The sequence below is a fragment of the Paroedura picta genome, chromosome 10, assembly GCF_049243985.1.
Source record: "Paroedura picta isolate Pp20150507F chromosome 10, Ppicta_v3.0, whole genome shotgun sequence".
NCBI lineage: Eukaryota > Metazoa > Chordata > Lepidosauria > Squamata > Gekkonidae > Paroedura > Paroedura picta.
In genome coordinates this window covers 5858202-5923675 of record NC_135378.1, presented here as the reverse complement: position 1 = coordinate 5923675, position 65474 = coordinate 5858202, and the positions used below count along the sequence as shown (strand labels likewise).

Sequence of the window (65474 nt, the reverse complement as noted above, 5' to 3'; positions counted from 1 at the left end):
AAAATCATATGCATTACTATAGGATGGGCAAGACTTCTCTTGGCAGTAGTACGTGTGAAAAGGATCTGTGGGTCTTAGACCAGACACTCAACATTAGTCAGCAGTGTGACTGCATAGTTAAAAAGGTGAATGGGATTTTAGACTATTCAATATACCATCCAGATCACGTGAGGTAATGTTACTGATTTATCTCCACTCTGATAAGACCTCACTTGGAGTACTGGGTTCAGTTTCGGGCAGCACAAATGAAGAAATACGTAGAGAAACTGGAGCAGGTCCAAAGGAGGGCTACAAAGATGGTCAGGGGTTTGGAGACCAAGTCGTAAGAGGAAAGGTTGAGGGAGCTTGGTGAGGAGAGAAGACGACTAAGAGGTGACTCTTACTTGAAGGGCTGTCATATAGAACATGGAGCAGAATTGTTTTCTGCTGCCACAGAGGGTCAGACCAGAACAAATGGGTTAAAATTAATTCAAATGAATTTTCTTTTTAAATAATTTTTTATTTTTATATAGATAGAGAAAAGAACAAGGAAAGAATCTCTTTGATTACAATATCCCTCCTCCCTCTACCTCCCAAAGTCCTTATTTGCTTGAGGTTTTATATTGCCAAATACTCCAGATACCTGTTGCGTCTAACTATAAAAGCAAAGTGACAATAAAAAAGCCCACTTTAATATACATTTCCAGCACTTACAGTCAACCTTGGGCATAAAACTTACCCTTAAACTTGAACCAAGGCATATCCTTAAACTAGGAAATCAGCTGACTCCTGCACAACAACATATTTTTAAGTACTTAACATTAAACGTTTCTTATAAAACAATATGAACTTTAACCCAGTTTCATAAAAAGAAACGAAAAAGGAAAAACTCACTTTATCATGACATTTGCAGCTCCTAAATTCTTCAATTCAGATCATTTTTTGTACGTTAGCCCAGTATTTTTTTAAGGAAAAAAGGAAAACCCCACTTAATGACATTTGCAGCTCTTCAATTCAATTCAAATTGTTTTAAATTCTTTTTAATTACCTTAAGTATTAATACCATCTATATAAAAGTATACAGAAATATACCGTATTTACTGGCGTATAAGACGACTTTTTCCTCCTGAAAAATATGCCTCCAAGTGGGGGGGTCGTCTTATACGCCGGGTGCACTTCAGTTGGGATAGACATAGCTGCCCATAGTGGCCTCCCGATGCTCGCCCGGTGCCCATAGTTTAAGGTGACCAGAATTAAGGGATGCGGAGGCGGAGGCAGCGCTCCCCCCCCACTGGGCTCACCAACTCTGCTGCTGTCTTGTGAACTCCTCCCGGCTCGGAACTCGCTGGACCCGCCAAACTTGTGCCTGCGTGCACGCCCCACCTCGCCACGGCAGCGACGGGCCCTCCCTCCCACAAAATACTCTGAAGCTGGGTGAGCCAGTGGCAAAGGAGTGGAAAGGAGGAGGATGCTGGGGGGGGGGGGAGGTGCCAGCCTCTGCTCCCCTCCCTTCCCTTGGTGTTTTGAAGCCGCCCCCATTCAGGAAGAGAGCACATGCGGCCAGCCCGGCGCACAGGGAATGCTACTTCTTGATCTGCCCTCCGCTCGCTTGCTCGCTCCCTCTTTGTTTGCAGTTAAGGTGTTTCAGTTCAATGCACAGACGCGCCACCTCTGAGAGAGAGAGAGAGAGTTATCCCTCTCCTCTCGCCTTTTTTTGGGGAAGAGAGGTAATCACTAATCCGATGGCTCTCTCTCTTTCTCCCTCTCTCTCCACTTCTGATGCTCTTTTACGTTTTATTTGGTTGGAAGAGGGGGTAGTCTTATATGTCGAGTATATAACAAACTCTATGTTGAGTGGAAATGTTGGGGGGTGGTCTTATACGCCGACAAATACGGTAATATAGAAAAAATGTCAAATCCCAGCCCCCCTTGCCGCCCCCCAATCTTCATAAGGAGGTCTCATTTCGAGGCTCAGAAAATAAAGTTGTGCTCTTTTCCACAGAGTATCCGCCAATGAATCTTGAAACGGTTGCCTCCTGGTCTCCAATCCATTGTGAGTCAGCACCATTTTTTTCCTGGGAAGCTGTTTTAGAATAACTGCTTTCAGGACAAACCTGGTTCTTTTGTGCTTCTGCTTTGAAATATGTCTTCTCAGTAAAGGTAACCTCATCTGGGGGAAATTGATCAGTAATGATAAGTTCCTGTTACAGGTCTTGCTTTCTGAAGAACTCTGACATCCCCCTTTCCATCTCCAATGCTTCAAAATTCTCTCGTGCTTAAGATTTCCAATCTTGTAATTCTTCACTCTTGCTATTTTTTTGTTCTAGTTGTTTAATATTATCATTATCATTTGGTCCATTATTACTATTCTTGCCATTTTGGATCTCCTTAAAACATCTTGCAACGAATTTTCTGTGAAAGCTTTCAGATCTTTTCTTTGTTTTTCTAATAGACCATCTGAGTCAATCAATCAAACTTTATTACAGTCGTTCAGACCAAGTTATATGAAATCATTACATAAGAGACCAAGAGAATATGGTCATTTAATGTAATACGATTTAAAACAGATCATAAAATAGCTCTGCACATGCGTGCAGCTCTGCATTTCCCTCTCCCCAACCCCCTACAGTGAGAAGCTCGCTGGGCTGCGAGCTAATCGGCTTCAGGGGCCGATTTACTTGCGGACTGGCAAGCTTCTCGCTGCGGGGGGGGGGCGGGGAGAGGGAGCCGTGGCCCGCTGCCGAGGCTCTCGCAGCCCGGCAGCGGGCCGTGGACCAGGGGTTGATGACCCCCGCATTAGAGCATCAGATTTTTATGGCGGCGGCACAAAACTTATTCACCTGGGGGGACTCATCACTTAGCAGCCTCTATGTTCGATCTACATCATGATGTTCTGGCAACTTTTTAAGTAGTTGTTCAATCAAGTTGCTACGAATGTCTACATAAGCAAGCAGTGGAACAATATATGCTCTCTTGTATCAATTTCGCCATTCCCACAAAAACACTGTCTCAGTGTAAGGGGAATGCTCTTATAGTGACCCTCTACAAGAGCTGAAGGCAAGACGGAGCATCTTGAAAGGGTAAATGCCCTTCTTTGTTTACTTATTACCAGCTGAGACAGATAAGTGGCAGGGGCCAAAGCATATCCTGTTTTAACTGGAGCAAAAAATGTTGGAGCTTTACTCAGGTCCAGTTGATGTCGATTGTCCCGTATCTGCTGCTTAACTAATGATGCAGCTTGATCATGAGCTAATTTAGATAATGAATGTATGGAGAAGCCCAGACATTGGATTCCTCTGTGGACAGCCTTAGTCCAAGATGATTGGAAGTTGTCATTCAGGGTTAAAGAAGCTATACGCTGCAGATTGTGTATTAATTTCAGCCACATTCCTATTGCTGACAGGCAGATTTTGTCTTGGACCATTAGCATTCCTGTTTCCAGACGGACCATCTGAGTCAAAATACCCATATTAAAAATCAGACTTAAAAACCAGCACCAGCCAGGCTTGTGCAATATTTCAAAAGGTAAGGCTCATTCCTATTGAATTACGAACTGCGTTAAACATTAAAAAAAAAACTTACATTTAACTAATATCAAGCCCTCCGGTCCCTTTAAATCGGCTGAGCGCGAATGCAGAGGCGGAAGTAAGCAGAGTGAAGCTTCGTGACTGATTGGGCACCTACTCGGAAGAAGGTCTGAAAGCTGTCCAAGACATTGCCTGATCCCAGAGACAATAGAAACCATTCCTTTTTTCTCCTTTCTTATTATTTTTCAACAGCTGGAATTCAGTAGCGGACAGCAAGCGGACAATTCTGGGAATTTATTGTCCGGTTCTGACCTCCTGTTTCTTTTCCTTATTTTTCTATTCCTCTACAAAATCGCTTGGGTAGGAGAACCGGAGGAGTGGGCTATTTCTTTTCCACATCTTGGTTCCTGCTTCAGTTGGACCGTTTATGCACTGGGAACTTCCCTACCCCACCTCCCATGCAGGAGCACAGATTGGGGGCGGATGAGGTGCACTGGGCCAAATACTCCTACATGTGGGTGCAGGAAGAGGTGGGGTAACCTGTCACGACTAAAACTCCAGTCTGCAGCCCTGCATGAAACCTCTAGTGCATAAATGGTCTTGGTGAGACAGGGAACAGGAGTTTATATGCAGATTGAAGAGCTGCTCTAATCAACGTTTGTCTGGAGGGCGAGGGAGAGGAGTTGAATGGCTGAAATGTGCTACAGGATTTGGCTGCTCTAAGTGACTTCCTTGTTCTGGTGGATTTGAAGAACTAGCAGAACAGATGACAGCTCTAGGCGACAGCTTCAAGTATCAACTATAATTGAGAGGAAGACTCAAAGAACCCAGATACCTGGATGCTGTGAATCTTGGGTGGATAAGGGCATTTGAATTGAAGGTTCTCTTTCCTTTTTGCGTCTTACTTTCCTTCATTCTCTCTCCTTTTATATCATTTCTGCTTCCTACTTTATTTTCCTAGCTGTACTCCTTATCCTTTTCTGTTTTGTTCTTCCAACCCCTACCCTTCTACTCTCTTTTACCCCCAACTGTTTGAGCATTTTTCTGCCTTTACTTTATACCTTATACCCTATACCAGTGGTCCGCAGCCTTCCGGTTGCCGCGGACCGCTGCTCCGGAGTGGCGGGAGAGGGCGGCCCGGGGCCCCCGCGCACGTGCGGCAGCCCCAGCGCAAACGCACATGCGCGGACTGCAGCGCATGTGCGTTTGCGCCCAGCAGGGGTGCAAATGCACGTGCGTGGCAGTCCACGTATGCGCATTTGCGCCGCCACCATGCCGGCAGCCGCGGCTCCCTCTCCCAGCCCCTCTGGGCCGCCAGCAAATCGGCCACCAAAGCGGCCGATTAGCTTGCGGCTCGGCAAGCTTCTCTCCCCCCCCCTCCCGAAACAAGAAGCTTGCTGGGCCCCGAGCTAATCGGCCGCTTTGGCGGCCGATTTGCTCACAGCCCGGCGAGCTTCTCGCTTCAGGGGGGGGTGGGAAGAGGGAGCTGCGGCCCGGCGCCAAGGCCTTCACGGCCCGCGGGTTGGGGACCACTGCCCTATACCTTTCAAGAGATTATAATATAATATATTATTATAGTATATAAAATAACTCTTCGGCCAGGTACTAAGGCCAAATCATTTGGAGAAGGTTAATAGATACTTTTTGTTCTGTATTATTTTCTTTAGATAACTGTTAGTCAATTGTTAGTAGAATATAGTAAAATATAAAGGTAAACAAGTAGCAACAAATAGGAGAAGTGACAAATAGTAAAGGATATATTGAAATATAAGACTGCAAGGCTAATTGCTGTATTGCGGCTGAGTTGCTATTATTTTGTTTAATCTTTGTTAATTATATTGTTGATTACATTGCATTATTACAACAGTGATTTGTTTATGCATAGAGAGGAAAGCTATTAGATCGCATGTTAAAAAATTTACAACAGACATAATAACCTTTTGGAAACTTAAGAGGGAGATGGCTGGAGCAGCTAAAACTAAGAAAATAAAGGAAAAGACAAAAAGGGACACAGACATAGGGGTCGATATAGAGGAGGAAGACCACTGGGTACGGCACAATTAATTAGACTATTGGAAAAACAAAGTAGGGATATAAAAGCTTCAACGGGAGATCTGCTAAAACAGCAATCTAAAGAAATTCTTAAAGAAATGCAAGATAGTAAGTTGGAGCTTTCAGGAACGATTGACAAGTTGAAGGTGGTAGTAGAAGATAATACAAAAAAGCTAGAAGATCAGGAAAAAGAGATTGAGAAATTACAGACTTGGAAGAAATCAGTAGAGGGTAAATTGGAGGTACTAGAGGTGGAGAACAGATCGAGAAATCTGAGATTCAGAGGAATCAAAGAATCTTATCTGAGGCTGGAATTAACAAAAGAACTGCAACAATACCTGCCAGAAGAGGAAGTTTCCTTGGACAAGATATATAGAATTAACCATAAGGGGGAGAAATGGAAGGATCATCCTAGGGACATACTGGTTAGTTTTGATTGTAAAAAGACCAAAAATGCCTTTCAACTGAAAAATCGTGATGAGCCATTCATAATTGATAAACAAGAATTACAAATAATTCAGGATTTACCAGCTGAAACTCTACGCAAAAGAGCACAATATCATTTTTTAAGACAAATTCTAATAAGTAAAAGTATAAAATATTTTTGGAAAATACCGTTTGCACTGGAGGTGTTATTACCATCAGGCAGAAAAACTATAGAGACGCTTCAACAAGCACAAGAACTAGCAGACCTCCTTAGACAAGATAAAGACCCACAGCAAACACAACAATTGCTGGTGAAACAAAAGTCAAGATCGCAACGTGAGCCCTCAGGGGAAGTTGGTTAGATACAGGGATTTCTCTTTTATAGATATGGAAACACTAAAAATCGTATCAGTAAATGTTAATGGTCTGAACATACCTAATAAGACAAAAAAATTTAATCAACTTTACAAGTTGAGACCGGATATAATATGTCTACAAGAAACGCATGTCAACAACAAACATCAGAATTTGTTAAAGCCAAAGAAACTAGGACAAGCTTTTGTTGCTTCAGCACGTGTAAAGAAAAGAGGTGTTGCAACATACTTGGTAAATCCAAATATAAAAGCCAAAATTTTTCACCAAGACCCGGAAGGATGTTTTCTATCCTTAAAGATCTCTCTTCCAGATGGACAAAAACTGATTCTTGTAAACATATACGCCCCTAACAATAAAAAAGACAAATTCTACACAGAATTTTTTGATCAACATTTAGAAGTGACAGATAATAATTTGGTCATAATCGGAGATTTTAATGCAACCCATAATCCTAATTTAGATAAATCAGAGAAAAAAACTGGTTCAAACTTTCCAAAAGTTGCACTGAAGAACTTCCAAGAACTCTCGCTGGTGGATGTCTGGAGAGTACGACATCCAAAACAGCGTGAATATACATTTTTTTCCAACAGGCACTCTTCGTATTCAAGGCTAGATCAATGCTGGACTTCTTCACAATTGTTTAGAATAGCTAGAATTGACATCTTGCCCAACACTTCTGCCAATCATAATCCTCTATGGATGGAGTTTTCCAGAAGTATCATTAGCAACAGTATGGGATGCAAGTAAGGCTTTCATGAGAGGCATCTTATCACATGCTAATGCCAAGAGGACAAAAAAGAAAAAAGAAGAACTAGATCAGATCTTAGGAACTCTTAAAAAGCTAGAACAAGAACATCAAGTACGGCAAAAAAGAAAGTCAGCTAAACAAATAAGATTGCTTAGACTACAGAGGGATAGCATCGAATCAGAAGATCTGAGGAAGAAACTGGAGTTCTTGAAACAAAAAGAATTTGAATGGGGGACAAACCAGGTAGATGGCTGGCTCAAAAGTTAACAGTGAAAGCTCAAAAGCAACATATAAACAAATTAAAAACAGAAGGGAAAGAGCATGTGACTGAGTCAGAAATTCAGCATTGTCTCACTAAATTCTTTCAACAACTGTATGATGAGGTCGGAAATTTGATGGATAATACAACATTTTGTAAAGGTATATCCATAAAACATTTCACAGAAAATCAAGCCTCTATATCATTAATTTTTAAATAAGGAGGAGACCGACTATCGCCACACTCATATAGGCCTATTTCTCTGCTAAATATTGATTATAAAATCTTTGCTAAAATCTTGGCAGAGATGCTAAAAAAGTGCATAGCAGAAGTGGTGAATTCTGATCAAACTGGCTTTATGCCAAAAAGATTGATGAGGCATAATGTGAGATTTATTTTGGGAGCAATGAACTTGGCCAAACAGCAGAAACTTCAAGTTGCATTTTTATTTCTGGATGCTGAGAAGGCGTTTGACAATGTTTTTTAGAATTTCCTAATGGATACTTATTATTATTATATTTATTTCCTGCCTCTCCCGACAGGCTCAAGGTGGGTCACAACAACTAATCCCATTAAAATTCCCATTAAAACATCAATCTACTAACATGACGGCTAAAAATCCCATCCCTCCCCCAATTATTAAAGAGGTGAAGAGGAAAGGATAGGGGAGTAGCGTACACTCCAACTCCTAGTGGGGGAGCGATGTCCCTGATTCGCTGACCCCAGCCTCAACCATAGACCTGGTGGAAGAGCTCCATTTTACAGGCCCTGCGGAAAGCTGACAAATCCCGCAGGGCCCGCAGATCACCCGGGAGCTCATACCACCAGGTAGGGGCCAGGACTGAAAAAGCCCTGGCCCTGGTCGAGGCTAGGCGCGCTTCCTTCGGGCTGCGGACGACCAACAGGTTCTCACCCGCAGAGCATAAGGCCCTGCGGGGGGCATAGAGCGGTAGGCGGTCCCTCAGGTATGTGGGTCCCAACCCGCGTATGGCCTTGAAGGTTAAAACCAAAACCTTGAACCAGATTCGGGCAGCAATTGGCAGCCAATGCAGCTGCCTCAGCACTGGCTGGATGTGGGCCCTCCAAGATGTTCCAGTGAGGACCCTGGCAGCTGCATTTTGTACCAGCTGTAGTTTCCGGGTCAGGGAGAAGGGTAGGCCTGCGTAGAGCGAGTTACAGAAATCTATTCTGGAGGTGACTGTCGCATGGATCACTGTGGCCAAGTGGTCAGGGGACAGGTAGGGCGCTAGTAGCCGGGCCTGGCGAAGGTAGAAAAATGCCTGGCCCGCTACTCTCTTGACCTGAGCCTCCATAGTCAGGGAGGCATCAATGGTCACACCCAAATTCCTAGCTTGGGGCACGATGGTAAATTGCACCTCTGCTAGGGTGAGTAAACGCGCTGCCTGTTCCCGCCCCCTTCCCCCCAGCCACAGAACCGTCTTGGAGGGGTTGAGTTTCAGGCGACTCTGCTCGAACCATTCAGACACTGCTTCCAAACATCTGGCAAATGGTTCCGGGGGGAGTTCGGGTGACCGTCCATTAGGAGATAGAGCTGGGTGTCATCAATGTACTGATGGCAACCCAGCCCAAAGCTCCGTACCAGCTGGGCCAGAGGGCGCATAAAGGTGTTAAACCATGTGGGGGAGAGGACCGCACCCTGAGGGACCCCGCAAGTGAGTCTATAGGGCCGCGAGAGCTCTTCCCCCATAGCAACCCTCTGGGACCGGTTCTAGAAGAAGGAGCTGTGCCCTGTATCCCCATACCGGCCAGGCGATGGACCAACAGTTCGTGGTCCACAATGTCAAAGGCCGCCGATAGGTCTAAAAGGACCAACACGGCTGACCCGCCTCTATCCAGCTGGATTTAAGAAAAATGGACTGTGGCAACACCTTCTTAAATTTAATGGTGAAGATATATTCCCGGCAGGAACAAGGCAGGGATGTCCATTATCACCGCTGCTTTTTAATTTGATTCTGGAAATGCTAGCCACTAAAATACGCTTCTGTGACAGCATCAACAGATTAAAAGTAGGAAAAGAAGAATTTAAGCTAAAGTGCTATGCAGATGACATAGTATGTGTGCTAATGAATCCCCTGACTTCCATTCCAGCACTTTATGATTTACTAAATCTATTTGGGCAGCATGCTGGATATAAGATTAATAAGCTCAAAACTAAAATATTCTTACAGCGGATGAAGAAATCATAAGAATGTTATATTAATCAAACTACAGGATGTGAAGTGAATCCGAAAGTGATAAAATATCTGGGAGTATACTTAGATAAAGATCTAACAGACCTAACAAAGAATTACCAAAGAGCCTGGAAAATAATTCAAAAAGATCTGGAACGATGGCCAAGAATGAAAATCTCATGGTCTGCACGCATAGCGGTAATAAAAATGAATATACTTCCAAAAATAAACTTTCTATTTCAAACTTTACCTATCATGCTTGAGGGTAGATTATTGAATAAATGGCAAGCAGAATTACACAATTTGTTTGGGCTTATAAGAAACACAAAGTATCAGCTAGAGCAGTGGTCCCCAACCCGCAGGGTTGCATGGCCGCAAAGGCCATGGCGCCGGGCCGCGGCTCCCTCTCCCCGCCCCCCCCCCACAGTAAAAAACTTCCCAGGCCGCAAACTTGCAGCCCGGGAAGCTTCTTACTGCGGGAGGGGGGGGGGGAGGGAATCAGGGCCGTGCCCTGCCGGTCCCCAGCCTCAAAAAGGTTGGGGACCACTGAGCTAGAGTGTTACAAGATGAGAAGAAGAGGGGAGGACAGGTTCTGCCAAATCTGAAATTATATTTGCACTCCGTTATGTTGGTCACACTGGCAGACTGGATGATAGACCCAATGGTAAGAGACTTAGTAATAGAAAGAGAGAATCAAGGGATAGGGTTGCATGAAATTCTTTGGCCATCTTACTGGAAAAAAGTTGAAGATAAAGGAAAACCTCTGGAGCTACGGTGCTGTCAAGATATGGCAAAGATACAGGAAAAGACTTTCTCCAACCCCTTCCTTACTAAAATCACCAATAGAGGCGTACTTTACATTACAACAGCAAGCAAGGATCACATGCCTAAAGTATAAAGATATCCTAACCAATACAAGAAAACTTAAAGAACTGTCAACTATAAACCAAGAAAGAATTCCAATAAAGTGGTTGGAATATAACCAACTAAAATCTAGACTCAAAACAGACTTCAAAACACGAGAAGGTACAAGGGGGGCATTTTCAGAGTTCGAGGAACTGATCATACAACAAAAGTCTCATTTACAAGGTCATATTTATAAAATATTATTGAAACACGAAACAGAAACAGTCAAAAATTGCATGGTTAAATGTATGAGGAACTTTGAAAATACAGTGCCGTTAGACACATGGGAAGAGATGTGGAAAAAGGTGAACAAACTTACGAGAAATCAAGCCATCAGAGAGAAATGGTACAAAATGTTCTATCGCTGGTATATAAAACCTAAGATAATAGCGAGGATGTCTAAAGGAAGCAGCAATTGATGCTGGAAATGTTGAGAAAATAGGATGTGCCCCACAGCGCATAAGCTCTGGTCTAAGATTCACATGGAATTAGAAAAAATGTTAAACCTAAATTTTGCCATGAAACCAGAGCATTTCTTATTAAGTTTCTTCCCAGATAACATTCCGAAACAAATGGAATCGCTGTTTTTTTTTTGCCACGACGGCGGCCCGACTAGTAATAGCTAAAAGATGGAAACAAAAGGGGATTCCCACAATTGAAATGTGGTTGGAAAAATTAACTGAGATGGCCAGAATGGATAGATTAATGCTGTTAGTAAATAACCAGGAAGAAAAAAAATTTCAACAGTGGGAGATGTTTTGTTTTACCACTCTATTTAATAGTCGGAGGAGTAAAGAAATGGAGAAGGGGTTAAGAGACAATATGGACAAGGAGAAAAATTCTTGATCATTTTGACAATGAATAACAATAATATATTATGCTGATATTATTTTATTTATTTATTTATTTATTGTATTTATATACCGCCCTCCCTGAAGGCTCAGGGCGGTTATGTTAGTATTATTACTATGTTGATGTTAAGTTTAATCCAGTTGCACCAAAAGATTTATGTTTTGGAAGTAGTTATATGAATTCAATTGCTAAGAAATTAATATGTAATTAAAATGGAACGAATAAAATTTTCTTTAAAAAAAAGAGAAGTCTATGCTCCTGACCACTACACCAAGCTGGCATGCCATCTTTAGAGATGGCTCAATTGCAGTTAGATCTTTTAAAGGAATATTATATGAAGAACTCATGTTGTTGGGACCCCAATTTTGTGACACAACACCATGGCTGACATTGTATCTGCAGTACCAGCATGCGAGTATCGCCACTTATCCTGTAATGTGGATGTTTAAAATAAATTATGACTGCATGGTCCCAATTTTGGCATTCATTTCCCCTTCAACCAATTCAGTAAAGTCCATCACCATGCAAATTCCCATTAAGTCCTCCCAAATTATTCCTGGTGGAAAGGTTCTTAGGGAGAACTTGAAAGGAAAAAAAAGTCAAAGAGTACTTGATTGCATGCACTAAACAGTAGTCTACGCCTGCCCGAACCTCTCTTGCTACCAAAAACTAACTAATCTAACTCCCCTTTGGTGCTCCTTGTCTGTCAACTGACGTTTGGGACATCAAAAGTGCAGCACAGTGGTTTCTAAATCTCTAAATACAATTGCATTATGTAGGTTTGGAAAAACACAAAGTAATTGTAAGCCATTTTCACAACCTTCAGGTCGTGAAAAGTGGGGTATAAAAAACAATTCTTCTAAATGTTTTGCACCCCTGCAGCACCAGAAAGTTGCAGATCTATAATTTTTGTGGTCAAATCTTTTGGTCACAGTTAATTTATGTGATCCAACCGGGAATTTGTTACACCAAAGCAAAAATCCTGAAAACCTGTGCTTTGTGCCATCATTTAGGGCTAATCCTGCGTTGAGCAGGGGGTTGGACTAGATGGCCTGTATGGCCCCTTCCAACTCTATGATTCTATGATTTCACCACCACACTGTGAGTGCATTATTTTTGTGGTACCATCTCCAGTTAAGGACACAATACATGATTTGATGGCAAGTTTAAGGCAACATAATGCAAAATTCTTCATGATCCCTACAGATCTTTGCTTTAGAATCATGCTTCTGCAGGGTGGCTGTGCCAAGGAGACCCATGCATTTTGAGGCGAGATCCGGGACTATATACAAATCATGTAAATTGAGGGTGGACTATAGAGCATTATTTACCCCACAGAACTCCCCCTCGAAGCCCAGCTTTGCTCAAGTTCCAGTCACAAAACCTCCAGGTACTTCCCAGGCTGAAACTGGAAGGCCTAATGCTGACTCTTTAGCCCTCGCCTCTGCCCTTGTGAGCCCGAAGAGAGGGCTAGGCTTAACATATTATGCGCTGCTGGAGCTTGGATGTATGCGTAGAAATAAATCCTCCCCCGGCCCAAGCACCCCGTCTCCCCATCATGATCAATCTAAGCTACAGCCTAGAGAGATCAGCGGCTAAAGAAATAAACTTTCACTCCTCCTTAAGTTCATCCTCGGTCATCACCCAAAAATAAAATGATTACAAAATTAAAAGACAGGAAAGCCTCTGAGCGCCCTTCGGCCGGCAGCCCTCCCCCCGCTCACCGGCTCCGAAATGGCGCCCGCGCTGCCTCAGGGCCAGTTTTAGTACTACTCGCCATGCGCATGCGCGCCTCTGGCTTTGGCGTCTGAGACGGTCAGGGAAGCTCGCGCGCCGCAGCCCAGCCCAGCCCAGCCCAGCCCTCGCGGGGGGAGGGGGAGAAGGGGCGGGGCTGCTGGGGCTCGGCTCTTCCCGGCGGCGCCTATCCGGGGCGGGCGGGCTCCGCTCGGCTCTTCCCAGCCCCTGCCGCCGTCCCTCCTGCGCGCGCGGCGCGTCTCGAGTAGAGTTGACTATATATGGTCAAAGCCAAGGAGAGAGGCGGAAAAGTGGCCCGGGCGGGCGCTTCCTGGTTCGTGCGGCGCGAGTCGGACTGCCGGCCTGCCTGGCCCGCCCCCGCCCCCGCCCCCGCCGCAGGGAGAGCGCCGCCGCCGCCGCCGCCGCAGTAACAAGTGGGCGCGAGCGAAGATGCCGTACGAGCCGCGTGAGTGATCGGCGGGGCCGCCTCCCCTCCCCTCCTGGCAAGGGGCGCCCGGGCGGGCGGGCGGGCGGGCGGGCGGGGAGGGGGCGCCGGGCGACCGGGCGGGGGGAGTGGAGGGAGAGGGAGCGGGGGGGGGCGTCGTTCTCGGGCCTCCCGCGGCCCCCCGGAAACCTCCCTTCCTGCCTTGCAGGGACCGTGTTCGCCAGCCTCCCGCAGGTGGAGCGGGGCGTCTCCAAGATCCTCGGCGGGGACCCCAAAGGCCGCCACTTCCTCTACACCAACGGGAAGTGTGTCGTCATCCGCAACATCGATGTAATGTATCCTTCCTGGGGGGGGGGGGTTGGGCGCGGGGGCTTCCCTCCTTCCCTCCCTCCCTCCCTCCCCCCCCCGGGCCCCACAGCGCCCCTGAGAGGGTGTGACTGGCCCAAGGCCGCCGACGGAGCGCCCTCGGTGGGGGCAGGATTTGAACCTGGGCCCCCGAAGGAAGAAGACCAGGGAAGAAGTGAGGGCAGGAGGGGGCCAGGGGAGGAAAGCTCCGCCTGCCTGTTTCAAGAGGCTTGGAAACGCATCAAGCCCCGAGGGAGGTGTGAGGAAATATTAACTTAATAAGTCATCCTGGAGACCATGGCAGCGAAATCTCTGCCCCCTGCTGCCTTTCCCCTCATCGGGCCCAGCTGGACTCCAACGGGCATTTCCTGCCTTACAAGGAGATATATATCAGTTTTCGGACTCCCACATGCAGGATTTTCCTCCCTGAATTGGTGGCTGCAAATCACCTCTTCCAAGGGGCCGGGGCCTGGGGCCAGAGCTCAGAGAGCCTGACTGCCGCCTCATCTCAAGGGCTCTGGGGCTCCTCCTGATTTGCACCAAACCATAGTTTATGCCATTCACACATAATAGCGATTTTGGCAGAGAGGAAATTGGACTATGTCCAAACATAGTCTCTCAGGAAAGTTGTGTTGGTGCCTCTAAATGCCATGTCCTTAGAAAATACATCCCTGAAGTCTAGTTTTAATTATAAGTTTTAGACTTATAATTGTGGTGTCTGTGTTCTATATGGACTGAGCACTGCATTTAGATGGGGCAGTTAAAAAACCCGGGCTCCACCAAATTGGCACCTTTCTCCCCCAGTGTAACAAGATCACATTCTTCAGGTCTTAAAAGTGCTCAGGAAAGCAGGAGATCGATTCTTACAGTCTTTGTATGTTCTGTAAGCTTCCCAGGCATCTCAGGCAAGCTCAGAGTGATGTCAGAAGCTGTCAGTAGAGGCTCATGTACCTTGAGCATCCAGCTCATGTATCTTGATGAAGGCACTTGATGGTATGGAGGCAAAGCAGGGGACTTTGCACAGGGGCAGGAGAGCTGATGGGGCCAGGTTATGAGACACTTAAGCCACATGCCCCGATCACGGTTTTAATCCACTTGTCCTGGGAACTGTTGGTAACAGCCATGCTGTGCCAGAGAGAGGTGCCCCCACTACATGCTCTCTAATAAATGCTTGGTGCTGCCTTCAGGTCTCCGAGCCACAGATGTCAATGCTGGATTCAGGTGGGCATGTTGGTCTGGAGCAGGGGTAGGCAAACTGTGGCCCTCCAGATGTCCATGGACTACAATTCCCTACATTCGCTGGCAGGGGCTCATGGGAATTGTCGTCCATGGACATCTGGAGGGCCACGGTTTGCCTACCTGGAGCAATAGAACAAAATGTGAGCCTTATGACCAACATTAAACTTTGTTTAAATTTTTAGAGGTGCCACTGGACTCAACTGCCAGTGCTGTTTCAGGTATAGAGAAGCATGCAGTCAGAGTCCGACATGCAGTCTGAAATGATTCCTCTGAAAGACCTTCAGTGATGTCCAGGCCTTAGTCTGATTGCTCAGCACAAGCAGCCCTTTTCACAGCTTCATTCAGTGTGTCAGTCAAAGGTCCCATCGGAGTGTATGTGGGCATGAATATGGTTGGTGATTGTCCTTGTGCATTTCCTTCACTCCAGAAATTCTCTTTAACTGAGATCCATGTGCTGAGGGCGGGAAAGGTGGAAACACAACCACAAGGGGTATTGGAGATGGAGCATGGTTTTTGTGATGTCTGCCTGCAGCCTCAGAGACTGGCCGCTTGACCTCAAGTGCCTTTCCCTTGTCAGTGTTACACAGAGTCCTTCCCAAAATAATCTCCCCAAATGCCAGTTGAGCTCTGTTTAGAATCTTTAAGCTGCTTTTTTATGATTAATTTTGGTTTGGGAGTGCCAGATTGCTTTGAGCAAGGAGTGAGGCAGTTGTTAAATTTTGTACCACACTTGGGGACTGTAGCAGCTGATGTTTGGTCATTTTATGATATTTTTAGAGACACAGAAATATAGGAGCTGAAAGGGATCTCCAGGGTCATTTAGTCCAGCTTTCTGCATAATGCAGGAAATTGAGAGCAGAATTACAACAAGAAGTACAGTGACAATCCTTAAGATGACTTATGTTTGTATGAAAAAGAATGGTTTTCCTAGGTGTTTAAGAAGAAAAATTACAAAAGTACAGAGTCAGTCATTTGGGGGGACTTGCACATCTTTCTATTCCTATATGATGACTGTATTACTTTAACAAAGGTATTAGCATGCCAAATGATCATGTAGCTCAACAGTTACTGCCAAACAATCATCAAGTTAAAAAAGAAGCCTCGTAGAAGTGAGGGGAAAATCGGTTTTTTATCATAATAAATCTAACATAAAGCACTGCTCTAAATCCACAGATATCGTTTTAGCTTCAAGCAGGATCAGCTGCCCAGGTAGCCTTGTGTTCAGCATTAAAGCTCTATCTCCCTCTGTGAGGACTTGTTACAGGCTGCATGAATACTTTACCTCCCCGGCCTGGTGTTGGCTAATACTGCAGGCTGCTACAAGCATCTCTGGTTTCAGTGCTCAAAAGAACCCTGTAGGAATTCAGCCCAAGGACACTGTAGGAATTAGAACTATGTGTGTTTAAATTGTATTTAATCTGCTTTCTTGAATTTTTTTTAGAGCCTCTGTTAATACTCTTTCAGACTTTTCCTGATGTGTTGTTCTAAGGTCAATATCTCTTTAAAACATTTCTCTCATCTTCTGCTTAAAAACAGAAATAGATATGACTCCATTCTTTATGTTCCATTAACAAAAATGGAATTTGACCACGCTGGACTTTGGGTTTAGTCATAGTCCTTTTTTCTGCTTCTCGCAGCTACAGTGAAGTATTTTAAAGCATCATTTAAGTTTGTCACAGAACCATCCTGGTCATGCTTACTTAGGTCCTTTTGCTCGCTTAAGCTAGAAGGTCTAAACCATGGGTAGTCAAACTACGGCCCTCCAGATGTCCATTGACTACAATTACCATGAGGCCCTGCCAGTGTTCTCTGGCAGGGACTCATGGGAATTATAGTCCATGAACATCTGGAGGGCCACAGTTTGATTACCGGAATCAAAATACTAGCTTTTCCTCCATGGTGGGGGGTGGGGGAGATGTGGCTGAGCTGAACGCTCTGCCTAATAAATACTAATGGAGGTTCAGTGATGAGCAATAGAATGACTCACCAAGCAGGCATATTCCTTGCATGTGTGTGTCCTGGATCACTGGAAGAACAAAAAGAAAGCACCATGTTGCTTTAGTCACTGATACATGAGGCACAAGGAAGCATTAAGGAGGCAGAGATTGATCCTTGGATCAATAATTCCTAGTAGGATCTGAAACTATAATCAGTTCTGGATCCCTGCAGCCAGAGGTCTGGCAGGTCATTCCAATCTGGAACTCCTGGCCTTCTTCCCACCTGTTATGGGGGGGAGGTCTTTCTCTTGGCCTTCTCCCTTTGCCTTCAGGCTTTTTCTTCCATGACGACTTCCTCCTTTGCCAGCTGGGCCTTGTCCTGGTCTGTGCCAGTGACCCCGTAATGAAGGGCAACAGAAGTGTGTGCTACCTACAACCTTCTAATGCATGTGGGTATCACTTTGTATGACGAGGCCAGACTTTCTCAACCAGAGTTTCCTGAATGGATGGGAGTTAATTAATGTTTCATATATTTTTAAAAAATTTGTTACACATTTATTGGGTGATATGACCATATATGGTCATGTCGACCCCACCTAGGGTTGAGCGCTACGGCTGCTTCGGCAAGCACCGAAACGAGGTGCCTCATGGAGGGGAGGGGCCATGCCAGCGGCACATGCTGCATCACTGGCCGCCTCTGGTGTCAGTGCTCACCAAAGTGCACGGAGCACTCAACCCTACCCCGCACACCCACACCTTCCAAAATGGCCAATGATAGGCCTTGAGGGGGTGGGAAGGGGAGGGGTCTTGGGTAGGTATTTACACAGCTATGGTTCCCAATCATAATAGGCATGGTTGTGGCACTTCTGCAATTTCTCAGAGCCTGAAGAATGTTTCAGGGGTTTCTCAATGGTAAAAAAGTTGAGAATGGCTGGACTAAGCCAATGTGTGTATTTTTCCAGGTCCATGAAATTCTGGTATGCACAGATAAAAATCCAGCATTCCAGGTATTAATATTCAAGCTGGAAAATACATATGTTGCCCTGTTCGTACAAAATGGTGGCTGCAACCATATGTGCCAGGTGGACCATGGGTAGGATGTAGTCCTGTTACCGATAGCTGGGACACCAAAATCCCTTGCTTGAACTGGGCTTCTGTCTTTTTCTCTGGCCCAAACTTAGTTGCCTTTGTTCTGTTTCATGTATGTTGCCCTAATCCCAAGGAGCCTGGACAGTGAACATACCTTTTGCCTCTCCCCTGTGACTTTGCCACATTGTTGACTAGGCTGAACATCATGGCAACCTACCTCAGTGAGCTCCATTTCCCATATCAAATAATCACCACTATGTCACCTTGGTGCGTACATAAAATAAATAGTTCTTTTATACTGGTAGAACATTGTATTTGTGTATAGAAGCTGGGTTTCTTTGCCACAAGCTTATCACCAATAGGGGAAAACTTCAGGAACTTCTTCTGGATGTTTAGATTGAATTTCATCCCATTGGATCTTGTCCGTACCTCCAGGGCAAGAGAGCAACTCTGCTCCATCCTCTATATGGCACCCTTTTAAATACTTGAAGATGGTTATCAGATCCCCTCTCAGTCATCTCCTTCCAGGCTAAACAGACCAAGATTCCCCAACCTTTCTTCATATGTCTTGGTCTCCCCCTCACCATCTTTGTTGTCCTCCTCTAGACACTGCTCCAGTTTGTCAACATCCCTTTTCAACTGGGGTGCCCAAAACTGAACACAGTACTCCAAGTGAGGCCGAACCAGAGCAGTGTAAAGTAGTACCATCACCTCCCATGATCTGGACACGATATTCTGTTTGATACAGCCCAAAATCACATTTGCCTTTTTAGCCACTGAATCACACTGCTGACTCGTATTCAATGTATGGTCTACCAAGACTCCGAGATCCTTTTTGCACATGCTACTGCCAAGACAAGTCTCCCCCGTCCTATATTGGTGTATTTGGTTTTTCCTACCTAAATGCAGAATTTTACATTTGTCCCTTTTGAACTTCATTTTATTCAGTTTAGCCCACTTCTCGAGCCTATCAAGATAATCCTGTATTCTGTTGCTGTCTTCAGTTGTGTTTGCTACCCCTCCCAGTTTAGTATCGTCTGCAGATTTAATAAGTGGTTCTTTCAGTTAATGTAAACTGTAAATTTGGCTCTTCATGAGCTGCAGAATCAGTACCACTGGTCTAAAGTGTTCTTAAAATGCAGTGTAAAAACTAGAGCTTGCCACCCCTCAAAAGTAGTCGGTGCCTCCAGTTTTCAGCAGATGTTGCTTGTTGAAGGACTGCAGAAATAACGGGAGCTGTAAATGGGTAGCTAAGTCTGAGCTGTTGTAAAGAACACTCCCTGGTCTTCAGGGTCAAAAATGTTGGCCTATGAAGTTGAGCTGCAGGAGTCAGATGGACTAGCCTTTTGACCTGGGTGGTAAGAAACGGTTGTCGTGGCTTGTGGCTGACACCAGCCCTGGTCAGACAAGGCTTTGAACGTAAAGGAGGGATGGCCCCCTCACTACAGTCTACTGCAGAGACATTGTGCATCCAGTCTACCACCTGATTTTGCAGGTAACAGATACCATACTGGTGCTTGTATATATATTTGGATGTCTGTGCGTAGGCTCTTTATTCCAACCCATGGGAAATGTCGTCTTGTGCTCTCTTCTTCTTGGCCTTCACAAAGTCTGCCTCTGTGATGGTCACTGACTAGCCTGGTCTGTTCCCAGCCTTTTCCTGGACAGGTGGGTAGCAGAGGGTGTGTTTGACTCAGCTTTTTAGCACAACCAGATGTACCAGGCAGTTTCTACTCTCTGTGCGGCTCTGAAACTGAGGGTCGTATGGGAGAAAATTGTGCCTTGGTGAGCTTGGCCTTTGGGCTCTGTTGAGGACTTGGCTCACAATCTTGTTAGCCATTTGCAGGTCTTGCCAGGGAGTACCCAGGAGGCACAAGTGGGTCATTGCTTTTGGAACCTTTGGGGTTTGGACACAGGTGTTTTGGTGAAGAGCAATGGCCTCTAATCTGGCAAACTGGGTCTGATTCCCCACTCCTCCGTCATGTAACGCCTGATGGGTGACCTTGGGCCAGTCACAGTTCTCTCAGAACTCTCTGTCACACCGGCCTTCACAAGGTTCCTGTTGCAGGAGAGGAAGGAAAAGGCAGTTGAAAGCTGCTTTGAAGCTTCTTGAAGCAGAAAAGCGGAGCATAAAAATTTTGCCATCACCCAGCCCTGTCAAGCAAAAGAACTTTCCTTCAGTACTTACATTCAGGCCTGTGATTTAAAATAATAATTCTCTTTATAGAATCCTGCAATTGCCGATATTTACACGGAGCATGCCCATCAAGTTGTCGTTGCTAAGTATGCACCTAGTGGCTTCTACATCGCATCTGGAGGTACAGTATCATCCCAATCCATGTGTCGTGGTAAAAATATGTGACTGTGGGCTGGGCAGGATTATACACGAAAGCAATGCACCTGTCGATCCATGTGTGTGTTTATTCCAGGGCTAGTCAAACTGTGTTTGCTGGCAGGAGCTCCTGGGAATTGTAGTCCAAGGACATCTGGAGAGCCGCAGTTTGACTACCCCTGGCTTATTCTAATCACAAAGCTACCTTTGGCCGGGAACTCTTTGGGACACTAGTGCCTTCATTCCTGCAACTCAGGGATTCCCAACCAGAGTTCTGGAGAGCCCTGGGGGGGGGGGGTGCGAGGACGTTTCCAGGAGTTTGGATGACCGCTGACATCAGTAGACGTCACTGGAGCCCACTTCCCCTGTCGCTCTACAAGCCTGCTCTCTTTCTCCGCAATGGAAGAACAGTAAATGATAGATCAGTTGATTGGCTGGCTTCTGCAGCCACTTCTCTGGTGGGGCATGTCACCACTTCCAAAGCATGAAAAATATTTCGGGGTTTTCTCCATGGTTAAAAGTTTGGAAAAGGTTGCTTTTCCACCGACTGGGATGTCACTGGATGTTGATGTTTCCAAGCCACAAGGACTAGGAATATGTTTTCAGTAGGAAGAATATGACTCTGAAGCTCCCCTCGTAGCCCCACTGGGCATATTCAGCCTATTCACATTCGAAGACAGTTGTGCATATATTGTGGTGACTATAGCTGGCAACCTTCAGGGTCTGACTTTGTGGGGTTTAATATTAAGCATGAAATCAGAAAAATGTGGATGACTGAATATGAATATCTAGATCAAGCTTTCTCAATATTTTTACCATTGAGAAACCCTGAAAAATCCTTAAGGCTTCAAAAAACCCCAGAGGTGGTGCAATCATTGCAGGATAGGGTTGGGAAGCATAGCTGTGTAGATGCCCACCTGGGGCCCCTCCCCTTCCCACCCCATTATTGGCCATGGGGGGGCATATATGGTCATATCACCCAATAAATATTTTGCAAAACCCTGGTTGAGAAAGGCTGATCTAGGTATGTCTGCTTTATTTTGGTCAAATGTGTTTCACTTTCAGGTGTAAACGTGAGATTAACTTTAGAATTCAGTGTCAGCACTTGGGCTTCCAGTACAAGCAGAAGATGAGTGTAAATATGAGGATGAGCAGCCTTAGGACGAGGTGCCTCGACTGGGATGGCCCAGGGTAGCCCAGTCCCAGCAGTGGCAGACCCAGAGGCAGGCAGTGTCTCGCCTTGAAAGCCCTACAGTGTAGCCGTAAGTCACCTGCCCTCCCCCCAGCTACACGTTTGGACAAGGGGTGGGGCTGCCCCAGAGATAGCACAGCAGTGCTCCTGGGCTTGCGGCAGTTGACACAGATGACGATTGAAGGCCCTTGTGCAGATGCAGAGCCTTCATGCCCAGCGGGAAAGGTGGAGGGGGTTGGCTTGCCTTGGCAGCATGGCCTACTCTTCCTCCTGGCACGGACGAGCAAGCGGATAGCTGCAGCACGAGGTTAGAGGCTGCATTCCTGTGCTGTTCTTCCACTCCATTGACGAGGACTGAAACGAGGCCTTTCCCTTGAATCTTGTCCCCTTTTACTTGTAATTGCAAATCCAGTCATCTAATTTGAAATGGGTAGAAGCAGTGCTTTAGTTGTAGGGGCATTGAATACACTTGGCTGCAGTGGCTTTGAAGTATTTGCTGTTTCATTTGATATGGCTTGATTTTAGAATTGTACTTGAATGGGCTATTATCTATTTCTCAATTTTTTAATTTGGATCTTAGAGCTCCTGGCAAACATACATGGTTCTCACCTTGCATTAGTTTCACAACAACCCTGTGAGGTAGATTAGGCTGAGATGGGTTCAGAGTTTCCCGGCGAGTTTTGTGGCTGAATGGGAGAGGTTGAACCTGGATCTCTGAGGTCCTAGTTTGAATTGTTAGCCATTGCATCACATTGAGTGGTTTAGTTTTTTGTTGGTGTTTATTGATATTGATGATCTAGGAGTATTCTTTGCAACTCTTTAGGTCAGTGGTCCCCAACCTGCGGGCCGCAGCCCGGTGCCGGGCCACGGCTCCCTCTCCCCGCCCCCCCCCCGCAGTAAAAAACTTCCCAGGCCGCAAGCTTGCAGCCCGGGAAGCTTCTTACTGCGGGAGGGGGGGGGAGAGGGAATCAGGGCCGCACTGTGCATGTGCGGCCAGGCTGCCTATGCACACATGCGCCATGCGCGGCCGAAATCGTGCATGCGTGGCACTTTTGCACATGCGCGCATGAGCGAAAGTGCCGCACATGCGCGATGCGCGGGCGGGGCAGTTGCCCTGCCGGTCCCCAGCCTCGGAAAGGTTGGGGACCACTGCTTTAGGTGACTACTCTATTCAGACAGTCTGAGCAGGCTCACTCTCCCTTCCCAGATTTCATTTCAGGCCTTGTTGAAGGGAGCTCAGCCAATCGGTAGTTGGAAATGTGCTGAGAAGCAGAGTTTTGCCTTATGTTTGACTGACTATAATTAGAGCTTTTTTGTTCTTTAAAAGAAGGGGGGTTCCCAGTCCTTACCTGCCAGTGCATCTGGCCACACCCCCTGGTTCATCTGCCAGCCAAAATGCCTTCCCTCCTCAGCTCCTCCTCCATTAAAGGCCTGGGCAGATTGCTCAGGCCCAGCTTGGCCTGCCCTTTCCTGGCCCCCTCATCCGCACCTCATGGCCAGTAGGGATAGCAATGGGTGCAGGAGGACACTAGATCTGCTGCTGCAGCAAAATACAGGTCTTTGGCCCGCTTGCTGCTTTCCCCTGGACTGCAGCTCCCGCAGCCTCTGCTGTAGGTTCTGGTTCCCCCATACTTGTATGTATCAGCACAGAAAAGGCTCTGGCTATAGAGTTACCATCACTGCCGTCTCTCTTGAGGCCCTGATAGCAAATGGGAGGCAAAGAAGCAGCACTCAGTTAGCTGGGGAGAGGGGGGGGAGTGGTCATCTAAACGTTAGGACCAGAGTGTTTGTGTGAGATGGACTGGGGGGGGCTACAGTGTCCTTGCTCTTACAGTGTCCTTGTGTCTTGTGACAGACATCTCTGGAAAGCTCCGAATCTGGGATACCACTCAGAAAGAACACCTGCTGAAGTATGAGTATCAGCCGTTTGCAGGAAGAATCAAAGACATTGCATGGACAGAAGACAGCAAGAGGCTTGCTGCTGTTGGGGAAGGAAGGGAGAAGTGAGTAGGGAATACAAGCCTTCTCTTTAGATTCCTCTTTAAAATCTTTGCAGAAAACTGCACCTTTGCTCGGGATTTAAGCTTCTAGATCCATTGTTGATCAGATGATAACTTAACAGCTGGGAACCTTTAAATAGTTCACATGCTTGGGAACAAAAGCTCTGTTGACAACCCACTCTTAAATGGCACACAGCAGTGATGCTGGCATTCTGGGTGTTTAGTTGTCTCCTCGCATTTCGTCTTTGGATTTGTTAAAGGACTCCTAGAGGTATGTGCGCAGACTCCCAAAGATAAGACACCCTCAAATCAATTCTTCCCACTGAAACCCTAAAGACTGCTTTGAATCCAGGGGCATTCTTAAAGACCAACAGGGTTTTATTTCTGGGCATAAGCTTTTGTGAGTATGCATGCATCACACAGGCATCCTCATGCTTTGCATATTTGCGGGGGGGGGGGGGGGAGGCAGCTTGCTGGAAGGACTAGTCAAGATGCGTAAGGAACTGGGCAATAAGTATAGCTGAGGTTGGATTAAAGCAATTGTTATACCCTGGCAGCAAATTAGCATTAGCATAGGAATATAAAAGTTAAGAAAGATATGAGAACAAAGTGGGTAATTGGCCTAAAAACATCCTTGCATTGCAGGCCTGCTTTGCATTTCCACATTTTGCACCACAGGCTGAGACTCGTAAACAGCCCTAGTTGGAGACTGGGTAGAGGGGGATAAATTGCTCCAAGGAAAATGCTCTAGATAAACACAGAATGCGTAAATGTGGTGTGTACTTGGCTGTGAAATCCAGTGGTTGAGGCTGGAAGAAGTTCCAGCTGCCTGTGGAGCTTTCCTCCAGCTCAGGTTTCAAACTCTGCTTAGTGAACTGGTAGACCATTGCTTTTAAACTGGTCTCCCCATTTCAAGCCCAGTCTTGTTGCCCAGTTGGAATGGACGGAGTCCATCCAGCTGAGGAGGTTTGCGCAGAAGTGGAGGTTTGTGCAGAAGTGGAACAGAATCTCCTTCAGAAGCAATTCGGGGGCTAGACCAAACCCTCGCAGATCCTCCTCCTCCTTGCATCGCACAACACTTGTGAGTTGGCAGGTATGTGTCAAGTCTCTTAAGGTGCCTGTTAGCACACGTCAGCCTGTCAGCCTATTGCAGTATTTCATTTCAGAGCATTTTCTGTACATCTCTGAATTCCTAATGTAAGTGTCCTCTTTTGCTCCCTTTGGTTTGTATTTAATGGACAAAGCTTTCAAATCCACACCCCCCCCCCCCAGCAAGGTTGAGATCACATGAGATTAACTGGGTGACCTAATTTCCATTGTCTAAGAAGGCTCAGCGTGCCGATTGTGGAGGAGGAGCTGAGCCCCAGACACAGCTTGCCATTGTTTGATGCGGCCTGCGCTTTGTTTATCTTTTGACTCTAGATTTGGGGCTGTGTTCCTTTGGGATACCGGTTCTTCAGTCGGTGAGATTGCTGGCCACAACAAGGTGATCAATAGTGTGGATATTAAACAGACGAGGCCTTATCGCCTGGCTACTGGCAGCGACGACAACTGCGCCGCATTCTTTGAAGGACCACCATTCAAATTCAAGTTTACAATAAGTGTGAGTGCGCATATTTAATTATCTGCATGTTGTCCAACCACACATATGCATGGGAAGGAACATTTCTTTCAGTGGAAGCACCCTAGGATGCCATTCTAGAAAGTCGTCCAATTTTGGAGGAGACCTAGTATCTTAATTGTCTTTAGGCAGAGGGCTGGAGCACGTAGGCCCCTGCTTCACTGTGAGATCCAGCTTGTGGCAGCAGCTGGGGTGGGGTGGTGAATCACCCAGCACCAATTTTAGTCCTCCACTGCATGCAGGATCAAGCCACTCCTGTGTTGGATCTCTGCACTGAACACCTATATCCTTTTGGAGAGCTTGAGTTAGGGATGCAAAAGTGTCCAGAAAAATCTGCGATCCCCATTGGGGAGAGATGTTGTGGCAGCTGTGGGGTGAGAGGGAGAGAATGGGGAGGGCTCTGAGACAGCAGCCTTCTGGACTGCAGAATGTGCACTCCCCCACTCTGGGTTCTCTTACAGCCTCGTTAAGCCCCAACTGTCCACAATCAAGAGAAAAGGGGAACACAAGCTTTAAAACGGGTAGTCAAACTGCGGCCATCCAAATGTCCATGGACTACAATGCCAGCATTCGCTGGCAGGGGCTCATGGGAATTGTAGTCCATGGACATCTGGAGGGCCGCGGTTTGACTAGCCTGCTTTAAAGTAAAGATTGGGAGCATGTAAACTGTGTGTTCCCTGAAGGTTTCTTATTTGCAAACCTGCTAGCTAGACGAATTCTGTACTTGTATAGAGGCTCCTGCTGCTTAGATATCTGGCTCAGCAAGACGCAGATGGAGATGAATAACACATTAAAAAAATATTGAACAGAAAATAAATTCTTCATTTTATTTATTTATGCTTTGATTTATTGCCTGACACTTGCAGCGGGTTACAGTCAACGTCAGAATACAATACAAATTTAACTATAAAACCCCATAATTAAAACAGTACCAAATAAGTTAGCAGAGATCACTCTGGCTCCACAACACCAGTCCCACTCCCACCTCCACCAACAGGCCCCATCCTTTAACAGGAGGATGAAGTTGTACAATGTGGTGGTGGGGGGGGGGGGAAACAGACCACAAAAGAGAAAGGGGGGCGGGAACCTAGCTTCGACTGGTGGAAGTGGGAGTGGGACTGGTGTTGTGGAGCCATGCCTGGTGGAAGAGCTCTGTCTTCCAGGCCCTGCAGAACTTTCAGCAGGGCCCTCAGCTCTTCCGGGAGCTTATTCCACCAGGTAGGGGCCAGGTAGGACTGAAAAGGACCTTACCCGGGTCAATGCTCGGCACACTTCACATGGACTGGGGAACACCAGTTTATTAGCACCCGCAGAATGGGCTCTGTGTGGGGCATGCAGAGATAAGCTGTCCCTCAGGTTTATTGGGCTCAGGCTGCCAAGGGCCTTAAAGGTCAAAACCAAGACCTTGAACTTGATCTAGAACACCTCTGGCAACCAATGCAGCTGTTTCAGCACTGGTTGAATATGGGCCCTCCAAGATGTCCCAGTGAGGACCCTGGCAGCCACATTTTGCACCAGTTGTAGCTGATGGGTCAAGGTCAAGGGTAGGCCCACATAGTTGGAGAAACCCAGCCTGGAGGTGACCTTCACATGGATCACTGTGGCCAGATAGGATGCTAGTAGCCTCATTTGGCACAGGTGGAAAAGAGGTACAGCTGGGGGTCATCTGCATATTGATGACAGCCCAGCTGATAGTTCTGGATCAGCTGTGCCAGAGGGTGCGTGTAGAAACAACGTGGGGGAGAGAGTTGTGCCCTGGGGCACTCTGCAAAAGAGTTGGTAAGAGCGCAACAAATTCTCCCCAACTGCCACCCTCTGTGTCCGGTTCTGGAGGAAAGAGTTCCAGTTCCAGTGTGGTGGTTGTCTAATAACTTGGGGTCAACCACGTCAAACATGGCTGTCAGATCTAACAATACGAGAAGTGCCTCTATCCAGCTGACAACGGAGATAGTCCATGAGGGCAGCCACTGTGGCTGGGGCAGAAGCCAGGCTGGAAAGGATCAAGCACCAAAGTTCCTTCCAAGAATGCCAGGAGGTGATCCACGGCAGCCTTTTCAGTCACCTTGCTCAGAAACACAAGATGCGAGACTGGGGGGTAATTGGCCTTTTTGAGGCAAGGGCAGATGGGGGCCAGGGAGTGATCTTGTCAATGGCAGCTGATAGGCGGGACTGCCAGTCCTCCACCAAGGCTGCTGCCGATTCGCTGAGGGGCATTAAGTCCCTCGGAGCATTCAGGAAACCATCCAGATCCATACGTTTCTGCAGGTGGGCTAAAATATGCCTGCCACCCAAGCAGGGTGGGGGTGGGACCCAGAGCAAGGCCTTCAGGCCTTGTTGGTCTGACCCTGGAATGGCATCAGAAGCCATGAGATCCACCTCTGCCCCAGCCCCAAAGATCAAATCATGTGCATGGCTGGCCTGATCGGTTGGACCAGCAACAAGCTGCGAGAACAATACAGTATAAAGTACAGCTGGCTTTCAAGATAAGCTAAGAAATCCCTGAGGGAAGAGTTGGCTCCCCCTTTCTTTGGACAGGTGGGTCCCTCAGCAGGTTCCAGGCCGCTCTCTTCCCTCCCAGAGCACCCCTTTCCTCAGAGCCTGCCAATTCCAGTGAGGAAGGATAGGCCCTGCACAGGATGCTTATTTGTACCACCTAAAATTGGCTATTTTCTGCAAGCCAACTCCCAACCCTAACTAAATGGCCCAGTCAAAGCCTGGCTAAACTGACACTCCTTCCCAGGGCCATGAAAGCCTCTGTCCCAAAAGGTCTGCTCCTCCTGAAAGCTGAGGCTGGCTCAGTCCCTCCCTCCCCGTGGGGTCTGATTGGAGGCCCATCACTTGGACTTGCCTAAATCACCAGGATTGGTTCAGAGCCCTGGAAGAGAGGTGGGACTTATAAGGATGATTGCCACAGACATCCTCCATTTCCTGGGCTAGCAGCCCGTCTTGCAGATCCACAGTGAATTGTGATGACTGTTTCCCTCTGCCAGGTACGATACACACACACACACACACGCAGACCCAGGAATCCAGTAAAGACCTTCAGAGAACTCCCAGTATGTGTGGGGCTAATTAGCAAGCCTGAGGGAGGCCTAGAATCTCTCGCGCCGTCTGCGGCAGTCCAAAGACTGAGGTAGAAATTGCCTGGTGTCGTTTGCCTGGGTGGTAACGCTTTAATATCCTTTTCTCTGGCAGGACCACAGCCGTTTTGTCAACTGTGTGAGGTTTTCTCCAGATGGGAATCGGCTTGCCACAGCCGGCTCAGATGGGCAGGTAAAAAAGGAACCGTCTCTGGTAGAGGATGCAGTGGGCGGAGCCCGTTCAGATGCCGAAGTTTCTTGCTCAGCCTTTGTTCTTGAAAGCACCCGGGGCAGCATCCCACACGCTGGAGGCAGTGCACCCTTCAGTCCTGTTTAGGTTGCCCGTTTGCTGGCAAGAGACAAACCACAGTTTGTGATTGAGCCAGTGAATGGTTGGTAATGGTTGAGGCCTTCCTGCTTTGAGAAGACTTCCATTTTGGACGCTGTGTGCAAGGGAAGAAGGAAGGGATTGCACAAGCTCAAGTGTATGGTCATGCTGTGAACCGGTCGGGACATTCATGCTGTGTGACTGAAGCTGTGGCTTGCCAGGAGAGGGGAAAGCAGACATTTCTGGTTAGCAGGCCACGCGCAAGAGGAGGGAGCACATGAATCCAAAGATGTCCTCCGCTCCCTTGTCTAGCAGCAAGCCAGGGATGGCCATGGGTTGATTTCACACATGTGTTCTTTGGCTTGGTTGGCTTGACTTTCAGGGCAGTCCACCCTTCTGCATCCATCAGATTCCACAGGCCAAGAAGTGTTTGACTCTGATTAAGACGTCACTTTGAAGGGACCAAGTGGGACAACTTGCAGCTCTTTGCTCCAGCGACTGTGGCCAGGAGAAAGCAACAGCTTCCTTTGTAGCAAGAGCTGCAAATGTTGTATCTTTTACTTAAAACAAGGGCCAGTAAAAGGATAACTCCAGAAGCAGAGATGGTGCTTCTTATTTTAATTCAGTAAATCTTAGGGGGAAAACATGATTGTCTTAGGGTGTGTTACCAAAGTTTAGAATGAATGGCACCAGCTCCAGCATTGGACCTTCCTGGCCTTTGCCTCTCTGGGACTGTCCTTTTCTAATGTCTTCAGCAGTTGTTCAAAAATGTATTGTCTGAACAGCAGTCTTGGAAGCCTTCAGAGCCCGACTCTTTGTGTCTCAGGCCATTCATTAGTAGTGGAAGAGCCTCTCTCTCTGAGGGGTTTTTGCAGGAGCCAGCCCCGTTTCTTCAAATTAACCTGTGTTAAAGAACCAGAGAACATTTTAACTGACAGGTGTCCGTCTCAATTTATTTTTTAAAGATTTTTGTTTATGATGGGAAAACTGGAGAAAACGTGGTCGCTCTGGGAGGAAGTAAAGCACATGATGGAGGCATCTATGCAGTAAGTGGCCGTGGTTGTCTTCTCTCTGTGTGTCCTTCCCAAAACAGTGGATTGCAATGCCTGTTTCCGTTTGCATGTGTGTTTTGGTCCTTTAAACCTGATTCTGTTGAAGCTACACAGACTTGGCCTTCCTCTCTCATGCAGCTGAAACCATGGGTTATGTTCGGGTTGGAATGGTAGAGGACTTCCCCACATGATCACTTTCCTCACTGGAAATTACTGGTTCATTGGGGGGGGGCTTCCCACACATCTGGCTCCATCTAGCAGATGATTTGATTTTACACTGGTTTATGTCTGGAGTAAAAAAACAGCAGTGTAAGTCTGCACATAAATGACTGGGCAATGGGTAGCATTTTTAGAGACATTCTCTCCTTTTCCGGAGATGGGCTATGCTGCCTTTGGTTACAATTGGCTTCAGTGGGACTTGCTCTTAAGCAGCAGCCACTGGTCTCTCTTTAATTGGCAACAGCCCTAATTTTTATTATTAAGGAGACATCCTTCCAGTTGGAACAAGTAGAGATATGCTGCATTTCAATATAGTACATATCTGTTCTGGATTTTGTGGGTGTGCTTAGCATTTCATACTCTTTTCTCCCCCTTGGGTAGCCAAAGCAGCTTCCACAACATAATTCTACCCTCTTCCATTTTTATCTATATGATGATGATAACACCCTGCAAGGTAGCTTAAACTGAAGGAGAGTGGCTGGCCCGACTGGTACCAGAGGGCCTGCTCCCCATCAGCGGTGTTTGCTATTGCTTTCTAGTGCAGCCTGACCCTTTCAGATTGGTCTGCCCACTGGTGAGTCAGGGGCTGAGGCTCCCGGGAGCACAGGGTGTGGCTCTGTTTTTAAGCCTCTTCCCTTTTTTTCTCGCCAACAGATAAGCTGGAGTCCAGATGGCCATCACCTCCTTTCAGCTTCTGGGGACAAAACTGCAAAGATCTGGGACGTTGGTGCCAATAGCCTCGTGAATACCTTCCACATGGGATCGAGTGTTCTGGATCAGCAGCTGGGTTGCCTGTGGCAGAAAGACCATTTGTTAACTCTCTCCCTTTCAGGCTACATCAATTATCTGGATAAGAACAATCCCGATAAACCTCTACGCATTATAAAGGTCTGGTGGCTTACTGAGCATGCTCTTCCCCACATCCTGATACATTATTGTTTATTTTCTCATCTAACTATAATTAAAAGAATTGTTTGCATAACGATGACTTCAGCTAGACTGCTGGTGCTCCAGAGACCTTGCAGACCAATTCCAAACAATGGTTGGTTTGTTTTTTAATTGGGGGCGGGGGATTGTGGTAAAACAAGCCTGGGGGAAAAACAAGTTTGGCACTTCATTCCCAAGTCAAGAGATGGTACTACTTTTCCTGAGTGTTTTGGGAATGTTTCAGGCAATAGCTAAGCCCCAGAGAACCGTGGAATGCATTCTCCATGCCTTGAATGCCCTAATGACTGGGAATTAATTGTGCCACTTGAATTTCTTCTCCATCCTGCCCCCTGTTAGAAGGTGTGGAATGTCCAGGGATAGTTTGAGGGGCATCTTGGCGTAGGGAAGGACTAGCTAGCAGAATTCATAAGCCAGTTCTTTCAATCCTGACCATTGCTTGAAATCATTCTGCCCTGTCCACCCGTCCATTCAAAGCAGAGTTTAATTCATTTCTTTCTGGCATGCCAGTCTTCAAGCTCCTATTTACACCCTGGCAGAAAGCTTGTAATTACTTACCGAAGCCTCTGTATTTCCCATGCAAGGCAAATGGGGGAGGGCTAGAATGAGAGGTCAGGAAAGAAAGGTTTAACCATTTTCAGTTCTGCTTCCCCAACCTAATTCAGGCCTCCTTCTGTAGCAGCTTTCAAGTTTGTGACTCTTTCCTTGCAGTTTGATTGTCCATAAGTTATGTTAAGCAAGAAACGAGTTTTGTTTTTTTAAAGAAATTTAACACTGTGCAACCATTTTGGTTTATTTTCTTTTTGCAGGGTCACAGTAAATCTATACAGTGTCTCACAGTGCACAGAAATGGGGGGAAATCCTATATCTACTCCGGGAGCCACGATGGACATATTAATATCCTTTGAATGACCAACGAATTACTTGCACTCATAGAATGTAGCCCTGGATATTTCTGTCTTCCGTGATCATCATCTACTTTTTTCTGATCGCTGAAAGCTCTCTCTGCTTAAGGGGAAGAAGTAGTCGAAGTGTCAGGACCCCAGAGTTCTCTTGCTGTCTCATTGAAGAAGAAGAAGAAGAGTTTGTTCTTATGTGCCGCTTTTCCCTACCCGAAGGAGGCTCAAAGCAGCTTACAGTCGCCTTCCCATTCCTCTCCCCACAACAGACACCCTGTGGGGTGGGTGAGGCTGAGAGAGCCCTGATATTACTGAAGAAGAAGAAGAGTTTGTTCTTATATGCCGCTTTTCCCTACCCGAAGGAGGCTCAAAGCAGCTTACAGTCACCTTCCCATTCCTCTCCCTACAACAGACACCCTGTGAGGTGGGTGAGGCTGAGAGAGCCCTGATATCACTGCTCGGTCAGAACAGTTTTATCAGCACCGTGCGAGCCCAAGGTCACCCAGCTGGCTGCATGTGGGGGAGCGCAGAATCGAACCTGGCATGCCAGATTAGAAGTCCGCACTCCTAACCACTACACCAAACTGGCTCTCTGAGGTTGCCGTTGTCCTGGTGTTGCCTCTGGATTTACTGCCTGCCTTGTTGAGAGCTCAGAGTTTTGCTGAATTTCAGGAGGCTGCTTTTCTGAGCCACCCTCAAGGAATATGCTCTACTTAGGACCTGCAAGGCATCTTTTGGAAGCCTGGATGCAATTTGCTTGGCAGGTAGACTGGAAAATCAAGTGCATTGATGGCTGACGTGCTGCTTGATGCAACCCTCCACCCCACTCCCCACATTTCCCCCATAGGTGGAAAAGCAGCTGGGGGTCTACTGATCAAAGAAACAACCTGAAAGAGGGAGCATTAAACACAGCATTACTGTGGCTCCAGGCAGATTTGAAGCCACATTTCAGTGATTTCCAGTTTGTGCATTTATTGAAAGTGGCCAAGGAATGATCCCATTTTTCCTGGTATCTTGTCTCACTTGGTTGAAAATTCCTTTTTAGTCCTGAGTGTCTGGTAGACCAGTTCTATGCCCTAAGTATACTTCAAATGAGATTTCATTTGCAGTTGTTAATACGCAGGACTGATTAGATTTATTATGGCAGCAGTCCCCAACCTTTTGAAGGTTGAGGACTGCTTGTGGGGGTGAGGAAGAGCTGGCGGCCTGGGCGCCGTGCATGCTCATTAGCGCCCCCTGGTGGTGAAAATGTGCATGCGGGGAGCTGCCACGCATGCACGTTTTCACCACCAGGGAGCGCTAACGCACATGCGCGGCAGCTCCACACATGCGCGTTTGTGTCCACCAGCGTACCGGCAGCCGCGCCTGCCTCTCCCCCCCCCCCCCCAGCAGCAAGAAGCTAGCCGGGCTGCGAGCGAAGCAGCCGCTTTGGTGGCCACTTCTCTCGCAGCCTGGTGGGCTTCTCGCTGTGGGGGGGGGGGGGAGAGGCAAGTGTGGCCGCCACCAGCCCACTACTGAGGCCTTCACAGCCCGGTACCGGGCTGCGGACCGGGGGTTGACGACCCCCGTATTATGGTACTTGACCAACATACAGTCAAGTCTGCCTCCTGGTGATCCTATGGCTTAACTGTCACAATGATTTTCGGTTTTGCACTGCTGCTTTTAGTTGTGTAATGATCTGGCCGGTATCCATTTTGATTGTATCTAATTGCCATATCTTTGTCGGCCTGGTATATACAGAATGTATACAAATAGAATGAATTAAAACTTATACAAAGAAATAAAGCAGAAAATTTTAAAAATCATAAATAACATCAGTGTTAAAATTTAAGATTGGGTAATCTAAGATACATTGTAATCTTAGCAAGTAGCACAGTTCTTTTAGCATATTTCTTCCAGATTCCTTCCAAACATTACCGATCTTGGTAGCCAACCCAGAAAATTTGGCTAGTGCAGAAGTTAACTCATCAATTTTATCAGCATTTTCTTAAATGTACCTGAATTCTGCCTGGTTAGTGAGAGATGTTATAAATAGGGTTGTGCATGGTGGCGTCCAAATTGGCCATTGCAGGTCGCCACAGCCAGCGCTGCGCCACAGTGGGGAAGGGGAGGCACGGTGCCGGTGGGCCTGCGCGTGTGCACCGAGTTACGCACCGGTGTCCGCGCCTCCCCCCCCCCCGTGGTGCAGCACTGGCTGCAGCGGTCTGCAACGGCTGATTCGGATGCCGCCACTCACAACCCTAATTATAAATGCTTTTCTAATTTGATTATATAATTTACATTCAATTAGGACATGTTCTGTTATTTCTGTGCTTCCATCCGGACAGATGCATAAAATATGCAGGACTGTATTTACAAATGCCAAAACCTTTTGTTCCATATTCCATCTATTTGCTGGTTTTTTTGTAATTCAGTGACTCTCTAAACTGGATGGTTATATGGAAGGAATATTTCCTTAATATTTTCCTCACATTATTGGGATTCTGAGACAGGTGAAAACGATAGCTTTTTGGGGAAGGGACACACCAACCAGGTTTCCCGCATGGCAGTGGATGAGTGGGACCAGTTGGTCAGCTGCGGCATGGATGACACTGTGCGTTACACTAGCCTTCGCACGAAGGACTACAGGTAGGTGTGTGTTTAACTCCTACCTCTACCATTTACAGTAACTGCACAATGAAAACAACCCTGTCTTAAGTCTGTCTAGGTCAGGCTTCCCCAATAGCCCCGAAGGGTTTCCTGAATGGGTGGAAGTTTGATTTTTTTTTTAATGATCGTCTTTACAGAATTATGGTCTGAAAAGCACTTGGGTAAAATTTCAACATTGGCAACCTTAGAAATCAAGTTTTTAGATACCCAAAATATATCTGTCTTTGAAAATAGTTTATTGTGAAGCTTCCATCAATATTCCCAATAAGCAGACTTTTGGTGGAAGAAATATCTATTAGGGAACAAGCAAAACAAGATTTTTTCAATTTCTTGCTAAGACTAAAACATGCTCGGTCAAGGGCCCCTATATGTCCCAACCCACTCCCTCCCCTTAGTCCAGCTTCAGGTACGAAAACTGCAGATGAACCCCCCTCCCCCAATTCTCTCCTTACGCCTCACAAACACAAAACTGCTTGCCAGACACAACAGCCCGGGCTGGGCTCCAGAGACACAGAGAGAACACAAGCCCAGGCACCAACAGAGTTGCTTAAATGGAATGGCAGAGGTGGCAAATACTAACCCTGCACTCCCCCCCCCCTTCTGAACCCTAGTTGACCCATCCCAGCCACTGCAGAGCAAGCTGTACTAAAAGCAAAGGCAGACAAAATGGAGTCACAGTAGTCATTGCAAGAGCATGTAGATACCTTGGTAGACACAGAGTACATTAATTTGAAAAATGAATTGTTTGTCCATAAGTTTGCCTCCAGATGTCTACCAGTCCCAAGTTGTTGATCAGATAAAAAAAAAGATTTTGGCTTTTTTTGTGTGTGTGTACAATTGATACCTTTATCATAAAAATCTACCCATTTGAGGTAAAATCACTCCATTCCAGTCACCCATCAAATATCAGTCTTCAATTAACTCATCCATCCATTACTTATAAAATTTAGTTTTGCCACCATTAGGCACATAACTCAATTTCAGCTGCCATATCTCATTATCATCATACATCATTATCAGCAAAAACATTTCAGTTTCCGTCAGGGATTAATATGTAGCTCAACATCATTTTTCTTTTTTATACTTGCCTAAATTCATATCCTAGTGGCTTCTGGATAAATATTTAAAAAATATTTTCTTAATGTGGGTTTCCTGTAGACAAATAATACTCAACTTTAATTTTTTTTAAGTGGTGAAATTTCCCCCCATGTTTTGGGGAGAGTTAAGACTTTTTATATTCCTCATGAAATATTTGTAAACCATTTTTTAGGATTCAGTAGAGTCAGAGTCCATGATTTTATCTTTTCCACCTTTGCCCATTTTCAGTTGATCTTGTGGTTGTGGCCATTGAAGTGGATTTTCTGACTCTTCCCAGTCTTGATTTCTATCTTCCCAAGAAAACTCTTGCTTTAAACACTGAATTAAATCTAAATGTCTGGTGGAAATTACTACTTCCAGTTTCTCCTATCAAAATGGAATGTTTTTTCTGTTGGAGTTTAAGAAAAGAATCATTTTTTTCTTCCACAATATTCTCTGTGGGAGTTCTTTCAGAACTGTTATTTCTTTATCATCCATCATAGGTTTTGTCCTGCAGTAGTACTGTCTCTAGTCGTTTTCCTCAGAAAGTGAACTGCGGTGCCCATTGGGACTTCATTGTCGCGTATCTTGAATTCACTCCATAAACTTAGTCCACTTTCTACGAACTCTGCAAAGGCTTTAACTGTTCTGTCTTTCATGTCTTCTCCCTTCATTCCCACAATACATGTCAACCCTGAAACAGATTCATTTTCTTTTAAGACCCAGGAGTGCAGGTCAGTCCAAGCTGGATTCTAATTCTGTATTCAGGGCGTCTGTTCTTCTTTTCAGTGACAGATTTTTTCCCTTTAACTGTTTGGACATCTTCTGAAAATTATTTAATGGAACGTTCAGATGCTTAAATATCTTCTTTCACCTCAAGTTTTATGCCCTCAAAGCTCTTTTCTAAGTTTTAGAGTTTCGTGTCCACAGACTGAAGTTTAGTATCTAAGCTACTGAGTTTCAAGTCCAGTTTTTTAACCACTTGAGAAACAGCCATTGGGGGGCACTGTTGCACCTCATAAGAGTTCCAGTAAACGTGCCTGTGCCAGGAGTTCTCCCGCTTAAATATGATGATGATGATGCTGATGATGATGTCGTCCATTCAGTCGTGTCCGACCCTCGGCGATTCTATAGGAAAGTCTTCGCCATGCATCTCTGTCAATGACCGCTGCTTTTAGTGGGTTCATGGTCATCCCTGCATTGGCTTTGATCGTGCTGAGCCAGCAGATCCTTTGGAGACCACGTTTCCTTTTGCCCCTGAATGTGCCGGGCATTAATGATTTTTCTAGCGAGTTTGATCACATGATGTGTCCAAAGTAAGTGAGCTTTAGCCGTAATATCTCGCCTTTTAATGACAGTTGGTTTGCTCCTCTCTAAAACTGTCTTGTTGGTAACTTTGGCTGTCCGTGGGATTCACAGCATCCGTCTCCAGCACCATCATTTGAAAGCATCTATTTTCCTCCTGTGTTCTTACTTTAGGGTCCAGGTTGTTATGGGGAAGACAGCGGCGTTGACTAGCCGGCACTTTGTATTAAGGCTGATATCCTTATCTTTCCATATTCGGTTCATGCTTAACAGTGTGTTCCGGTCCAGTGTTATTCGCTGTTTGATTTCACAGCTGCATCCACTACTTTGATTGATCATAGAGGCAAGAAAGATAAAATCATCAATACATTCAGTGTTCTCATTGTCAATTGTGACTTCGGTGCTACTGCCCGTAGTTGTCATGATCTTGGTCTTTTTGATATTTAGGTATAGTCCCATCTTTTCACTTTCTTCTTTTAGTCTCTTTATCAGGGTCTTCAGATCATGCTCCAATTCAGCAAGGACTGTTGTATCATATGCATAGTGGAGATTATTGATATTACGACCTCTTAATCTTCCAGATTAAGCTTCCGCATAACTACCTCTGCATAAAAGTTAAAAAGGGTGATAAGATACACCCTTACCTCATTCCTTGGCTGACCTTGAACCAATCAGTGTCTCCATATATTGTTCGTACTGTGGCCTCCTGGTTGGTGTACAATGAACTGACAAGGTGGTTTAGGTGGGACGACACTCCCAATTCATGTAAGGCATCCCATAGCTTCTAGTGATCAACACAGTCAAACGCTTTAGAATAATCAATGAAGCACAGAGAGATGGCCTTTTGATGGTCATGGCTTTTTTCAAGAATCCAGTGCAAATTTGCAATGTGGTCTCGGGTGCCGCGACCATGTCGAAAACCAGCCTGGACATCCAGTAGCTGAGCATCAGTGGTTGATCTGAGACGGTTCTGGATGATCTTCAATAAGATTTTACTCATATGGGAGATCAGGGCTATAGTTCAATAACACTTAAATATAGAACAAAACAAATGGAAACTTTTCAACTTTTCAATTTCTTGAAGATATTATTTTTCAAGCTCTTTGACGAAAAGGACAATTCTTTATTCTTTTAATTAATATTCCAAAGAAAGAAAGTATGCAGTCCTCACTTTGTTGTTTACCTTTATTGTGAAGTTTTGGTTTTTGAGGGCTTCAAATTCTGTCACTATGTCAATCCAGCTTGTGGGGGAGGGTATCAACCCCACAATTGATGTTTGTTCTTTGAAAGTAAAATAGAAATCAGCTGCTGATTTGGTGCTGAGGTGGGCCGAGTTTTGAGTTAAACTCCCTAGAAAATTTCATCCTTTGACAGAAAATGCTTTGAAGATAACATACAAAAGCAAAGTGGGAGAAATGCCCTTTGTTTCCTCATTATCTCAGAGGGAGGGGAGAGAAGCAGCTGGAAGTCTTTTATTTATTAGGCTTTCCAACTGAGGCCTTCAGCAGATGCAGAACTGCATCCTGCAACCACAGCTCCCAGAGTGAGTGCCTGTATGAACACAGCTCTCTCAAAGCCACTTCAGTGTAGTACATACAAAAACACCCAGAGGTGATCAGCCATGAGCAGTGGGAAGATAAATACTACCGCGCTACACCTGGAACAGTGTTGACAAACCACACCACATAAATGCATCAGGGTTCCTCTTCAGTACTTATTTTTAAATGGGGCAGGCGGACTAATTGCGGTAATACTTAAAAAGGTAAAAATACTGAGGCAAGAAATAAAATGTCTAACTGCCTTGAAGCTCTTCAAGGCCTTAAAAATGATGCACCAGTTAGCCCATCAAAGGAATACACATGCATCAGTTCAGGAGAACAGGCGGAATATTGGGAAGCAGGACACAAGCAAGTAAGGAAAGCTCATTTGTGCGAACAAAGGGCTACAAATATTTCTCTAAATGGAAGAAACAAATATGTATCTTCTTTAGGTGAAGATTCCAACAGCAAGTTTGGTTTCAAAACTGTCACAAAAGGGCAAGCTGAAAACATTTCTGCTCATAAAATAACCCAGAATAGGTGCTGAAATGATTCTGAGCCTCCATTTTTGAACTGGTGATAGAAAGCACATTAAGTCACAGCTGACTGGTGGCAACCCCAGAGGGCAGGGATTCCCAACCAGGAGTCCGCAGCTTTTCCCCTCCTGTCTTAATGGGCTTGGCCACAAGCTAGGGAACTGGCTGCTTCCATTGTTTCCTTCCTCTCCTTGCAAGCATGAGTGAGTTCTCCAATGTTTCCTGCCCCGGGGGAGGGGTGGAGCCTGCCTGCCTTCTCTTGCCTTAAACCACCTCCTGTCTCTCGCCCCCCTCAGTCCTCCTCAAGCCTGCCTGTTAACACAGGTGATGATGTCATCACCGGGGGCTTGGCAGGGGTGTGTGGCCAGTTGACATCTCTTCCAGGTATCCTCAAGCCCTGAAAAATTATTTCAGGGTGTCCTTGATGGTCAAAAGGTTAAAAATGGCTGCCATAAAGTGTTTGGGGCAAGAGATGTTCAGTGGTGGCCTGCCATTGCCCACTTCTGAATAGTAGCTCTTTACTCCCCTCCGAACACAAACAAGGGCTGGCCCTGGTTAGCTTGTGAGTTGATGCAGTCGGGCTAGCCACGGCCATCCCGGTCAGGGCAAAATTATTAGAATTTATAAAACTGAATTGGATGAGGATGTGTAAAACTGTTGTTGTTTGTCTTTTTCTCAGTGGCCAAGATGTTATAAAAATGGATGTTCAGCCAACATGTCTAGCAGTTGGGCCTGGTGGATATGCTGTGGTCATATGCATTGGAGAAGTGCGTACTGCGACAAACACTTGTGCCATGACAAAGTGTCATTACTGAAGGTTTAGAATTGGAATTCAGATTTTGCACTTTGAGTATTAAGTTTAGGGATATCTCCCTTTTCCCTGGATTATTCTTGGTAGTTGTTTCAGTGAGATTTGGTAACCCCCAGCTAAATAGAACGCTGTAGTATTTCTCAGTTTACCATGCCTGCTTTAAAAATCCATAAAATGTGAACTAAATTTTGGAGGTCTCTATAAAAGCATTGGGTGGGAGGCCTATGCAGCATGAGAAATTCCTCTGCAAGAGTCTTCTTAAAATTGCAGACAAGGACTTGCAAGTCTTCTGCTGTTCTTGGGTATCTCAGTGGGGCACATGTGTGAGAACATGCCATGGATCAATCCCTTCGGGGGCTGTCTTAGGCAAGTGGAGGCTGTGAACCAGTTCAGTTTTGGTTTTTTTATCCATCCCTTCCCCACCATGATGACCAGATCAATCAATTTACCATCCACTTGAGGTTTGTGCACTGCACGGGTATTGAGAGCTGAATGTTATAACTGTAGTATTCCTGTTGATTAATAATATGAATTAAGACTTACTCTTGTTCATGCCCCTGCACCCTCTTAACACCAGTGGAGCAATAATTGGTAGCTTGTGAAAATTGACCTGAATCCTTGGGCTGATCTGGTGGGTCTTTCCCCTTCCCTGTAGGAAGGAACAGAGCAGGAAGGATCTATGGGGTTGGAATGCCTGTGCAGTTGGTGTGCTGGAGAAGGAAATCCAGCCATGAATCTCTTGGTGTTCAACGGTTTGGGTGGCCTCTTGGCCAGACCCTTAGTCTAGAAAGTTTAACATTCTGTGGCCTAGTCAGCTGCTCAGTATGCCTCAGACACTGCTCTCCTCTTGCAGATTGTCTTGATGAAGGATAAGAAGAAGTGCTTTACCATCAATAATCCCGGCTTTGAACCAGAGGTTGTTGCCATTCACCCAGGAGGTGGGACCGCAGCTGTTGGAGGGACGGTGAGAACGAAGACGCCGAGTAGGCTTTTATACACCCTTTTTCTCTCCTAAAGGAGTTCCAGCACAGCTTACAGCGCCCTTCCCTTCCTCTCGTGCAACAGACATCTTGTCAGCTAGGTGGGGCGGAGAAAGTTCTGAGAGAACTGTGACTAGCCAAAGGGAGGAGGAGTGGGGAATGAAGCGCAGCTCTCCAGATGACTGTCCACTACTCCCAAGTGCTACACCATGCTGGTTGTCAGTGTTATTCATCAGCCTTCTGTGCAGTTCACACATGGGGACTGAGCATGAGCAGGCCTGCTCCAGAGAGGTTTTTCCTCTTCTAGGCCAGGTGGAAAGCTTGGTGGGTGTGTCCCATCTCTCCTTGAGGGAGGCAGGACTAAATTGAACTTCCTGGCTCCCAGTGGGGAACGCCCTCCTCCAGTCTTCTTCCTGCCTTGAGAGGGGGAGCAGCTTTAACTAGGCATCTCTTGATGTTTTTTACTTCCTCTTTATAACTGGATGAGTAGCAGATGTCCTTTGTCCCTGAAGGGCCAATTGAGCCCAGGGACATCATGTGGCAGTGGCATGAGGCGCTGTGGCTCAGGGAGAGGCTAAGAAGCAAGGACAGAGCTCCAATCTACAAAGCTTCCCCCCAAGCTGTCGGAATCAGTGGCTACAGGAGAGGGATAGGATTCAGATGGTTGCCCCCATCACTCCCAAAGGAAGTTTGTTTGTTTTGTGGATACTAATAAGCTCAAAAGGGCGTTGTCTCAGTCTCCAGGTGGATAGCTTCTACCATAAGGAAGTGTTTCGCAGAGGCTGGAATGGATTGCCCACTGAACATTAAAGCTCATTCCACTAGAGTGGCATCCACGGCCTTTATGGGTGGTATTCCACTGTTGGAGATTGGTTGAGCGGCAACCTGGTCCTCAGCTGAGACTTTTGTTAGCCATTACACACTGGACATTCACACTAGATGGAAGTCTCAAGTGGGAAAAGCAGTGTTAAAATCAAGCCATGTACCCACCTCATGTCTAACTTGCTAATATCCCCATGTGTGAACTGCACAGAAAATTGACAATGAAAACAGGGTTACTACCTATAACTGTTGTTCATCGAGTATCTTCTGTGCAAGATCACAGACCCTCCCTCCGACCCTGCTGCATGCCTTTTAGGTTTGGTAGCATTAGAGGTACTAAGGTGAGGGCACTTCAGTTTCTATGAGGGCCCGCCTAAAATTTTTACAATTTTACTTTAAATTGGCAAATATGTTTGAAATTCAGTTGGACTAATATGGACATTGGTTCTGTCTGAAGGAGAACCATTGGATTAAAGTCTTGGCCCTCATCTTAAAACTGTATTCTTTACCTTCTTTAGAGGTTGCTAAAACTTGGGACTTCAGTAGAACCTGCAAATGGGTCACTGAAAAGGAGGCAAGCCTTGGCACCTGCCAGCTTCTCTATATGGTATCCACATTGTAAGCAAGTCAAAACTGTTTATTTTCCACTGTCCACTCTATGACTCCCATCTGCTCCAGGCTTCCTTAGGTCCTCCCACATTCCCTTGGAACAGCAGAGGGCCCTTTTGGCTTCCTGTAGAAAGATATAAATCCATCCATCACATCTAGGGTTGCTTCCTTCATGCTACCACTGATTAAGCTAAGGAAACAATTGGTGCATGTTAATTCCTAAAGTAGATATGTCTGTATTTTACTCCTTTATGGCTAAGTTTACTTTGTATTTTTATAACTGCAATTTTGCTTCAGTATTTTTCCCGCATTTTAGTATTACAATTTGTATATAGTCCGATAAGGCTTGTGGCTATAACTCTAATAAAGTGCATACTTGCCCTGATATCAGATGGTGCTTTAAAAGTCCCTAATCTTGATTTTTCTTCTTTGAAGTAAGCTGCCTACCACTTCTGGGCACATGCAGGGAAACCTTTTGAAGCTTTGCCACTAGAAGACCGATGAGGGCTTTATCTTGCCATGTTTCATTTTCCAGGATGGGAACGTCTACTTGTATGCAATCCAAGGCTCTTCCTTGCAAAGAGAGGGGAAAGTGCTGGAAGTGAAAGGTCCTGTGACTGACCTGGCATACTCCCATGATGGTGCCTTTCTTGCAGTGACGGATGCCAGCAAGGTGGTCACTGTGTTTAACGTTGCTGATGGCTATGCGGTAAGAACCCTTCGGACCCCTCCACACTTAAGTGTCCCACGTGCATTCCTTGAGCTTAATCATTTATCATTCCAAAAAAGGAGAGATTAAAAATAATTGTGGTTGCTTGGGTGAATTACTATTTTTAAGTCAGCTTTTCACGAAGGCAGTTCATTTCCCACTTTGTTTGGAGATGCCTGCAGTTATAACAGGTGTCCAGTAGGGGGAGCCACGTGACACTGCTAGGCCTGCCCTCCCTTCTCATAACGGTGGGGCAGGTGGGGAGCAGCATTCATTCCTGCCCTTACTGGCAAATACTATTATAATAAAACTACCACCAGTGCAGGACTTTCTGGGCTTTGTGGAATATTTGACTATGGCCAGGTAATGAATCCCATGCATGCCAGTCCCATTAAATATTAGGATGTAAGTTTGTTTAAAATTGCATTGCCTCCCTTACCCTTTTTGGTTTGTTTTTTACCTCCTCCATAGGAACATAACGCCTTCTATGGACACCACGCAAAGATTGTTTGCATTGCCTGGTCACCAGATAATGAACATTTTGCTTCTGGGGGTATGGATATGATGGTGTATGTTTGGACCCTGAGCGACCCAGAAACCAGAGTCAAAATACCAGGTGATTCTGTGCCCCTGTGTCACGGAGGCTTGCTTCTGAACAAACAGCATTGGCCCCATTTAGTTCTCCAAGGCGGCTCTGTCAGGGCCCCTCTAGTGTAGAACTTGGCTACTTCAGTGCATCGGGAGAGAGGGGGAGTTGCCCTTGATGGAATCTCTCATTCCCCCCCCCCCCATTGCTTCCTTGCCTAGTGCTGTTTCCAGGGGCATGCTCACAGATCTCTGGATGGGGTCTGCCTAGAATCTTGTCCTTTGCCTTCAAGGTTCTTGCTGTTCTTACAATCCCTGCTCCCAGCAGAACCAGAGGTCTGCGTGGGAACAAGGGGAAAGTGCAGGCAGCTATCCCTGGAGCATGAGGCAGGTGAAACCTTGGCAGGAAATGTTCTGGCAAGGAAAACATAGCAAGTGGGGAGTTGCGCACACATGCCTGGAAAAGAGGTCACATTGGTGCCTTCACTGTCTCACTGTGTCTTCCTGCCTTTCTTCCCTTTGTCAGATGCCCACAGGTTGCATCATGTAAGCAGCTTGGCATGGCTGGATGAACATACCTTGGTCACAACATCACATGACGCATCTGTCAAAGAGTGGACCATTTCCTACAAATGAATCTGGATGTTCTCAGCAGGGAGTAGAACTACTGGAGTGGAAATATAGCATTTCTCTTTCTTAAAAAAATCAATGGATAAATCTGTAATGACCTCTCGGGTCCTATAGCATATTCTCATACCTTTGCAGCGGGTGTTCATATCTGTAATTAAATGACCTTCAAGAGCTTTAGTCGGTAACGGTTTGCACATGTGAAGCACTTAAATTATGTCTGAAGCTTATAAAATCTTTTTTTGTGTGTGCTGAACATTCCAGGAGCTGCAGCTCAGCCGGTCAGCATAGAAGATGTAAAACAGGTTTGGTTCCTTGTTTTGTAATAACACAAACATACACACACACACACACACACACACACACACAGTTGCACGTGGTATTGTACAGCATGGGAGAGCTCTCGTTTTTTTCCTAATTGCAGAACATTTCTGTACTAACAGTCATAAGAATACTAGTTGTGATCCCGAAACCGATCCAAGTGGTGTGCAGCTACTGTATATGATTATGTTGCTTGTCTGTAATACACAGAACTATTTTCCTTCATCAGAAGACAAAATGGGGTACATCGTAATAATAAACTTTTTCTGTATTTTCTTGTTCAGATTTGTGGTTATTTTAAGATTATTTTTAGACAGAAATGTGGTGAGGAGGGAATGTGTATCTTGATGTCCTTTCAGAGTTTGAAGTTTACAGACAAATGTCGAGGATTTTTCTTTTTCTTTTTAAAAGGTATACCTTTGTTACATTTTTGAACAAATGAGATAATTTGTTCATGATGTTGCTGTCAGGGAAGGAATACTTCTAGATATGCTTTAATTATGCTTCTGAAGGAGAAATATGTTGATGTAAGAAAAATACAATAATTATACAAACACCTGTTTCCCAATACAGGAATTAAAGTAAAATAAAGTATTATCATGAGTGGAGTTGATCTTTACAGTACTGAACAACCTAAAAACTTGAACCAACCTTAAAAAGGGAAAGGTTTATACTTGAAAGGGCTTACACACCTGAGTAAGGCTTCCTTTAGGCCATTGTCCCCAGGTTTTAAAAGACAAAGCACACCTAGTGCTTAATTCATCTTCATATGTGTGAATAAAATCATGAGGTAAAGTTGGGCGCTTTGGCACGCTTCAGCCACTGTGGTGATCACGGAAGCCTGAGGTGGCCAGCACCATGATGCATTTAATTCTTCCTACCTAAATGCATAACTTTACATTTTTCACTATTGAAATTAATTTTAGCCCAGTTTACATCCCGTCAAGAACATCCTGTATCCTGATTCTGTCTTGTTTGCTACCCCTCCCAGTTTAGTATCATCTTCAAATTTAATAAGCACCCCCACTGTTCCTTCATCCAAATCATTTATGAATATGTTGAACAACAGAGGGCCCAGGACAGACCCCTGAGGCACTCCACTCGTCACTCCCCCAAGAAGATGCTGAACCATTAACAAGCACCCTTTGAGTACGATCTGTCAATCAGTTATCAGTCTACCTAACAGTTACAGGACCCATACTGCATTTTAATAACTTCAGATGTTTGCAGATCATCTCCTTTAAAATCTGCTTCATTATCTTCCCTGCAGTTTCCTGGGTCATCTCCCCTTTTTGAAGACTCCTGAGGGAAGCCTGTTCCACTGAGAAACTGCTCTAACTGTCAGGAACTCCTGGATGTTTAGATGGAATTTCTTTTGAATTAATTTCATCCCATTCGTTCTGGTCTGTCCCTCTGGTGCAAGAGAGAGCAACTCTGCTCCATCCTCTGTATGGCACCGTTTTAAATACTTGAAGATGGTTATCAGATCCCCTCTCAGTCGTCTCCTCCCCAGGCTAACCAGACCAAGCTTCCCCAACCTTTCCTCATATGTCTTGGTCTCCAAACTCCTCACCATCTTTGTTGCCCTCTTCTGGACATGCTCCAGTTTGTCTACATCCCTCTTCACCTGTAGTGCTCAAACTTGTCACTCTTCTCCAGGAGGATGCTGAACCATTTACAAGTACCCTTTGGGTATGATGTGTTAACCAGTTACCAATCCACCTGACAGAATTACCCATACTGCATTTTACGAGCTTTTCAATAAGAATATCACAGAATCATCGAGTTGGAAGGGGCCATACAGGCCATCTAGTCCAACCCCCTGCTCAACGCAGGATCAGCCCTAAGCATCCTAAAGCATCCAAGAAAAGTGTGTATCCAACCTTTGCTTGAAGACTGCCAGTGAGGGGGAACTCACCACCCCCCCCCTCACATATCGCAACCTCACCACCTCACATATCTGAACAAGCTTTTCTTGTTATAGTGGGCTTCCCTGGCCATACCCAGCTCACTCCCAGCTTTGGCCTCTCTGATGGCTGACCTGCAGTGCCTAGGGACCTGCAGATATGCTTCTTTCGAGGTCTTCCCTCCATTTCTTGAACATTTCCTTTTTCTCTCTTAGCGCCTCCTGAAGTTCTCTGTTCATCCAAATAGGCTTCTTGGATCCCTTACCATGTTTACATCTTGCTGGACTAGTCATGGCTTGAGCATGCAATAGCTCTTGTTTAAAGAGAGCCCACCCATCACTTGCTCCTTTCTCTGGCGGCATCCTTGTCCACTGGATGACTCTCATCATGTCTCTACATTTATTAAAATCTGCCCTGCAAAAGTCTAACAAATATTTTTGGGCCCCCATTTCAAAGAGGACAAATCTCCCCCCCCCCAGGGTCCCCACCTCCTTCACCCCATCCACCAGCCCTTGCCTGTTGGTCAGTATTCAGTCAAGTCTGGCTGAGCCTCTCGCAGGTTCTTCCACCATTTGAAAAATGAAATTGTCAGTCAGAAAGGCAGGTCAACTCTGGATGCTTAACAGAGTTTGTTTCCCAGCACGCTTCAGGGACACTGAAGTCGCCCATAGTTACAAGGTCCTTCTGCCCAGACATTCTATCGAGCTGCTCAAGGAGGGTATCATCCATGTCCTCACCCTGGTCAGGTAGTCTGTAGAAGACACCAACCACTAAACTCTTCTTTTCACTGAATGAACCATAGATTGAGTATGAGTGACTTGTTTGGAACAAAACAGATATTTAAAGGATATAACTTGTTCGATTTAGTGTCCATGGTATTCTTACTATTTTTTGCATGCCTTCTTTTGAGCTGACCTTGTATTCCGATCTTCACAGAATCACAGAGTTGGAAGGGGCCACACAAGCCATCTAGTCCAACCCCCTGCTCAACGCAGGATCAGCCCAAAGCATCCTAAAGCACCCAAGAAAAGTGTGTATCCAACCTTTGCTTGAAGACTGCCAGTGAGGGGGAGCTCACCACCTCCTTAGGCAGCCTATTCCACTGCTGAACTACTCTGACTGTGAAATTTTTTTCCCTGATAACTAGCCTATATCGTTGTAGTTTAAACCCATTAATGCATGTCCTTTCCTCTGCAGCCAATGGGAACATCATCCTGCCCTCCTCCAAGTGACAACCTTTCAAATACTTAAAGAGGGCTATCATGTCCCCTCTCAACCTCCTTTTTTCCAGGCTGAACATTCCCAAGTCCCTCAACCTATCTTCATAGGGCTTGGTCCCTTGGCCCCAGATCATCCTCGTCACTCTCCTCTGTACCCTTTCAATTTTATTTACGTCCTTCTTGAAGTGAGGCCTTGAGCCTCTTGTGGCGCAGAGTGGTAAGGCAGCCGTCTGAAAGCTTTGCCCATGAGGCTGGGAATTCATTCCCAGCAGCCGGCTCAAGGATGACTCAGCCTTCCATCCTTCCGAGGTTGGTAAAATGAGAACCCAGCTTGCTGGGGGGTAAACGGTAATGACTGGGGAAGGCACTTGCAAACCACCCTGTATTGAGTCTGCCATGAAAACGCTGGAGGGCATCACTCCAAGGGTCAGACATGACTCGGTGCTTGCACAGGGGATACCTTTCCCTTTACTGAAGTGAGGCCTCCAGAATTGCACACAGTACTCCAGGTGTGGTCTGACCAGTGCCGTATACAATGGGACTATGACACCTTGTGATTTTGATGTGATGCCCCTGTTGATACAGCCCAAAATGGCATTCGCCTTTTTTACCACTGCATCACACCACAATATCATGTGGAACCTTATCAAAAGCTTTAGTGAAATCCAGATAAACTGTATCTACAGCATTCCCCTGATCCAGCAAGGCAGTAACTTTCCTTAAAAAAGAGATAAGGTTGGTCTCACATTACTTGTTCTTGCAAAACCCATGCTGAGTTTTAAAATCCCAGCTCTCTTTTCTAGCTGCTCAAGGACCGAGTGTTTGATTATTTGTTCCAAAATTTTGCCTGCTACAGATGTCAAGCTGATGGGTCGATAGTTACTCTCTTCAAAATGGGGACATTTGCCCGCCTCCAATCATCTGGCACCTCACCTGTTCTCCAAGAAATGTCAACAATAATGGACAAAGGTTCAGAGATGACATCTGCAAGTTCTTTTAGTACCCTTGGATGCAGTTCATCTGGCCCAGAAGACTTTGTTTCATTTAAAGAAACTAGGAGTTTGTGGACTGCCCCCACTGTGATCCTAGGCCACCATTCCCATCCTCTCTGTTTTGTTACATTTTAGCCGCATTGATCACTATTTCCCTCACAAGGGAAGACTGAGGAGAAATAGGAGTTAAGTAGTTCAGCCCCTCTCTTCATCATCTGTTATAATTTCACTTTCTTGTCCTAGCAGTGGTCCTACGGTGTCCCTATTATTTTTCTTACTCGAAATATATAACTAAATATAAAGAACCCTTTTTTGCTATGTTTAGCATTTCTTGCTAGCCTAAGCTCCTATTGAGCTTTAGCTTTTCTAACACTCCCCCTACAATTATTGGTTATTTGTTTATATTCATCCTTGGTAATAAGGCCTTCCTTCCATTTCCTAAATGACTCTTTTATTCCTCAAATCATTTGACAGCTGCTTATGGAGCCACCTTGGCTTCCTTAGTCTTCCATCTTCTGAAGGGAATTGTTTGTGATCGAGCCTTCAGTATTTCAGTATTTCACTTTTAAGAATCTCGCAGCCAGTGCTGTGTATGGCGGCATCTGAACTGGCCCTTTTAGGCCAATGCAGCCGGCGCCGTGCTGCGGGGGGAGGGGGAGGGGGAGGTGCCAGTGCACAACTCAGCACACACACGCAGTCGATCCACCTGACAGAATTAGGATCCATACCGCATTTTACCAATTTGTCAAGAATATCATGTGGAACCTTATCAGAAGCTTTATTGAGATCCAGATAAACTATGTCCGCAGCATTCCCCTGATCCAGTAAGTTACCCAGATCTTCCTTTTCCCCTTTCCCTGGCACTTCACCTGTTCTCCAAGAAGTGTCAAAAAGAATGGACAGAGGTTCTGAGATGACATCTGCAAGTTCTTTTAGTACCCCTTTCCCTCCCATATCTTCACCTAGATACTTTCCAATGAAGTGTCACTCTCCTCCTCTAGCATCCCTTGACCAGCAAGGCATCTCCTCACATATAGTACCACTTCAGCTCCTCTGTGACCTTTTCTGTTTCTTTTGAACAACTCATATGCAGGCACTACTGCATTCCAGTCATGGGAATCAGTCTCTGTAAAGCTTACTAAATCTTATCTGTCTGCATGAGAAGCTGGAGCTCTTCCTTTTTATTGCCCATGCTTTGGGCATTGCTATATAGGCACCTGGAGCCTCTTACCCCGGGTTCTATTTGTCCCATCCTTCCGAGGTGGGCTACTGGTATTTGGTAATATACATTAGAATCCCTACATTGGACCAGACAGCATCCAAAGAAAGTGAAGATTATATTAGAAAAGCACCACCAAACTTTTGTTTGACCCATGGGAATTTTACCTGCACCCAGGCCACTGGCAGCTGATGGACCCTTGGACACAATAAATGTTTTCATCAGTGAATTATGAAAACATTGCCTCTCACTCTAGAATATGCCATGTCACACCACAACAGGCTGGTCCTGAGAGGGGTGGTGGGGACGCACGATCCAGGAAATTGTCATATTTAAAAGATAATGATAATGACGTTTTGTGGTTAAAACAGTACACCAAGATCTGGTTATAAGGATAACTTGTCTGAAAATTAAAATGGCCACAAAATTCTGTTCACAAACATTTATTGCAGTATTATGATGTTATGCTTTTCCCCCCAGGACCAGCTCAGGATGGCTTGGCTATAAAACTGTTGTGATGTGACTGAACACAGTGTTGAGCGATACTGATCTTTGTGACAATTTATGTATCAAAACAATAACAACAACCAAACATTATGCTTTGCCAGATTCTATGCAAACACTTTACTTAGCAGACAAGCAGTGAACAAAGATCCTGACAATGTTTTAACAAGCTAGTATCAGATTAGAGATTATGATCTTCACCCTAATGCGGAAATTGAGTGGGTACAAGATAAAGGCTATTGGAACTGGCTGGTAAGAGTTTTGTGTTGCAGGTTCTTCAAATTAGTCCTTTTGGTTTATCTAACCACAAAGATCTACCAGATAAAGACAACCTCAAAAGCCTTTGCAGGAATTACACAGCAGTGGTTTGGACCCTCCCTGCTTTTCCAGAACTGGTAGAGGAAGGAGCAGTGATCTCACCAGATACAATGTTTTATGTATGTGAGTCACAAAGTCCTAGAATTTTTTTGCAAATCCCTCACAGCTGTCCTTGGCTGCACTGTGTAGATTTTTTGGTCCGCACTATGGACTGAAACAAAATTAGATATAGGATTACTGTTACTGTTGCTATTCAAATAGTCTTGAAATTTACACAGGGTATGAAGTGAAGACATAATTGTCAAAGGGCGAGGGCAAAGAATGCTCTGAGTACATTCTGGCTGCATTCTGAAAGCCAAACTAGGCATGACATTCTTTAAGTAGACGTGACATTCTGTGTTCCCTAGATTTGACTCTCTCTTTCCACAGCCTCACAGCAACATTTCTGGTCAGGAAAAGGTACAGAACTCCTCTTAGTAGTTCCCAGCTCACCTGAGGTGTCCTTTATTTTTAAGTGGACAATCTCCACAGCTACTGTGTGGCTGTGGGGAGAAAGTATAAAGCAGGGGTAGTCAAACTGTGGCCCTCCAGATATCCATGGACTACAATTCCCACGAGCCCCTGCCAATGAATGCCAGCGAATGCCCTCCAGATGTCCATGGACTACAATTCCCAGCGAATGCTGGCAGGGGGCTCCTGGGAATTGTAGTCCATGGACATCTGGAGGGCCGCAGTTTGACTACCCCTGGTGTAAAGAATGTGATGTCAAGTTTGGCTCAAAGTCGTTTGTTTTCAGGACAAATAATGCACATGCAGATATCTTCTGCCACACTGAGGAGGTACATTCACATGGCACTGATTATCCAGTGTGCGCGCATTGCTGCCATTGCAGAGAGATTCACATCCCCTGGAGGAAGTGCTTTATGCTTTTCTCAGCATCCTGGCTAAGAAGGGGCGGGCAAGAGAGGAAACAAAAGGAGAAACGGTCATCAAATGGGAGCCACTAGACTCAAAGGGAGAGACCCTGGAGCAGGAGAGCTTGAGGGGGAAAGCTGGATTCAGGGGAGAAGGGGCAGGCTGAGAAGGAGTTCTGGGGGAAGAAATCCCAACTCTGGTGCCCAGTTGTGGGGAGGGGAAAGAAGAGGGCCAAGCAGCTGGATTCAGGGGCACTCTGAAAGGGAAGCCTGGCAGTGGGCTGAGGCAGAGAAGGGCCTCGGTGAAAGCACCATTCTCTAGCCTTGAGGGAAACTGAGTTCACCTGAGGGGACTGCGACAAGTCAGTGGCGCTTCCCCAGAGGAAAAAAGGTCAAGCACGGCTGCTGGTGGCCCAGTACTGTGGCCTTCATGGCCCGATACTGGGCCACCGACCGGGGGTTGACGGCCCCCGCTCTAAAGAGCCAGTGATCTAAGCTCTGAGGTAAAATTGTACAGCTAAGTCAGAAAGGGGGTGCTTGATTCCTGTCAGCTGGTTCAGAAATCCTGTTCCATTATAAGGGACAATTTGAGAACTATTTAAAACGTAACATTATATCAGGCTAACATGCAAGAACAAAAGAAAGAAGAAGATGAGGGAACTTCCATATTGTTAAAAAAGACAAAAGTTGTGTGTCTTAGTTTCCCTGTCCCCTTTCGTCATATTTGGATCCGAAAGGATGTCATCACAATCGGTTTGGAAACGTTCACAGTGGAGTTGGGGACAACCCCAGGGTAGAAAAGCACACAACAATGTTCAAATGCTGGGGGGCGGGGGGGGGAGAACACTCTAGTGTGGGTTGCAAAGATGGAACAAAACATCAGTGTGGACGCAGCCATAATGCTACTGCTGGTCCTACCAAATGAAACAGAGGATTTAGTGAGTGAAGAAGCTAAGAGGGATGTCAGCAATCCAGAAATTATAGGTTCTGGAATATTTAAAATGCTTGTGGCTAGCTGGTCCGGCCTGTGAGGCCTGTGGCTTGGAGCATTCCTGACAGACCAGCCCAGGTAAGAACAGCTGGGCCAGAACTGACAGGCTGTGCCCTACCACCCACATGGCTGAGGTCAGGGGGCTGGCCCAGGGTAAAGACAGGCCTCTCGCCGTGATGCAGCAGGATCCTTGGAGTCAGGTGGAAACTGGGGATCCCCCAGAACTACAGCTCAGATTGTCAGAGCATATTGTCCAGCCTGAGTCCCCAATTCTTCACCGCTGAAGGAAGCTTCCCTATTACCGGCAAACAGAATGCTAAGCAGCTGGATTGAAGCAATGGACTCACTTTCCTTTGCATAACAGCAGCATTTTCTGGGGCCCTTGAGATAAACCTGTCAATACACATGGAGACTGGAAAAGCAGTTTGCATGTATTTCTCAGAAGCTCTTTCTGACAACTATCACCTTGAACCACATCTATTCCCGTTCCTCCATTTGTTTCCAGATACTACAATTGTAGTTGAGAAAAGCAGACACAGGTTAGTTTTAAAAGAACATTGATTGAAGAACCCACCCGACTGAGGCATGTATCAAAGAGCACCTGTGAGTAAATCAGAGATTCCCAACTGGGGTTCCAGGGATCCCTGGAGCTACGGAAGAGCTTCTCAAGGCTCATGCCACCTTTCCTAGAAGTCCAGATGGCTGCTGACATCATTAGACATCACTGGAGCCCCCTTCCCCTCTTGCTCTACAGAACTATCCTCTTTCTCCACAATGGAAATGCTAAATGACAAAATGGATCAAGCAGAGTCGCCTGAAGCTCAACCCTGCAAAGACGGAGGTCCTGTGGTTGGGTAGGAAGGGGCCATGGGAGGAAGCACGTCTGCCCACCCTGAACGGTGTGCAGTTCTCACCAGCACACTCTGCCAGGAACCTGGGCATGATCCTGGATGCTTCCCTTACAATGGAAGCCCAGATCTCAAAGGTAGCACGGCTGGCATTCTACCACCTCCGCCAAGCCGCTACTAGCGCCCTACCTGGACCCAGAACACCTGGCCACAGTGATCCATGCGACGGTCACCTCTAGACTGGACTTCTGCACCTCGCTCTACATCATGGAGATCCCACATCCGGCCGGTACTCCAACAACTTGGCTGGCTCCCAGTTGAATTCCGGATTAAGCTTAAGGTTCTGGTAATCACCTTTAAGGCCATATGCGGTCTGGGCCCAGTGTATCTGAGAGACCGCCTCCCTGCCTATGCCCCCAAAAGAGTCTTAACCTCCGCGATCTCCAACTGGCTGCGGATCCCTGGCCCCAGAGAAGCGCGTCGGACCTCAACAAGGGCCAGAGCCTTCTCGGTCCTGGCCCCCACCTGGTGGAACAAGCTCTGCCCGAACTTCCACCCTTTTGCAGGGCCTGCAAGAGGGAGCTCTTCCCCCAGGCTTTCACTTGAGGCCGACCGACTCAGAACACCTGCTGGTCCCCCAGACGCCTGCCCGTGACTCTCCCAAAGTGACTGTTAATTGCTATTATATTATAATTGTGGTTTTGTAATCTTTTGTTGTTTTATTGAAAGTTGTTTTGATGTTATAGTCTGTACAATGTTTCATGTAAGTTATAATGTTCTGTGTAAACCGCCCAGAGCTGCAAAGAAATGGGCGGTATAGAAATCTAAATAAATAAATAAATAAATAAATAAATAAATAAATAAATAAAAATGATTAGCCCATCAGTTGGCTAGCTTCTGCATCTCACCCCCCTCACTCACTTTTCTGAAGGGGCCTGGCACCTCTTCTGGGGTTCCTCAAAGCCTGAAAAATATTTCAGGGGTTCCTACACGAGCCAAAGACTGGAAAAGGCTGGTTTAAATGTAGAGTGAGAATATATGAAAAAGTGTTACTATAGGATCCAGGCCCCAGACTAATATCCAGCAGGTAGTTCACAGAATCACAGAATCATAGAGTTGGAAGGGGCCATACAGGCCATCTAGTCCAACCCCCTGCTCTACGCACGATCAGCCCTAAGCATCCTAAAGCATCCAAGAAAAGTGTGTATCCAACCTTTGCTTGAAGAATGCCAGTGAGGGGGAGCTCACCACCTCCTTAGGCAGCCTATTCCACTGCTGAACTAGTTGTGAGTATCTGCATTGTGCAGGAGGTTGGACTAGATAATCCTGGTGGTCCCTTCCCATTCTATGATTCTATGAATTTTGTTTTAGGGAATAACAGAAAGAAAATGCCACCAGGTCAGGACAGGACAAAGAAGTCTAGCTGTACATTCTATATGGTGACAAGCAATTTATAATCATTGTAAATGGTATCTTTGACATTCCATTATGCAATAAGGGTGTTTCTGTTTGTATTTCACATGAAGATAGAGGACATTGTTTGTGCTGACCTGCAGTGGCTTGCCAGGGTCTCTCGGGAAGTTCTTTCACATCATCTCCCATTGAATCCTTTCGACTAGAGATGCTGCAGGGGCCTGAAACTGGGACCTTCTGCATGATAAGAAGGTGTTCTGGAACTGAGCCATGACCCTTGGCCTCCTCAACCCTGCGGGACCCCACTGTCAGAGTGCTCGAATTCCCAATAAGCCAAACTTCTGTATAAAGTATAAAGTAAACTTCTGTATTACCCAAATTGTCTCAGTAAAGGCGTTTGTGACATCTTACCTCTCCTCTTGTGGAGTCCTTTTTCTTTGACCGAGTTTCAGAGTATTATGAGTAGGGGTGGGGAATTTAAACCACAGGCTTGTTTTTGGAAATAGAAAATAATTTCATATTGAAATAATTTAATATAGATTACTGAGTGTGGAACTGGACCAGGTTTAGCCCCCTCCACCCTCCGGAAGGGAGAAGTCGGTGCCCCTGCAGGAGGAGAAGACTATGCCCAGCTGGGGGCCTCTCTCCCGTCAGGAGCAGACTGGTGCCATTCAGTCTGACTTGGGAAAGGCAAGCTGGTGTGGGTGGAATCCTGTGTGGGTGAAAGGATCCAGCCCCTAGCTAGTCAGTGAAAACCTGTTTGCACCTGCAAGCATTCAAGAGCATTCAAGCCACACTCAAAACAAAGTGCCTCAGCCAGGTTTCTGGAGACCTCTTCTGCTGATCTTTTCTTTAAAACCAACCTGTAAATAAGGAAATCTTCTTTGTTATTTACAGAAAACCCCTGCCTCACTGCTCTCCATGTTCTACTTGCTTGCCATAAACTTGCCTCACAACAGCAACAAGGAGCCTTTACGCTTGCTTTCTGAGGAACATCTTGCAACTGAGGGGAAGGTTTACAGTTCAAAGCCAACCTGATTCCCTAAAATCTGTGTAGACCCCCTCAGTGGGTAGAAAAGGCTGGTCCTCTTTCTGTCCTTGCTGCAGGGAACATCTGTAGGCTGGGAGTGCTCTGAGACATATAAAGCTCTTTTTTGGATCAATTACCATTACTAGGCCCTTGACAGAAGCATCCAGGGCTCAAAGTTCAAAACGTTTCCATTTCATTAAGTGTTTCCTACCCAAGAAACTTTAGGGAAACAACCGACATGTGAATGTTCAAAACTGGATCCATGGCAGTCCTTGAGTGCCTGTGACAGGGTGACCAAACCCCTGATCTAGGCGGAAGGCAGGCTATAAATAGCGTCAGTCCAATCCATCCATCCCGTGCTTTTGGGCCAGCAAGCAACTTCCTTCCTGTCATTTGCCAAACCCTTGTAAATCTGCTCCATTTCCACATCTGGTTACAGAAGCTTTATAGTCCCACTCTGTCCCTGGCTTATCAGTCCTCTTGGTTATTTGCAAAAAGAGTATTCATCAGATTACATTGTGTGGAAATGATGGATTTCACTGTGCAATAAAGTGAGCTACAGATACATGCTGCCCAGAAAGCCTATATCTGAACAAGCAGATTTTGAGGAGCACCTCCATCCCTCCATAGTAGAGTAAAGGAGCTATTTGTTCATGAATTTGTTGAACTGTGAACGCCCTGTTGCACTGGGTCAGCTTTCAGCTTCACATTTTTACACATGTAAATACTTTCTCCATTCAGCATTGTTCCTAAGGAGTTGATGTGTATTTCTCAAGACATGCATTATCAATTATTGCATAACTGTGGAATTATTGACAATCGTTTAAGTTTCAATCTGTGAAATATTTGGAATTGTGCATGGTAATTGGCTTGGGGGCCATTCCGCACAATCGCCAATGTAGCCACATGAAAGCGCTATTGTAAAACGCTACTATTAATAGTGGCAGGTCTTGATAATGCACACTGCCATTTCTAGCAGAAAAAAGGCTCTCCCACTAGCGCTGTTTTCGTTACCCACAAGTTTCCGGTCTTGCCTGAATCGCTACAAATGAGACATAATTTGTGATGTTTGTGCCGGCCTCTGGCCGTCAATCAAACTGAAGAGCCAATGAAATCGATAGCCTAGTACCACCAAAAGTAAGGCCTCCAGAGCTGTACACAGTACTCCAGATGAGGTGATGAAAATATGGTATACAGTGGGACTATGACATCTTGTGATTTTGATGTGATGCCTCTGTTGATACAGCCCAAGACTGCATTTGCCTTCTTTACCGCCACATCATCCTGTCTGCCCATATTTAGCTTACAATCCACAAGCAAGAAAAAGAATAAGGACAGCATAGGACCACTGCAAGGACAAGAAAGTTAAATTATAACAGGTGATGAAGAGAGGGCTGAACTGCTTAACTTCAATTTCTCCTCAGTCTTCTCTTGTGAGGGAAATAGTGACCAATGTGGCAGAAACATAACACAACACGGGGGATGGGAATGGTGGCCTAGGATCACTGTTGGAGCAGTCCACAAACACCTAGTTTCTTTAAATGAAACAAAGTCTTCTGGGCCAGATGAACTGCATCCAAGGGTACTAAAAGAACTTGCAGATGTCATCTCTGAACCTCTGTCCATTATTGTTGACAATTCCTAGAGGTGCCAGACGATTGGACGCGGGCAAATGTTGTCCCCATCTTCAAGAAAGGGAAAAAGGAGGATCCGGGTAATTATAGACCAGTCAGCTTGACATCAAGACTCAGCATGGGTTTTGCAAGAACAAGTCATGTCAGACCAACCTCTGTCTTCGGTCAGAGTCTCTCCATCTTCACCCAACAGCGGGCCTATCGCCTCATTTACCTTACGCTTGCTCCTCACATATCTGAACAAGCTTTTCTTATTATAATGGGCTTCCCTGGCCATTCTCAGCTCACTCCCAGCTTTGGCCCCTCTGGTGGCTGACCTACAGTGCCTTGGGACCTGCAGATACGCTTCTTTAGAGGTCTTCCCTCCCTTTCTTGAACATTTCCTTTTTCTCCCTTAGTGCCTCCTAAAGTTCTCTGTTCATCCAAATAGGCTTCTTGGATCCCTTACCATGTTTACATCTTGCTGGACTAGTCATGGCTTGAGCATGCAATAGCTCTTGTTTAAAGAGAGCGCCCACTCTCATCATGTCTCTACGTTTATTAAAATCTGCCCTGCAAAAGTCTAACAAATTTCTTTGGGCCCCCATTTCAAAGAGGACAAATCTCCCCCCCCCAGGGTCCCCACCTCCTTCACCCCATCCACCAGCCCTTGCCTGTTGGTCAGTATTAAGTCAAGTATGGCCGAGCCTCTCGTAGGTTCTTCCACCATTTGAGAAAATGAAATTGTCAGCCAGGCAGGTCAGAAAGTTGCCTGACTCTGGACGCTTAACAGAGTTTGTTTCCCAGCACACTTCAGGGACACTGAAGGCGTCCATAGTTACAAGGTCCTGCTGCCCGGATATTCTATCGAGCTGCTCAAGGCAGACAGCATCCATGTTCTCACCCTGGTCAAGTGGTGTGTAGCAGACACCAACCACTAAACTCTTCTTTTCACTGAATGAACCATAGATTGAATATGAGTGACTTGTTTGGAACAAAACTCCCAGATATTTAAAGGATATAACTTGTTCAATTTAGTGTCCATGGTATTCTTAGGGCCACTCCGCACAGAGCTAATGTAGCTGAAGTGTTGCCATTGTGTAACGCTATTTATTTTGCGTTATTCATGACGTCATACACAATCTGCAACACTCCTGTAGTGATTTTCAGGAAATCCATAAAACTGGATTCCCCCTAAAAAAACTGCTTGACTCTTGAGAACAACCTGCAACACATCTGAAAAAGACATGTACGTTCTCAAAACAGCCGCAGCAAGCATGTTCCTCCCTAATCTCTCGCACCCGAGCTTCTGGCATCCTGATCACCATTTTTCCCCCTTAAACCGGCCAAAGCGATGATTCTATGGCTGAAATCCCTCCACAAGCAATTGTCCGTAAAGTTTCTAAGCACAATACAGCCCCCTGTTCGACACTGCACTAATTTCGGCCAGAAATAGCACTTTGTTGTTGTTGTTGTTATGTGCAAAGTCGTGTCCGACCCATCGCGACCCCATGGACAATGATCCTCCAGGCCTTCCTGTCCTCTACCATTCCCCGGAGTCCATTTAAGTTTGCACCCACTGCTTCAGTGACTCCATCCAGCCACCTCAATCTCTGTCGTCCCTTTCTTCTTTTGCCCTCGATCGCTCCCAGCATTAGGCTCTTCTCCAGGGAGTCCTTCCTTCTCATGAGGTGGCCAAAGTATTTGAGTTTCATCTTCAGGATCTGGCCTTCTAAAGAGCAGTCAGGGTTGATCTCCTCGAGGACTGACCGGTTTGTTCGCCTTGCAGTCCAAGGGACTCGCAAGAGTCTTCTCCAGCACCAGAGTTCAAAAGCCTCAATTCCTTGACGCTCGGCCTTCCTTATGGTCCAACTTTCGCAGCCATACATTGCAACTGGGAAGACCATAGCCTTGACTAAGCACACTTTTGTTGGCAGGGTGATGTCTCTGCTTTTTAGGATGCTGTCTAGATTTGCCATAGCTTTCCTCCCCAGGAGCAAGCGTTTTTTAATTTCTTTGCTGCAGTCCCCATCTTGGAGCCCAGGAAAATAAAATCTGTCACCCGCATCAACAGGCTCTTTAGTTCCTCTTCACTTTCTGCCATTAGAGTGGTATCATCTGCATATCTGAGGTTGTTGATATTTCTCCCTGCTATCTTGATCCCAATTTGTGACTCCTCTAATCCCGCATTTCTCATGATGTGCTCCGCATACAAGTTAAATAGGCAAGGCGACAGTATACAGCCTTGCCGAACTCCTTTCTCAATTTTGAACCAGTCAGTGATTCCATGTTCAGTTCTCACTGTTGCTTCTTGACCTGCATATAAATTTCTCAAGAGACAAATAAGATGCTCTGGTATTCCCATCTCTTTAAGAACTTGCCACAATTTGTTGTGCTCCACACAATCAAAGGCTTTAGCATAGTCAATGAAGCAGAAGTAGACGTTCTTCTGGTACTCCCTAGCTTTCTCCATGATCCAGCGTATGTTGGCAATTTGATCTCTAGTTCCTCTGCCTCTTCGAAATCCTGCCTGTACTTCTGGAAGTTCTCGGTCCACATATTGCTGGAGCCTAGCTTGTATGATTTTGAGCATAACTTTGCTAGCATGAGAAATGAGTGCAATGGTGCGGTAGTTTGAACATTCTTTGGCATTGCCCTTCTTTGGGATTGGAATGTAAACTGACCTTTTCCAATCATGTGGCCATTGTTGAGTTTTCCAAATTTGCTGGCATATTGAGTGTAGCACTTTTACTGCATCGTCCTTTAAGATTTTGAATAGTTCAACTGGAATGCTGTCACCACCACTAGCTTTATTGTTGCTCAGACTTCCTAAGGCCCATTTGACTTCACATTCCAGGATGTCTGGCTCCAGGTCAGTAACTACCCCACTGTGGTCATCAGGGATGTTAAGCTCGCTCTTGTATAGTTGTTCTGTATAATTTTGCCACCTTTGTTTAATCTCTTCTGCTTCTGTGAGGTCCCTACCATTTTGGTCCCTTATCATACCCAACTTTGCATGAAACGTTCTCTTCATATCTCCAATTTTCTTGAAAAGATATCTGGTCCTCCCCATTCTATTGTTTTCTTCTATTTGTTTGCACTGTTCATTTAAGAAGGCATTCTTATCTCTTCTAGCTTTTCTCTGGAATTCTGCATCCAATTGGGTGTATCTTTCTCTTTCTCCCTTGCCTTTCACTTCCCTTCTCTCCTTAGCTATTTGTAAAGCTTCCTCAGACAGCCATTTTGATCTCTTGCATTTCTTTTTCTTTGGGATGGTTTTAGTTGCTACCTCTTGTACAATGTTGCGAACCTCCGTCCATAGTTCTTCAGGCACTCTGTCTATCAGATCTAATTCCTTAAATCTATTTGTCACCTCTACTGTGTATTCGTCGGGGATATGATTTAGTTCATACCTGAGTGGCCTAGTGCTTTTCCCTACTTTCTTCAATTTAAGCCTAAATTTTGCAACAAGAAGCTCATGATCTGAACCACAATCAGCTCCTGGTCTTGTTTTTATTGACTGGATAGAACTTTTCCATCTTTGGCTGCAGAGCACATAGTCAATCTGATTTCTGTGTTGACCGTCTGGTGATGTCCATGTGTAGAGTCGTCTCTTGGGTTGTTGGAAAAGAGTGTTTGCTATGACCATTGTATTCTCTTGACAAAATTCTACCAGCCTGTGCCCTGCTTCATTTTGTACTCCAAGGCCAAACTTGCCTGTTATCCCGGTTATCTTTTGGCTTCCTACTTTAGCATTCCAATCCCCCATGATGATAAGCACATCATTTTTTGGCGTTGCTTCTAGAAGGTGTTGTAGGGCTTCATAGAACTGATCAACTTCATCCTCTTCAGCAGCAGTGGTTGGGGCATAGACCTGGATCACTGTGATGTTGAATGGTTTGCCTTGGATTTGAACTGAGATCATTCTGTCATTTTGGGGATTGTATCCCAAGACTGCTTTTCCTACTCTCTTATTGATTATGAAGGCTACTCCATTTCTTCTGCGAGATTCTTGTCCACAGTAGTATACCTGATGGTCATCTGAATTAAATTCACCCATTCCTGTCCATTTTAGTTCACTGATTCCTAAAATGTCAATGTTCAGTCTTGTCATTTCTTGTTTGACCACGTCCAGCTTGCCTTGATTCATGGATCTGACGTTCCAGGTTCCTATGGAATAAAAATCTTTACAGCATCGGACTGTCTTTTCGCCACCAGTTACTTCCACAACTGAGAGTCCTTTCTGCTTTGGCCCAGTTGCTTCATTCATTCTGGCGCCACTCGTACTAGCCGTCTGCTCATCCCCAGTAGCATATTGGACACCTTCCGACCTGAGGGGCTCATCTTCCAGCGTCATATCGTTATGCCTATTGGAACTGTCCATAGAGTTTTCATGGCAAAGATACTGGAGTGGTTTGCCATTTCCTTCTCCAGTGGATCACCTTTTGTCAGAGCTCTCAGCTATGACCTGTCCGTCTTGGGTGGCCCTGCACGGCATAGCTGAACTACGCAAGCCCCCTTGCCACAACAAGGCAGCGATCCTTGAAGGCGGCAGCGATCCTTGAAGGGGGTAAATAGCACTGGGGGGGGGGGTTAAATTTCAGAACGTGTAAACGAATAAGCGCCAGCTCCTAAGCCAGCAAAAAAAAGGTCTTTCTGATACATTGAATGAACGAATATGTTTTTAAAGGGAAACACGAACACAACAGTTAATTGGCTGCTCTCTTTGATTGACGGCCAGGGGAGGGAGGAAGCGCGGAAAAATATCGCCTTCTTTGTTGCAATTTTGGCGAGATCGGAAACTTGTGTGTTACGATAGCAGCCCTAGTGGGAAAGCCTTTTCTTCGATTGAACTGGCTGTGTGCATTACCGAGACCTGCCGCTTTTGCTTCCAGAGCTTTTCAATAGCGCTCAGACTTAGCGAAATGGCCCGTTGTGCGGAATGACCCTTACTATTTTTACCTTCTTTTGAGCTGATCTTTTATTCCGATCTTCACAGAATCACAGAATCATAGAGTTGGAAGGGGCCATACAGGCCATCTAGTCCAACCCAACGCAGGATCAGCCCTAGTCCAACTCAACGCAGGATCAGCCCAAAGCATCCTAAAGCATCCAAGAAAAGTATGTATCCAACCTTTGCTTGAAGACTGCCAGTGAGGGGGAGCTCACCACCTCCTTAGGCAGCCTATTCCACTGCTGAACTACTCTGACTGTGAAAAATTTTTCCTGATATCTAGCCTACATCGTTGAACTTGTAGTTTAAACCCATTACTGAGCATCCTTTCCTCTGCAGCCAATGGGAACAGCATCCTGCCCTCCTCCAAGTGACAACCTTTCAAAACTTTCAAATACTTAAAGAGGGTTATCATGTCCCCTCTCAACCTCCTTTTCTCCAGGCTGAACATTCCCAAGTCCCTCAACCTATCTTCATAGGGCTTGGTCCCTTGGCCCCAGATCATCCTCGTCGCTCTCCTAAGTACCCTTTCAATTTTATCTACGTCCTTCTTGAAGTGAGGCCTCCAGAACTGCACACAGTACTCCAGGTGTGGTCTGACCAGTGCCGTATACAACAGAACTATGACATCTTGTGATTTTGATGTGATGCCCTTGTTGATACAGCCCAAAATGGCATTTGCCTTTTTTACCGCTGCATCACACTGCCTGCTCATGTTTAGCTTTCAATCCACAAGTACTCCAAGGTCTCGTTCACACCCAGTGTTACCTAGAAGCGTATCCCCCATCCAGTAGGCATGCTTTTCATTTTTCTGACCCAGATGTAGAACTTTACACTTATCTTTATTAAATTGCATCTAGTTCTCATTTGCCCATTTTTCCATTGTGTTCAGTTCTCGTTGAAGTCTGTCTCTATCTTCCAGAGTATTTGCCAGTCCTCCCAATTTGGTGTCATCTGCAAACTTGATGAGTAGTCCCTCCACCCCCCCCCCATCTAGATCATTAATAAGTATGTTAAAAAGTACCGGACCGAGCACCGAGGCCTGAGCTACCCTGCTACTCACCTCTCTCCAGTCTGATGAAACACCATTGACAACAACTCTTTGAGTGCGGTTCTCTAACCAATTCCCTATCCACCTAACTATCTGAAAATCCAGATTGCACTCCTTCAATTTATCCATCATAACTCCATGGGGAGCCTCTTGTGGCGCAGAGTGGTAAGGCAGCCGTCTGAAAGCTTTGCCCATGAGGCTGGGAGTTCAATCCCAGCAGCCGGCAGGTTGACTCAGCCTTCCATCCTTCCGAGGTCAGTAAAATGAGAACCCAGCTTGCTGGGGGGTAAATGGTAATGACTGGGGAAGGCACTGGCAAACCACCCTGTATTGAGTCTGCCATGAAAACGCTGGAGGGCGTCACCCCAATGGTCAGACATGACTCGGTGCTTGCACAGGGGATACCTTTACCTTTACCTTTAACTCCATGGGGAACCTTATCAGAATCTTTACAAAACTCCAAGTAAACAATATCAACCGAATTTCCACGATCCGGCAAACCTATTATTTGGTCAAAAAAGGAAACCAGCGCCTAGTCTGCATACAATAGATAATGCACTTTCAATGTGCTTTCGCGGCTGGATTTTCCTGTGCAGAACAGGAAAATCTACTTCTAAAGTGCATTGAAAGTGCATTATCTCGTGTGTGCAGACTAGGCCCAGGTTGGTCTAACAGGACCTTTTGGAGAAAAATCCATGCTGACTTCTTTGGATCACCAAATTGTCCTTCTGTGCTGTGAGCTAGTTTTTATCTGTCTTCAGTATTTGGAGTTTTTTTAAATACTAGAATGTTTTCTCTCTAATGGCTTTCAGTGAAGAATAGAGGCCAACAATTAAACATACACACTCTTCTACAAAATGCTGAGTTTTCTTATGAATAAAGATTAAAACAAACAAACAAAAAAGGTCACAGTGCCTGATTACAAAACCTTCCCCATATTGTGTCATGTACATCGCAACCCTATAGTTATGGAACTTTGTTGTGTACACACGGTACACCTTATATATACTTTACACAGAAGCTTATGATGGAGTATTCTCAAATGGGGAGAAGTCAATATTTCATAAACAATAAACCGCATTTTAAAAGAAGTGCAAACGCCTGCCTGAGAACAAAAAGTTGCATCCATCTTGGGGGGATTGGCATCAGGGAGAGATCCCTCCAGATGTTGGAAAAAGCCTTGGCAGGGCTGAGAGATCTTCATTGACAGAGAGTCAATGGAGTAGAGCAGGGGTAGTCAAACTGCGGCCCTCCAGATGTCTATGGACTACAATTCCCATGAGTCCCTGCTAGCATTCGCTTCTTGCTGCATTCGCTGGTGGGGGCTCATGGGAATTGTAGTCCATGGACATCTGGGGGGGCGCAGTTTGACTACCCCTGGAGTAGAGGTTGTAGTTCAAATGAAATTGTGATGTTCTGCATCTCTTCCTAAGTACACAGGCACTAACCAAACATTGGTGGGTTTGAAGAAAGCAGATTATGAGTAAAGCTGAGTTGAAATGACTGGCTTGACTGATAGCAAAAATAGCCACCAAAGCTCCCGTCTATTTCAAACATGAAATCTTTCCCCTACCCAGAGTCTATAGCGTTCTGTTTTCCACTCCACTGGAGTGATTAATATCAGTTTGCCATACAGACGGGCCCTGCAGCTTGAGAGCTTCTAGGGTCAGAGAGGAATGGCTCATGTTCCCTGCTCGATTCTCACTCAGATCCTGTATTAAGGAGGGTGGAGGAGGAGGAGGAGGAGGGTGGTGCACAGAATTCATGTGAGCAGATACACGTTCTGTCCCTTCTCTCATGTGCACATCCAATCCCAAAGTATGGACTGACTCACACTTCCTCTCTCACCACTTCTGTGGAATGGGCAAAGTGGCTGTTAGTGTGTCCACACAATTATTTGATACAGGATATGCATAGCTACCCTGCAACACTTCTCCGATGGTTAAGAGTATTCATAATGCCACGAAAGAGAAGGAGCTTTGCTTAAATCCCAGTGGGCAACCAAGAGTAGCTGCTCTTCTCCCAAAGGAAGGGGGAGACCAAGAGCAGCCAGCCCCCACAACTGCTTGTCCTGCCAGCTTGCAGAGGGTTCTGCCCACCACACATGGGTCAGCCACTTCCTTGCTAGGGATGCCAGCCTCCAGGTGGGACCTGGGGG

The 65474-nt window shown here is 45.8% G+C and overlaps 1 protein-coding gene across 1 annotated transcript; it reads left to right on the top strand.

Annotated features, from left to right (window-relative positions):
• Nucleotides 1-13356: 13356 nt before the first annotated feature.
• On the top strand, nucleotides 13357-44613 carry WDR1 (WD repeat domain 1). The gene is made up of 15 exons (XM_077301628.1): nucleotides 13357-13516; nucleotides 13704-13825; nucleotides 20333-20423; nucleotides 23485-23632; nucleotides 25052-25232; nucleotides 28446-28523; nucleotides 29624-29704; nucleotides 30584-30817; nucleotides 31684-31773; nucleotides 34247-34401; nucleotides 39558-39645; nucleotides 40543-40653; nucleotides 42636-42809; nucleotides 43281-43425; nucleotides 43921-44613. The coding sequence occupies exons 1-15, from the start codon at nucleotides 13501-13503 to the stop codon at nucleotides 44028-44030; spliced, it is 1824 nt and encodes a 607-aa protein (XP_077157743.1). The 5' UTR covers nucleotides 13357-13500; the 3' UTR covers nucleotides 44031-44613.
• Nucleotides 44614-65474: the final 20861 nt, after the last annotated feature.

Excerpts from the sequence above, each read along its gene's own strand:
- WDR1 (XM_077301628.1), top strand. Across the intron at positions 28,524-29,623 it reads CAGCCGGCTCAGATGGGCAG|ATTTTTGTTTATGATGGGAA; the intron begins GTAAAAAAGGAA and ends TATTTTTTAAAG. Across the intron at positions 39,646-40,542 it reads TGGTCATATGCATTGGAGAA|ATTGTCTTGATGAAGGATAA; the intron begins GTGCGTACTGCG and ends CTCCTCTTGCAG.